The sequence below is a fragment of the Schistocerca nitens genome, chromosome 5 (assembly GCF_023898315.1).
Source record: "Schistocerca nitens isolate TAMUIC-IGC-003100 chromosome 5, iqSchNite1.1, whole genome shotgun sequence".
Taxonomy (NCBI): Eukaryota; Metazoa; Arthropoda; class Insecta; order Orthoptera; family Acrididae; genus Schistocerca; species Schistocerca nitens.
In genome coordinates this window covers 751,367,958-751,440,046 of record NC_064618.1, presented here as the reverse complement: position 1 = coordinate 751,440,046, position 72,089 = coordinate 751,367,958, and the positions used below count along the sequence as shown (strand labels likewise).

The following is a 72,089-nucleotide window of genomic DNA, read 5'->3' as shown; positions in this document are numbered from 1 at the left end:
GCTGGATTCCGCCAAGCTTAGTGGAGTACGTAGTGTCGCAGTGCTAGCTTGGCTCAGTTCCACGAGTGGATTGCACGTTCAGCAAATCAGTTGCCGTTTACTTGCCACTGAAGGGGCCGTTCCGGAGATAACTTGTGGAACTAGTTAATGGTCCTAGTGTCTGCAATGTGCTCAGCTTTATTTGGTTCTTGTAGTGTGGCAGATGTATATGAGATTGGTGTTCTAGCACTAGCGACGAACGACGCAGTGAAAGTTTTACATCTGGTAAGCACTTATGCTGCTCGAAAAAGTTGTACTAGAGCAAACTTATATGAAGTTCCCTATACTGGTCGCTTAACACAAAGAAAAGTATTGTCACTAGGAGGAAGTAAAGAAATAAAAGTTATGCTGTTTGGAGAAATATCAGAACAGGTGCAAAATTTTAAGTATCTTGGAAGCAGGATAGACGCCTACTGGAAGTGCACCACAAAAATTAAAACAAGGATAGCAATGGCAAAAGAGGCATTTTAAAAAGGAGAATTTTCTGAAGCGGTCTGGACAGAGAACTCAGGAAGAGACTCATAAAATGTCTTGTATGGAGTGTTCTTCTGTGTGGTACTGACACATAGACTGAGGAAGAAAGACAGAGGAAGGCTGGAGGCTTTTCAGATGTGGACATGGCGGAAGATGGAAAGAATAAGTTGGATGGACAGGGTAAAGAATGAAGAGGTACTGAGAAGAGTGGGAGAGAAAAGACAGTTACTAGATGTAATAAAAAGAAGAAAAAGAAATTGGATTGGGCATATATTAAGAAAGAATGACGGACTGATAAAAACAGTTTTAAAAGGTTATGTAGAAGGGAAAAGGAAGCGAGGAACGAAGAGATTTCAGATACTGTATGACGTGATGGGCGGTACGACCTACAGTAACCTTAAGAAGGAAGCAATGGATCGCAGAAAATGGAGAGGAAAATGACCCGCTAATACAGCAGAGCCGGCCGGTGTGGCGAGCGGTTCTAGGCGCTACCGTCTGGAACCGCGAGTCCGCTACGGTCGTAGGTTCGAATCCTGCCTCGGGCATGGATGTGTGTGATGTCCTTAGGTTAGTTAGGTTTAAGTAGTTCTAAGTTCTAGGGAACTGATGACCTCAGAAGTTAAGTCCCATAGTGCTCAGAGCCATTTTGAATACAGCAGAAAACTGATGATGATGATGATGATGATGATGATGATGATGATACTGGTTACCAGAAGTAGATTTAATTCAAGTGCCTGCGTAACAAGGTGAAAAGGTCTCCTTAAATTTACGGAGTGTACTGCTTACTTAACTTCCTTTCTTGTTAAGTAATTTTTTTGGTAATTTAAATTTCTTGCTTTAAATTGCACCAAGTAATTGAGGTCCTGTGTTTGTTTTCATATTTAAATTTCTCGGTTTGTTTGACAATTAACTTGTTATCTTCTGCTCTAGTTAAGTAATATCTTTGGGTAAATTAAAGCCTTGTCTTTAAATCAGCTAACTACGCCGATCTCTGATGTTATTAAGTGCAAAGGTATTTTATTCACTTTTCTTGGTTATTATAAGTGCTGAACAGTTGTTGTTTTACAGGAGCTGTTCTTATTGTGAGTTGAAAAAGTGTTGAGGTAAGGCCAAACTAATGACACGTCAAGTGAAACCAGCCGACCACCCAATCTTAAGTCAAGCCACCATGTAAACCAAGTTCTGCCAGTTCATATATTGTAAAAGGGATTTGCCTGCCTGCCATTGCACTGCTTACCTTTAAAGCGATTTCATTTATTGATAATTTTAAATATTTATTTCCTTAAAATTTATTGGGGAGTTTACCTAAAGAAATTTCTAAATGAGTGAAAACTGAAAGTTTTGAAGTCGATATTTTAATTTACTGTAAAGTTATTGAAATTTTTTCGGGTTTGGTTTTATTGCAAGGTCTTGTGTAAATGTAAATTTAAACTGTCATGGCTTTGCAAGCAAATGAAAGTTTTGCCTAGAATCCAACAGATGTTAGTAATTGTGATTTGAAATTACTAGCCTTTAGTGTTTTGTAAAATAAATAAGGGGTTTTTAATAGTGCTTAACATTTCTTGTCTCAGCACGTCTCCTATTCTACAAGCTTGGAAAGGCCCGTCTGGTCCAGAATTAGTTACTACTTGCTTGTTTAAAACTGCATGGAATAGTTTAATTTATAATATTTTTCTAAAGTACGGGACCAGTGCTGTGTCTGTTCTTGAAGATTGCTGGTGGGAAGCTCTTATGAGAGTATACGTCTCCTCATTGGATGCTTAAACGTATTCTATGGGTGATACATCAGGGGACCGGGCATTCCAGCCAAGGATCCGTATTTGCCTCAAGGTTTCTGTGGCGTGACCGGCTTTATCCTGCTGGAATATGTCATTTAGTACCCCCATCATGGAAGAGATAACAATGTAATTTACCGTTATTGCCACTTACTGGTAAGCATCCAGCGTTCCTTCGACAGTTACTGAATTAGTCCTGTTGTAATATCCAATAGCACATCACGATTCCAGGAGTTGGAATTATGGATTTCAAGTAACTCTGCTTTCCGTTATCTTTTACCATGTGGCTATGGACACGCTGGAGTCAATCTGACGGCCACAAACGTAAGCGAGAATCATCGCTGAACATCTCAGACTGCTAACGTCCCACTTGATTCTGGCTCTACACCGTGCGTGACTGTGGTCTGTGTTATAACGCCAGCAGTAAACGACATGTCGCAATTCGTGGCCTGAACTCAGCTTCCAGTCATCTGTTTCCTGCCGTTATGTAGACAGGAGTGACACCACCAGCAGTCGACCAATGGTGTAAACGCCCAGAAGATGACCCCTACGTCGGGTTGAAACCGGTTGGCGGTATTATAACAATAATAAGTGCGATGAAGACTGTTCTTGAATTATTGATTAATCATACTAATCGCTGCTTCTCTCCACAACCATGTTGTCCAAAAATTCCTGGCGACTGCCTACAAACTCTGCCCAGATTCCAGTTATTGTCATGCGTCTGATTGTCAAAGGCAGTCGGATAATCCTGCAATGGTCTCATGGTTTAGTTATTACGGAAGGATCCATGTCCACTCTTCTTCCCACTCCATTGTCCTGACTCCATCCCACCATTCGTTCTGCAGACCACTAGCCCTCCGTGTGATTTGTTGGTATGATGCTCCTGTGTCTCCCGTACCAAAGTTTCTACCTTTCTCAAAATCTGAAACGTGGCGATAAGCTGGAAACGCTTGTACTCTGTGCTTGCTGTTTTGCCATCTCCACTTCGTAAGTTCCAGCATCGATAAACTCACTCAACTCCTGTCAAGTAACACACTTTTATTTACCTGTAGGAACGGTTTCTCTACAGAAACCACAGAGCAATCTCGCACAAGAATGAAATTCTTACCTACACATCCCACAGGCATGAAATACTGTGGCATGTTTGTTAGCGTTCGGTTAAGCTGTTCAAAAAAATGGTTCAAATGACTCTGAGCAGTATGGGACTTAACATCTGAGGTCATCAGTCCCCTAGAACTTAGAACTATTTAAACCTAACTAACCTAAGGACATAACACACAGGAGGCAGGATTCGAACCTGCGACCGCAGCAGTCGCGCGGTTCCGGACTGAAGCGCCTAGAACCGCTCGGCCACCGCGGCCGGTGGTTAAGCTGTTCATGGTGCAACACTTTCCATTTCCGGTAGTCTATGCGATAATTGAACGTATTCTTAATACCATATTGTAGCAAGTAATTACGGTGCAGTAGCCCGCGCGCGTCCCCTACACAGCACTTTGTAATGTTATCACATTTCTAAACTACGGTGGTGCTTTGAGAGAATAAGAATGGAGTTGATGATTTTTATACTCACACGGTAACAATGTAGTTCAAGAAAACAACAGTGACACTGCCCTAATTTGTCAACAGAACTATAGCGTGAAAGCAATTAAAGATACTACGTAAAATGCGATTGCCATTATATCTGGTAGTAGCAGACACAAAACAACCAAATGGATCCTTTACAATTGCGTCAATTTATGGCCCACCGAGATTAGTGATAACAAACTATTCATCACAGGAGGCCGCACTTATGTAATTCTCAGTGAGATTGATACTCTCGCTACAACATGGGGCTGTTACCAGCGACAGCGGAGTTACTAAACACGGTTCCCGAAATTCATTCACCAAAGAAGACGCAGTAAATATGCCAGAATTCGAATGAAGAACAGGAGTCAACGTGAGTAATTTGGAAGTGGATATTTTGGACTTCACTTCATTAAGTCTCGTCTTCCGGTCCAGACAATATACCAACTATTTCGTTCCAGAATGTGCTGATGAAATAGCTCCACTATTTTAGCAATGGACCGCTCACTCGATGAAAGATCCGTACCTGAAAACTGAAAAGTTGGGCATGTTACACCGGTACGCAAGGAAGGAAATGAATGTAATCTGCTTAATTTCGGCGCTTTATCGTTGATATCGATCTGTAATAGGATTTTGGAGCTTATGTTATATTTCGTTATAAAACACGAAGGAAACGACCTAGTGGTTCAAATGGCTCTGAGCACTATGGGACTTAACTGCTGAGGTCATCAGTCCCCTAGAACTTAGAACTACTTAAACCTAACTAACCTAAGGACACCACACACATCCATGCCTGAGGCAGGATTTGAACCTGCGACCGTAGCGGTCGCGCGGTTCCAGACTGAAGCGCCTAGAACCGCTCGGCCACAGCGGCCGGCAAAACGACCTAGTGAGTTACATCCAGAAAGGATTCAGGAAATATCGTTGTCGTGAAAAAAACCTTGCTGTTTATTCACACGACCTAATGAGTGCTAAATTGATTCCATGCTTCTAGACTTCGAAAAGGCTTTTGACACCGTTCCTCATAAGAGGCTTTTAATCAAACTGTGTGCCTATGGAGTATCGTCTCAGCTGTGCGCCTGGATTCGTGATATCCTGTCTGACAGGTCACAGTTCGTAGTAACTGACGATGAGTCATCTAGTAGAAACGAAGTTGTATCCGGAATTCCAAGTGTTATCGGACATCTGCTGGTGTGCTGTAAAACAATATATCTCCTAGAAACTTCTTGTAGGCAACGCCCTCGTTAGATTCCTCATCCAAGAACATTTTGAGACACTCTGGTGTGGAATGGTGCAATCGCAAGCGCCGTGTAGTATGTGGCTACTATCGCGACGCGAGACAAGGGCGAATACCTGTTGCACTTGGAGAAAGTCCTCTGTGTGTGATATGCGGCCGACCTTGAGACCACTACATGCGGCACCCAGTTTGGGGAGAGCAAGTTGTACAGTCGCGACGCGGCGTTAGTTTCAGTCACCTAGTTAACAACTCTAACAGGGCACACTGGCCGCGTGACGGCAGCGCCTTCCATCATGGTCCGCGCAGCGTCCGTTGGTAGTTACGTGTGGCCATCCGAAACAACACGTGGCGTAGGGCTCAAGTAACGCGCAGCTGTTTTCGTCAGTCTGAGCTATGGAGATGAGAGAGGATTTAGACTTCATCGTAGATATTAACTAATGTCTGCCATTAATTTTAGAAAGGGTTGGTTTTGTTATGATGTTCGGTCCAAAGACTGGATTCCTGCAGCTCTCCCCACTAGTCTATACGGTTCATTCATGTTAACTTGAGCATAGCTTTTGCAACCTACAGTCATCCACTTTTCCTGAAATGGTAATCATTTGTACTTTTAAATCACTTCTACCGGTTTCCGTCCCATTCGGATTATTGCATCTCGGTTCGTCGTTTTATTTTTTTTTTATTTTATTTATTTATTTTTTGTTTTACAGTGTATATACAATATTAATTTACATATTACTAACTGGAATACATAGTATTAATGTTCCTTAATTATTTCTTTAATTTTTCGTTATGAATCGGCTTTCAGCAACTTAGGCCATCGATAGATAATACTAAACAGACAGTCAACACAATTTCAGTGCAAATTCATAGCTGTACAAAGATTGTTGTACAAAGATATTAGACTTTTTACCACTATTAGGACTCAAAACACAAGCATATCCACGGGTGCCCGTTGGACACTGTAGACCGGCAGTACACCCGTGGATATTTTGATTACCTAAACAGTTGTTGTTGTGGTGGTCTTCAGTCCTGAGACTGGTTTGATGCAGCTCTCCATGCTACTCTATCCTGTGCAAGCTCCTTCGTCTTCCTGTACTTACTGCAACCTACATCCTTCTGAATCTGCTTAGTGTATTCATCTCTTGGTCTCCCTCAGAACATGTCGTACCAACCGGTCCCTTCTTCTTGTCAAGTTGTGCCACAAACTCCTCTTCTCCTCAATTCTGTTCAATACCTCCTCATTAGTTATGTGATCTACCCATCTAATCTTCAGCATTCTTCTGTAGCACCACATTTCGAAACCTTCTATTCTTTTCTTGTCCAATCTATTTATCATCCACGTTTCACTTCACACTCCATACAATTACTTTTAGAAACGACTTCCTGACACTTAAATCCATACTCGATGTTAACAAATTTCTCTTCAGACACGCTTTCCTTCCCATTGCCAGTCTACATTTTATATCCTCTCTACTTCACCATCATCAGTTATTTTGCTCCCCAAATAGCAAAACTCCATTACTACTTTAAGCGTCTCTTTTCCTAATCTAATTCCCTCAGCATCACCCGATTTAATTCGACTACATTCCATTATCCTCGTTTTGCTTTTGTTGATGTTCATCTTATATCCTCATTTCAAGACACTGACCATTCCGTTCACCTGCTCTTCCTAGTCCTATGCTGTCTCCAGCAGAATTACAATGCCATCGGCGAACCTCAAAGTTTTTATTTCTTCTCCATGGATTTGAATACCTACTCCAAATTTTTCTTTTGTTTCCTTTACTGCTTGCTCAATATACAGATTGAATAACATCGGGGAGAGGCTACAACCCTGTCTCACTCCCTTCCCAACCACTGCTTCCCTTTCGTACCCCTCGCTTCTTATAACTGCCATCTGGTTTCTGTACAAATTGTAAATAGCCTTTCGTTCCCTGTATTTTACCCCTGCCACCTTTAGAATTTGAAAGAGAGTATTCCAGTCAACATTGTCAAAAGCTTTCTCTAAGTCTACAAATGCTAGAAACGTAGGTTTGCCTTTTCTTAATCTTTCTTCTAAGATAAGTTCAAATGGCTCTGAGCACTATGGGACTCAACTGCTGAGGTCATTAGTCCCCTAGAACTTAGAACTAGTTAAACCTAACTAACCTAAGGACATCACAAACATCCATGCCCGAGGCAGGATTCGAACCTGCGACCGTAGCGGTCTCGCGGTTCCAGACTGCAGCGCCTTTAACCGCACGGCCACTTCGGCCGGCTAAGATAATTCGTAAGGTCAGTATTGCGTCACGTGTTCCAAAATTTCTGCGGAATCCAAACTGATCATCCCAGAGGTCGGCTTCTACCAGTATTTCCATTCGTCTGTAAAGAATTTGTGTTAGTGTTTTGCAGCTGTGACTTATTGAACGGATAGTTCGGTAATTTTCACATCTGTCAACAACTGCTTTCTTTGTGATTGGAATTATTATATTCTTCTTGAAGTCTGTGGGTATTTCGCCTGTTTCATACATCTTGCTCACCAGATGGTAGAGTTTTGTCAGAACTGGCTCTCCCAAGGCCGTCAGTAGTTCTAATGGAATGTTGTCTACTCCCGGGGCCTTGTTTCGACTCAGGTCTTTCAGTGCTCTGTCAAACTCTTCACGCAGGATTGTATCTCCCATTCCATCTTCATCTACATTCTCTTCCATTTCCATATTATTGTCCTCAAGTACATCGTCCCTGTATATACCCTCTATATACTCCTTCCACCTTTCTGCTTTCCCTTCTTTGCTTGGAACTGGGTTTCCATCCGAGCTCTTGATATTCATACAAGTGGTTTTCTTTTCTTCAAAGGTCTCTTTAATTTTCCTGTAGGCAGTATCTACAGGGTGTTTCAAAAATGACCGGTATATTTGAAACGGCAATACAAACTAAACGAGAAGCGATAGAAATACACCGTTTTTTGCAATATGCTTGGGACAACACTACATTTTCAGGCAGACAAACTTTCGAAATTACAGTAGTTACAATTGTCAACAACAGATGGCGCTGCGGTCTGGGAAACTCTATAGTACGATATTTTCCACATATCCACCATGCGTAGCAATAATATGGCGTAGTCTCTGAATGAAATTACCCGAAACCTTTGACAACGTGTCTGGCGGAATGGCTTCACATGCAGATGAGATGTACTGCTTCAGCTGTTCAATTGTTTCTGGATTCTGGCGGTACACCTGGTCTTTCAAGTGTCCCCGCAGAAAGAAGTCACAGGGGTTCATGTCTGGCGAATAGGGAGGCCAATCCACGCCGCCTCCTGTATGTTTCGGATAGCCCAAAGCAATCACACGATCATCGAAATATTCATTCAGGAAATTAAAGACGTCGGCCGTGCGATGTGGCCGGGCACCATCTTGCATAAACCACGAAGTGTTCGCAGTGTCGTCTAAGGCAGTTTGTACCGCCACAAATTCACGAAGAATGTCCAGATAGCGTGATGCAGTAATCGTTTCGGATCTGAAAAATGGGCCAATGATTCCTTTGGAAGACATGGAGCCCAGACCAGTACTTTTTGAGGATGCAGGGACGATGGGACTGCAACATGGGGCTTTTCGGTTCCCCATATGCGCCAGTTCTGTTTATTGACGAAGCCGTCCAGGTAAAAATGAGCTTCGTCAGTAAACCAAATGCTGCCCACATGCATATCGCCGTCATCAATCCTGTGCACTATATCGTTAGCGAATGTCTCTCGTGCAGCAATGGTAGCGGCGCTGAGGGGTTGCCGCGTTTGAATTTTGTATGGATAGAGGTGTAAACTCTGGCGCATGAGACGATACGTGGACGTTGGCGTCATTTGGACCGCAGCTGCAACACGGCGAACGGAAACCCGAGGCCGCTGTTGGATCACCTGCTGCACTAGCTGCGCGTTGCCCTCTGTGGTTGCCGTACGCGGTCGCCCTACCTTTCCAGCACGTTCATCCGTCACGTTCCCAGTCCGTTGAAATTTTTCAAACAGATCCTGTATTGTATCGCTTTTCGGTCCTTTGGTTACATTAAACCTCCGTTGAAAACTTCGTCTTGTTGCAACAACACTGTGTTCTAGGCGGTGGAATTCCAACACCAGAAAAATCCTCTGTTCTAAGGAATAAACCATGTTGTCCACAGCACACTTAACGTTGTGAACAGCACACGCTTTCAGCAGAAAGACGACGTACAGAATGGCGCACCCACAGACTGCGTTGTCTTCTATATCTTTCACATCACTTGCAGCGCCATCTGTTGTTGAAAATTGTAACTACTGTAATTTCGAAAGTTTGTCCGCCTGAAAATGTACTGTTGTCCCAAGCATATTGCAACAAACGGTGTATTTCTATCGCTGCTCGTTTAGTTTTTATTGCCGTTCCAAATATACCGGTCATTTTTGAAACACCCTGTATCTTACCCCTAGTGAAGTAAGACTCTACATCCTTACATTTGTCCTCTAGCCATCCCTGCTTAGCCATTTTGCACTTCCTGTCGATCTCATTCTTGAGACGTTTGTTTTCCTTTTTACCTGCTTCATTTACTGTATTTTTATATTTTCTCCTTTCATCAATTATATTCAATGTTTCTTCTGTTACCCAAGGATTTCTACTAGCCCTCGTCTTTTTACCTACTTGATCCTCTGTTGCCTTCTCTACTTCATCCCTCAGAGCTACCCATTCTTCTTCTACTGTATTTCTTTCCCCCGTTCCTGTCAATTGTACCCATATCCTCTCCCTGAAACTCTGTATAACCTCTGTTTCTTTCAGTTTATCCAGGTCCCATCTCCTTAAATTCCCACCTTTTTGCAGTTTCTTCAGTTTCAATCTGCAGTTCATAACCAATAGATTGTGGTCAGAATCCACATCTGCCCCTGGAAATGTCTTACAATTTAAAACCTGGTTCCTAAATCTCTGTCTTACCATTATATAATCTATCTGAAACCTGTCAGTATCTCCAGGCTTCTTCCATGTATACAGCCTCCTTTCATGATTCTTGAACCAAGTGTTAGCTACGATTAAGTTATGCTCTGTGCAAAATTATACCAGACGGCTTCCTCTTTCATTTCTCTCCCCCAATCCATATTCACCCACTATGCTTCCCTCCTCCCTTTTCCTACTCTCGAATTCCAGTCACCCATGACTATTATATTTTCTTCTCCCTTCACTATCTGAATAATTTCTTTTATCTCATCATACATTTCATTAATTTCTTCGTCATCTGCAGAGCTAGTTGGCATATAAACTTTTACTACTGTAGTAGGCATGGGCTTCGTGTCTATCTTGGCCACAATAATGCGTTCACTATGCTGTTTGTAGTAGCTTACCCGCACTCCTATTTTTGTGTTCATTATTAAACCTTCTCCTGCATTACCCCTATTTGATTTTGTATTTATAACCCTGAATTCACCTTACAAAAAGTCTTGTTCGTCCTGCTACCGAACTTCACTAATTCCCACTATATCTAATTTCAACCTATCCATTTCCCTTTTTAAATTTTCTAACCTACCTGCTCGATTAAGGGATCTGACATTCCACGCTCCGATCCGTAGAACGCCAGTTTTCTTTGTCCTGATAATGACTTCCTCTTGAGTAGTCCCCGCCCGGATATCCGAATGGGGGACCATTTTACCTCTGGAATATTTTACCCAAGAGGACGCCATCATCATTTAACCATACAGTAAAGCTGCATGCCCTCGGGAAAAATTACGGCTGTAGTTTCCCCTTGCTTTCAGCCGTTCGCAGTACCAGCACAGCGAGGCCGTTTTGGTTAGTGTTACAAGGCCAGATCAGTCAGTCATCTAGACTGTTGCCCCTGCAACTACTGAAAAGGCTGCTGCCCCTCTTCAGGAACCACACGTTTGTCTGGCCTCTCAACAGATACCCCTCCGTTGTGGTTGCACCTACGGTACAGCCATCTGTAAAGCTGAGGCACGCAAGCCTCACCACCAACGACAAGGTCCATGGTTCATGGGGGAAGACCTAAAGAGACTCTCAACAAATAAATCTTGTATTGCAGTATATTCAAATATTAGAACTATCTGAACCTACAAGCCAAGAACGTCGTACAAGTGGGTAATGGCACGGATACTACGTCATATGAAGAAACTTGTAAATGTCATGAGCACACCGAAGAAGTGGGGGAGGGGAGAGAAAGACGTCCGCGCTGATTAGCCGAGCGGTCTAAGGCGCAGCAGTCATAGACTGTGCGGCTGATCCCGGCGGAGGTTCGAGTCGTCCCTCGGGCATGGGTGTGTGTGTTTGTCCTTAGGATAATTTAGGTTAAGTAGTGTGTAAGCTTAGGGACTGATGACCTTAGCAGTTAAGTCCCATAAGATCTCATGCACATTTGAACAGAGAAAGAAGTCTGTGGAATTTGAGTGTGGAACAGATACAACAAGCTCATTACCTAACGCTGAGAGAAATAATAACTGGCTGCTGCTACTTTAATAAGGATGAGTAATGGAACTGTGCTTGGTCGTTAAGGATCAGGACAGGGTTCTTTGACTAACGTTTACCAATGGCGGGAATTTCAACATAGCTTCAGTGAAAATTCCTATCTGTACAAGGATTTTTGATAAAGATATGTGATATTTTGTGACTATGTCGATACAGAACACAAACATATTGTGTTAATCTTCTGAATTTAGTTCTCTATAGGAACCTCACATTTCACAAGATGTGAATTACATTCATTTCTAGCATCTTCAGCAAAGGTGGAATCTTTTTTTTTCAGTCTCCAATTTCTTTCATGCTCCGTCAGTCTAGTAGTTATAGCCCTACCTGATTGGCCTACATGCAATTTGCCACGCAGATTGTAGGGAATTCTGTAAATTCCACTCATTATTTTTCGACTACAAATTAACAATATTCTTATGCAAATAGGATACCCGAAACAATATAAATATCAACGTACCTGCTTTCAGCATAACACAGAGTATAGTAGAGCACACGAAGTCCGTCCGTTGTCTTCCGTCATTATCACCTCATCTGTTTCGTCATCGCGTCCTGTTATGACATTCCAATTAATCGGAAGGAGCGCAATGGCCGGAAGCTCCGATTTACTCACCAGTTAGCTGGATCAGCTGGCTATCTACAAGGGTCACTCCAAAAGAAATGCACACAATTTTTTTTAAATCCATCTTTTATTCTACATGTTTGAAAGTTTTAAGTGTGTAGATACATAACGTTAGTAACAATATTTTCATTTCTCCACATAATTTGTATCCCTCTCTACTGCCTTACGCCATCTTGGAACCAGCGCCTGTATACCTGCATGGTAAAATTTTGGACCAACCTGTTGGAGCCACTGATTGTCAGCGTGCACAAGGGAGTCATCATCTTCAAACTTTGTTCCACGAAGAGAGTCTTTCAGTTTCCCAAAGAGATGATAGTCACATGGAGCCAGGTCAGGACTGTAAGGCGGGTGTTTCAGTGTTGTCCACCCGAGTTTTGTGATCCCTTCCATGGTTTTTTGACTGGCATGTGGCCGTTTATTGTCGTGCAACAGCTAAACATCCTGCTTTTGCCGATGTGGTCGAACAAGACTCAGTCGAGCTTGAAGTTTCTTCAGTGTCATATGCATCAGAATTTATGGTGGTTCCACTTGGCATGATGTCCACAAGCAAGAGTCCTTCGGAATCGAAAAATACCGTAGCCATAACTTTTCCAGCAGAAGATGTGGTTTTGAATTTTTTTTTCTTGGGTGAATTTGCATGATGCCACTCCATTGATTGCCTCTTCGTCTCTGGTGAAAAATGATGGAGCTATGTTTCATCACTTGTCACAATTCTTCCAAGAAATTCGTCCCCACCATTCCCGTAATGTTCCAAAAGTTCGCTGCATACCGTTTTTCTTGTTTGTTTGTGAGCCACTGTCAACATCCTGGGAACCCAACTGGCTCAAACCTTTTTTAACGCCAACACTTTCAGTATTCTGCAAACACTTCCTTCTCCTATCCCAACGTGGCGTGACAATTCGTTCACTGTCATGCGTCTGTCAGCAGTCACCAATTCGTGAACTCTCTGCACATTGTCTGGAGTGTATGCAGTACGAGGCCTGCCACTGTGAGGACAATCCTCAATATTGCCGTGCCCGCTTTCATCACGTAACCTGCTTGCCCACCGACTAACTGTACTGCGATCGACAGCAGCATCTCCTTTTTCAACCTCTTGTAGATGTTTCCCACTGTCTCATTTTCACAGCACAGGAATTCTATGACAGCACGTTGCTTCTGACGAACGTCAAGTGTAGCAGTCATCTTGAAGACATGCTGTGACGGCGCCACTCACGGGAACAGGTTGAACTAAGTTTGAAAACAAGCGGAAAGGATGTATCTATACACTGTAATACTTTCACACATGCAGAATGAAAACTGTATTTTTACAAAAATAGTGTGCATTTCTTTTGGAGTGACTCTCGTATAACCTTATCTGTACACCTACCATATGACTGCTCCTTCTGTTTCCTCCGACCGGGCTTCGAATGCACGTCGTCTCTTAGTGTACAGTATTACTGGATAAAACTGGAGGCAGCGCGCTCCTCGGAGCTCAGAGGTACTCGCCGGTTATTCGCATCCGATAGCCAGCTCTAATTCCCACATTATGATCCACTCGAGGTCCTGTGTACAGAGCAGAGATTTCGAGGCTTACCCCGTTAGGCCACTCGAACCGGTGCTAAACGTTGAACATTACCCCACCCGTCTTTCGTCGCATACGCGAACTGCTTCACTGGACAGCGGGCTCTGATTTGAACTCTCTGGTAAATAAACATTTCACCGAAGAAAGAAAACCAGCGAAACATAGGGAGTATTGAGTCAGTCTCACAAAACAGACGAAGTAGATTAGGAAAAGTGCATCACCTGCAAGGAAGACTGATGGGACAAGAAAGGAAATTTTTCGTCTTGTAAAGGATTGTGATGGATATACTCCGGTATATCTTGATAACTATTTCACATGCAGTTACGTTAAGACAGGACATCATAGAACTGGTACAACATGAAGGACGACCGGCATTCGCAATGAGATAAGTTGCACACACAGTTTACTACAAAACATTTTTGACAAAAATGGAAAAAGGGTATGCAGTGCAGAAGCAAAATAGCATTACGAAATAGATTGTAAAGGAGGTTCCGGAAAATATGGAACAACATAGAGCCAAAACCTCTCAGACAAACAGAAGCTAAACGATGTCAACGTTGGCGTAAGGAGGGCTATGCGTTAAGCGTTCACTGAATTCGAAAGTAAAATTCTATGTACCGGCTTGACAGAAAATCGTGGGAAGTTCTGGTCTTACGTTAAATCAGTAAGTGGCTCGAAACAGCATATCCAGAAACTCTGGGATGATGGCATTGAAACAGAAGATGACACGCGTAAAGCTCAAATACTAAACACCTTTTTCCAAAGCTGTTTCACAGTAGAAGACCGCACTGCAGTTCCTTCTCTAAATCCTCGCACAAACGAAAAAATGGCTGACATCGAAATAAGTGTCCAAGGAACAGAAAAGCAACTGGAATCACTCAACAGAGGAAAGTCCACTGGACCTGACGGGATACCGATTCGATTCTACACAAAGTACGCGAAAGAAGTTGCCCCCCTTCTAACAGCCGTGTACCGCAAGTCTCTAGAGGAACGGAAGGTTCCAAATGATTGGAAAAGAGCACAGGTAGTCCCAGTCTTCAAGAAGGGTCGTCGAGCAGATGCGCAAAACTATAGACCTATATCTCTGACGTCGATCTGTTGTAGAATTTTAGAACATGTTTTTTGCTCGAGTATCATGTCGTTTTTGGAAACCCAGAATCTACTATGTAAGAATCAACATGGATTCCGGAAACAGCGATCGTGTGAGACCCAACACGCGTTATTTGTTCATGAGACCCAGAAAATATTAGATACAGGCTCCCAGGTAGATGCTATTTTTCTTGACTTCCGGAAGGCGTCAGTTCCGCACTGTCGCCTGATAAACAAAGTAAGAGCCTACGGAATATCAGACCAGCTGTGTGGCTGGATTGAAGAGTTTTTAGCAAACAGAACACAGCATGTTGTTCTCAATGGAGAGACGTCTACAGACGTTAAAGTAACCTCTGGCGTGCCACAGGGGAGTGTTATGGGACCATTGCTTTTCACAATATATATAAATGACCTAGTAGATGGTGTCGGAATTTCCATGCGGCTTTTCGCGGATGATGCTGTAGTATACAGAGAAGTTGCAGCATTAGAAAATTGCAGCGAAATGCAGGAAGATCTGCAGCGGATAGGCACTTGGTGTAGGGAGTGGCAACTGACACTTAACATAGACAAATGTAATGTATTGCGAATACATAGAAAGAAGGATCCTTTCTTGTATGATTATATGATAGCGGAACAAACACTGGTAGCAGTTACTTCTGTAAAATATCTGGGAGTATGTGTGCGGAACGATTTGAAGTGGAATGATCATATAAAATTAATTGTTGGTAAGGCGGGTGCCAGGTTGAGATTCATTGGGAGAGTCCTTAGAAAATGTAGTCTATCAACAAAGGAGGTGGCTTACAGAACACTCGTTCGTCCTATACTTGAGTATTGCTCATCAGTGTGGGATCCGTACCAGATCGGGTTGATAGAGGAGATAGAAAAGATACAAAGAAGAGCGGCGCGTTTCGTCACAGGGTTATTTGGTAAACGTGATAGCGTTACGGAGATGTTTAGCAAACTCAAGTGGCAGACTCTGCAAGAGAGGTACTCTGCAATGCGGTGTAGCTTGCTGTCCAGGTTCCGAGAGGGTGCGTTTCTGGACGAGGTGTCTAATATATTGCTTCCCCCTGCTTATACCTCCCGAGGAGATCACGAATGTAAAATTAGAGAGAATCGAGCGCGCACGGAGGCTTTCCGGCAGTCGTTCTTCCCGCGAACCATACGCGACTGGAACAGGAGAGGGAGGTGATGACAGTGGCACGTAAAGTGCCCTCCGCCACACACCGTTGGGTGGCTTGCGGAGTATGGATGTAGATGTAGAGCTTATTATGAGCGTGCGCACACTTCACACAGAATGCAGGCTTTTAAAAAAATCAAAATAAAAAATACAATGTCAGATATTCCTACTGGAGGTAGCACTCAAAGCCGGAAGAAAAATTCCTATAATGATATGTCCGGAAACCAATATCTAGTGGGGTACGACCTTATCTGTGATTCCCGTCTCTCTGTTATATGTAGGCACAGGGTGGCGCAGATGAAATTAGGCTGTGTAAGTATAAAGTAAATGCAATGAAATTACGGAAACAAATAGCTGAAATAGACTTAGCATTTATTTACAATGAAAATATAGTGAAAAATACATTTATAGAAGATGCTGAATTGACCTCCCGCGACCTCAGTAGAGAATTGTTCACGTCTAACCACATTCAGATACACCCGGCGTGAAGTTCGGATACCTATGTCGGCAACCTCACGGCCGATGTCTTTCAGTTCCTGTGTTATGTGTGGATTTGTTTCTCATAGACCTTGCTCTTCAAGTATCCCTACAGAAAAAAATCACATGTTGTTGGATCCGGCGAAAGTGGTGGCCATAAATGTTTGCGCCGGCCGAAGTGGCCGTGCGGTTAGAGGCGCTGCAGTCTGGAACCGCAAGACCGCTACGGTCGCAGGTTCGAATCCTGCCTCGCGCATGGATGTTTGTGATGTCCTTAGGTTAGTTAGGTTTAACTAGTTCTAAGTTCTAGGGGACTAATGACCTCAGCAGTTGAGTCCCATAGTGCTCAGAGCCATTTTTGAACCATAAATGTTTGCTGACAGTTCGTTCCTCAGTGAAGACATCATTCACTCGTTCCAGGGATACCCCAGACGTATGGCACGTTGCCTACCTTGCTGGAAGAAGCAGTATAGGCTTTCATATTCAATGACTTGAGCACAATATATGTAAAAAATTCCATATGTGCAGCCGAGTTCAGGGTATCAAGAAATATCGGTAGAATGATGCGCGTTCCTGTTAACCACACCAAACGCCAATTTTTTCAGCATGGAGTCGTTGCTGACACATAATGTTACGATTCTCCGTTGCCCAGTACCTTGTGTTCTCTGAATTCACATGACCGGAAAGATGAAACCATGCTTCATCACTCATGATGTAATGCAAAACGTCTAACTAACCATCGGTGATATTATTCAAAAACCACGTGCAGTAATCTATACTTTTCTGACAGTCATTCTCTCATAACTGCACTACCGTCACACGATATGGCCTAAAATTAAAGCTTTTCAATGTCTGCTGGCAGCTCCTTCTACTTCTGTGAATGTCTCCAATAACTTCTGGTGTGCGAACTGAAGGAATTATTTGTGTGTTACATTTTGCACAGATCCGTAAGTGCCCCAAATTTTGTATAGACGCTGTATTCCTCTCTTTGCTGGTAGTCTATCCGGATATTTAACCCTGAAAATTTCCTTAATCGATTCTGTTTTCACATATTCTTCCACAATTTCAATTATTTCTTCCACCGAGAAAGTCATTTTGCTAACCACAAAAAGAAACGTTTGACTTCACTGGTGAAATGAACTGAAATACTGACAGAAAAAGGTTAACAATCGATTACTGCAAAAGACTGTCCATTTTTGTGGCTGTAAACTCTATCTCAGAGGCCGATATACAGCATTTGCTTCAAAGTGGAGGTGAGCTACTTTTAATTGTGCCACTTTGTAGAAACTATAGGCAGTGATTCGTGCGGTTACCACACATTCTTCAGACCCTCTTCGCAGTGAATCACGCATTCTTCCAGATACACATGGAACCGTCCGAATTGCATCACATGTATCGGTCACACGTTCCTGTAACATCCGCGTACTCGATGGGCTGGGCGTACACAAATGCCTTTAAATGTACTCACAGCCAGAAACGTTTTGGTGATGTACTGTCCCACGATGAGAAGAAAATAAATTGGTGCCCCGTCATACATAAACTACAGTCATCTTTCTACAACAGCTCTGCAGAAATCGGTGTTACACAACACCCGTCAATCCGTTTGTTAAAGCGTATGGCCTAACTAGTATGTCAGCGACATTTCCTGCACATTTGTTGACTGAAGGGATGCGGTTGCCTCACCTCCATGACTGCTCGACGATCTCCATCTACCAAAACATGTGTAATGTGGTAATTTACTGGGTCACGTTGTGTGAACTCGGTGTCATATGTAAAGAAAACGCAGGTGTGAACCGAAAATCTTAAGCGGCCCGTATTTCAACAGGTATTGGTTTCAGTAACATCATCACAGGAACTTTTCTTCTACTGTGTCTCTAGCACGCAGAGCTTGAAATGGATCAACAACTTTTCTTGTGATTACAATATCTTTACGAAAACTGTCTTAAGTTGTACAAGAAGAAAATTTATTTATTGATGACCAGTTTCTGACTGCCCATTATCAAATTAGCCATCCAATTGTCCACTTGTATGACTGATACAACGCAAGACTTACATTTATGGCTGATTTTATATTGGACAGACAATTCAGTAAATAAATGCTATTCATGTGCAATGTAATATGGTTTTAATAATCATTATTGTAATTACTTTTCTTTTTGATTTGACTAATGGTTGGTTAGTTGATTCGGGGGAGGAGGCCAAACGGCGAGGTCATCGGAGTCATCGGCTTAGGGAAAGATGAGGAAGGAAGTTGCTCGTGCCCTTTCAAAGGAACCATCCTGGCATTTGCCTGAAGCGATTTAGGGAAATGACGGGAAACCTAAATCAGGATGGCCGCGCGCTGGTTTGAACCGTCGTCCTCCAGAATGCGAGTCTAGTGTGCTAACAACAGCGCCACTTCGCTCGGTGTTTTGGCTAATGCTACCTCCTGTACAAATACGTGACGTTGTTTTTATACGCCCTACAGGAATAGATCATACATATTAAGATGTTGAACAGCTTCTGTCTGTGAAATACGTCACGGCAGTGAACAACAAAGAAGAAGTTTATAACAGTCACATTTTTTTTTACATCCCGTGTTCACATATTCTCGTTCACAAGACTTCTAAGCAATTCAACTTCCAATACGAATAAGTAAATGTGAAACTGAGACAAAGGCGGCAAGAAGTCCTGTGAGAGCTATTAAGCCCGACCAAGCCCTTTCGATCGAGGTCCGTCCGCCAGTTATTCGGTAGCAGTAGGAGATCAGGCATCTACGAATGCTTTTACCTACCTAATCAGTTGGTCCGTCAGATTCGGCACCTTGCGTTTGAATCCCTTCTGAGAGACCCATGTTAGGACAGTAGGAAACAGAACACAACACACCATTCTAGTATATAAATTACGCGGCAAGGACGGGCAAAATAAAACAGCGTGCTGTAATCGAGTTTCAAATACTAATATTTAACGACACTTCCACACCACAAACGAGCGCTGTAATATCTGAAACAATCATCGATCATTTTCGATACAGTTACGACTTGGCCCCATCCGATTTTCATTTGTTCCCAAAACCGAAAGAGCACCTTTGACGACGTCACTCTGACGATGATGAAGCGTTGCAAGCAGTGGTGAGGTTCTACGGAGACGGTGTCAACAAACTGGTCTCTCGTTGTGAGATATATGTTCGTCGCCAGGGTGAGATGTTGTGAAATAAACATGTAGACATTAAGAGTGAAGGTGTAGGATGTTAATAACTGTCGTTTTACTTAAAAAACTTAGAGTTTTCACACTAAAAAAATTAGAAACATTACTTTTCACAACACCTTTTTTTTGTACTTCAAACAGAAAACTAATCATTCGAAAAGTGAACCAATCATCAGGAATCGTTCAGTGCAGCCAGGTTTGACAAAACAACAACGCCGGTGAGTTGTGCTACAGGAAATTAAAAGACCATCGCATTACAGTATTATCAAAAAAGATTTGCATCTTTATCCTCTCAAACTTTCTATTGAGCATAGCTAAAAGCGGCAATCAGTTCTTTACTTGTTGGTTTCTGCATTAAGTGGCAATAGAACAATTGTACCCCCGTTGTTTTTCCATTTCTTCTGATGAGTCCCAGTACATGTAATGTGAACTCACAGAACACACGACATCATGCATTAGGAGTCTGAACATCGGTTACGTACTTTTTTACATTCTTGCAAGGATTCCTGCAAAGAGTCGTCTCTGAGTTATAGAAACAAGTCAGTGATATACTTATTACTTAATGCAACACAATTTTGAAATATTGTTATATTACAGAGCTAATATTAACTGTAAAACGACCTTATCATTGTATCAAAGGTTTCTCTGAAGGTTTATTAGCACTAGCACATAATTTAATTTCATTTATCATAATCGATGTTTTTGGAAAGGCCGTAACTGTGTTCCTCATGATTTAAATAATGAACTACTAACCAGTTATGTATTCTCTCATGCTCAGCAGGGCGCGCTTTGAGAATTTATTCTCATTGTCAAGTGCATTTGTTTACTTAAGTATTTTATGTGATGTTTGCATGCGTGTTTTCCTTCTTGCAATGCAGTCCTCTTTTTGATGGTATACTGCAATCGGAAAATCGGACAAAATAAATTTTGGGATTTTTTATACACCAATGTTTGAAGTTTTTTTTTTCTTTCTATCTACTTATAGGTACTGTGTCTCCTCCATTACAGAGAATACCAGACACATGCAATTCACTCACGCTGTTTGTTTTTTAAATCTAAATGTGTTATAGATATATTATGTCTATATAGATTTGCAGAGAATTTGGAGACAATCACAGGTGTTACATTTTCTGAAGATTACATTATTTACATAAAATCGTCCATTAAAAATTTGCTTTACCATTGCTGACTTTTAAATTACTGGTTAGGCTTTATAGTCCGTTTTGTTGCAAATGTTGAGTAGAGTCTACGAAAACATGAACACTTGTGAAGTTTAGTACAGTTATTACACAAAGGATAAACATTCGAAAAAATTTAAACGAGTTTCTTTCTAGACAATGAGAATATTACCCCTTACTTTTGCTGTGTACAAAAATTTCCAGCTTCATCCTTGCATGCAATTTCTAGAAGTCTGTATTTCGGAATAGATCACCAGTTTTTTTCCATGTACCGGTATGTTGCTATTGTCTATTTTGTGAGTTGGTCGTGTGTATAACAGCAAAGGTGTTCAGTGCATCTAGTATCGAAGATCCTGTCAATGTGTCCTACGTAGTCGCCTAAGTTTTACGTGTGTTTTTTTATATTATTGAGTATGAAAATTTATCCTTTTCATTATTTAAGGTGTGTACTAATTTGTTGTTTTTTGTTTCGTGGAAAAGCAACTGTTACCCTATGTGACCTAAGTATATTTGCTATTTTTTGAGAAATGTTACCAACATAACTCTGTGCTCGACAGTATGCCCACAGCTTTCATTTTATTATTGATTACTTCAGTAAAGTCAGGAGTTACTTCCTTTTTTGCTGTCTGTTTTTGCACTTTGTCCATCAATGAGCTGGGGAAAATTTATGATGTTACTAGTCTCTTTGGTGTCACCCCTTATTAAAACTAACGAAGGCAAAGGTGCAACCAGTGACACCCATAACATCATAGGTTTGTTTAATAAAGTACATTCGAAAATAAGTTTCGCAGCTGAATACCAAAAGAGTAACAACATTACTTTTGCAGATTTGTGCATAGAATATCATAACAGGCACAAGTTATACAGAAGGAAGACAACTTCTAGCAACACGATTCTTTCCACATCATCTCATCCAAATATACACAGGAAGGCTGTATACAGAACGACTGTAATAGATCAGACATAGTTAAACTGAATAAAAAGGACAAGGAATTAGATATCATTAAGCAAACTGCAACGGCTACTGGCTTACCTAGCTCAGTGATAGACAAAATACAGAGATAAACAGCAGAAAAGAAAGAAATTCCTGGCTTTTTAAAGGAACCAATAACAAAAGAGTTGTGTGCCCAGCACCCAAATGTAGGCAAAATTTGTCAAGAAATAGCAAATCTACATAGGTCACATAAAGTGAAAGTAGCCATCTGCACAAACAAAAAACTAAAATAGAAATTAGTGTACAGCTTAAATAATATAGCAGAAATTCTCGGTCTCAGGACTATACAAAATTACATGTAAAACTTGCTCAGGCGACTACATAGGATAAATTGGCAGCAACTTTGATACTGGATAGGCTGAACACATCAGCTGTTACACACAGAACCAACTCACAAAATCAACAATAGCAACACACTTAAAAACACTGGCCAACCATTCAAGAAACAGAAGAATAACTGAAGGTACACTACCATATCAAGAAATGTCGTATGATGGATTTAATGGAGATGCTAGATTTCATTGTACACCACAAAAAGCAAGGGGGGAAAATCTCAGAAACAAACTAGGATGTGAATCAATTTTTTTCAAATGTTTCTCGTTTATACTGCAAGTTAAGTAAATTCTATATATCTGTTCACTTTTGTCTTAGACGCTACTCAATATTTGCAAACAAACTAGCTTTTAAATCATAATCAGGAATTTAAAAGTCAGTTATAGTCAGTAACAGTAAAATAAATTTATAAATATAATATAATGTAATCCACAGAAAATGTAACACCTCTGACTGTATCTAAACTCTTTTTTAAACCACTGGGCTACAAATTCTATAACATATTTTGGTTTCAAAAACAAAGAGTGTGGATAATGAATTGCGTCTTTCTGGTATTCTGTGTAATGGAGGAGACATTACCTGAAAGTAAGCAGAAGAGGAAACTAGTTCCAACATTAGCATGAAAAAAACATCCCAAGTAATCTCAAAAAGACGACTATAGGCCCTAATGCAAGAGAGGTAGAAAAACACACATGCGAACATAACGAAATATACAAATAAATGCACTTATAATGAGAAATTACAGAAAGACGTCGTGCTATGCGTGAAAAAATACGCAACTGATGCACTAATTCATTATTTAAATCATGAAGTAGAATATGCCTAACAGAAAATTATTACTGGTAAGATGTTTAATATTAAATGGGAAGTTGCTAAATGTATAGGTGTCAGTGTGTCTGATCGGTTCTATACAAATGTTAAGGCATGAGATTTTTATAGAAATTGCTTTCGGTCCGAGTGTTATATTCGTGTATTACATTCTATCTAGAGAAAAAATATAGTGGTAACATCAAAGATGTTCTGTGAGAGAGAAACAGTTGCCAAAATACTCAATTTTTGTAGAGATCTCCAACATCAGACGTAAGTCTCATAGCATGGTAATATATTTTGCACAGTAGCTTACTTCTAAACCGGTTCCATAACTCGTTAGGGAGACGTGCAGAATAAACTAGTTTCTTGATGTTTACATCACTTATAGCGGAAATAGTGCGAACTGCAAACATAGCTGAAATAAGGTGCTTCATTAGTTCTGCCGTGTGATGTTTCGAAATAAGATTGTGGTCTGTCTGTATTCCCTAAATCATAACATTACCTACTCCTCGCATTTCAGTTCTGTGAGGAGCACTGAATAGTATGACTACTTCACGTCAAAATTTCATAATAATCCACTTGCGTTGCTCTATACTGTCCAGTTTGGGTTCCATGTCTATTCCGGCCACCCTGTAAACACGTCACTGTTCTTCATGCAAAAACTCCGCTGTGTTCCATGACTTTCGACCCCGTAATTATCAACTTCATACGTAAAAAATTATTCCACTTTCCTGAACCGACTCACGTTCGCGTGATTAGCGTACTATCGGAGAGAAGTGACTGTTGTTGGCTAATGAGTAACCTTCGGAATAACCTTCGCCGCTCATTAATGTCGAGCAAGTTCCCCTTATGCCTGCCTGCCTGCAGTGTTATCAGTGAGGAGCATGCTGGGGGTTCGCCTTGGCCGATAAGCTGGTGGTACTTAAAAGTGCGCATGTCTGTCGGGGAAGGATATTTGCTCAACACCGCCGTGAAAGCTGCGAGTGCGAAGCACTCAGTATGCAGGTGAGGAAGACTTTTCCCTTTTTTGTCTTTTTTTCCATTGCAGTTCAACTGTTCTTCTTCTCTTCGCTTTTCTGACAGGAAGGAATAAAAGTGTAACTACTTCTAATAGGAATGTACGAAGTTTATCTCTGTCAGTAACAGCTCTAGTCAGAATTGTAGGGCACATGCCCTCTTGTTGTGTGACGCGGATTGTACATGCTCTTGTTCCCTTATTGTCGTCCCCCCCCCCCAGTTTCATTTTACTGCCAGTGTGTTAAATACAGCGTAATAATGGAGAAAGTAGAATGGATTGAGGGAAGAAGATGACAACACCATGCAACAAAATATAAACATAGCACATGGCCAAGGAGGGAGCTACTACAACTAGAAAGGAGAAAGATCAAACAGTTTTGAGTGCAATGGTAACAGAGGTGTGTAGTGAGTTAAATCTCTTCAATTATTGCTTTAAATCTGTTGCTACTGATATGCGGATGTCAGGTTTAACTAATGCTGCACTCTAATAACGCAGCCAGCCTTCACACGTCAGAAACGTTGATATGAAACACTCTTCACCAGAAAACGTAACATCAAGACTAAAATCCTGTGAAACGGCAATTAAGGAATTGATTTGTGTGGTTGGTAACATCATAGGTTATTTGCGAAGCTAATCATTTATGACTACAACGTTTCCCCATTGACTGAAACACGCTAAACTTAAGCCTCTTTGCAAGAAAAGGGATAAAAATTTCACTGTTGCCAACACTTTTAAAACTGTTCATAGAAAATATGTTTAAGCAGCTTTTCAATTCTATGTGCATAAAAATATCCTCCATTTCAAATTTTTGATTTCTAGAACGCTACTTACACGAACAGCTATAATGTATTCAATTCACTAAATAATTAACCACAGACTGTCGACATTTTCTGTCTCTTCTCAGAAGTATTTGACTGCGTAAACCGTAATATACTTACTGTAAATTATAATATTATAGTGCCACAGAACTGCTGCAAAATGGTTCACGTCGTACCTCCTCAACAGGTATGACGTAAATGCGAAAATCGCACGAAAGAGATTTTCACTCGTCTTCCGATTGGGAAGTAATTACGCGTCATACCTCTTCAACGGGAAACAAATCACGTAAATACGAAAACCCCACGAATGAAATTTTCCATCGTCATTCGAATGGGAACTAATTAGCTGTATTTAAAGCCTCACTTTATCTCTTTTCTTGTGTGTCAATTTTCCATTTACCAGAGATTTATTCCGATAACATTTACCCTCTTTAATTTTCTAATCAGATTATCTCTGGAATAACAGAGATACAACTATATCGTGTCACCGTTCAATGATCTAAGAAACTTGATGGGATATTATTACAGTGATTCAACATTTCGTGACTCAAATCAGTGAAAGGGTTTTATGTGATCCGTAAGACTGCGTGAAATCCTATACAAGGTAAACATTTGAAACTTAGACAAAACATCATACGTTAATTCTAAAGTGAGATACGTCCCAGTTTCGGGTCAAGGTATTCGTAAATCTACACTCTACAGAAGAAATGTTAGCTTTTGCGCAGCGCTGGTATTATCCTCAAACTTCTTTCCTTTCAAAGTTACTTTGCCACGCTTAAACCCAGAAAATCTACTGCAAATTCCTTAGCAAAATTTGTACAAGCGGCTAAGGAATTAGAAAGTAACTGAATTCTCTCGCTCGTGAAGGATCCAAAGGAGCTGAAATATCAAGCTCCTCTGCTAGAAACATTTCACTGTATAGTGGTGCTACAATGCAGCATACCATGTTTCAAGAAAAGTTTCAGTTATTTAGGGAAGGTAGCATGGAACTTTCGCGGAGCCACAAGCGTAGGGGATATCAGGGCATGATGATAGCCAAAATTTGTAATCACCAAAGGATGCAAAAAACGAAACGTATTTATTTTCTTAAGTATCGTGTGGTTATAATTAAAGTGCAGCTACTCACATACGTCCATTATTGGCTGTAATTATTGAATGAAAGCGAAACTTCGTTAATGCGGAACCGATTTAGGATGAAAAAAAAAAAAATTGATCGACGAGATGCTGTATGGCACCAGATTTTCACCTGCCGACCAAAATTGGAACTAATTTTTTTCCAGTGTACATCGGCTCCTCATTAACGCGTTAGTATGCCTAACAAATTTCGACACTTCACGATAGTAAAAAATGGTTCAAATGGCTCTGAGCACTATGCGACTAACTTCTGAGGTCATCAGTCGCCTAGAACTTAGAACTAATTAAACCTAACTAACCTAAGGACATCACACACATCCATGCCCGAGGCAGGATTCGAACCTGCGACCGTAGCGGTCGCTCGACTCCAGACTGTAGCGCCTAGAACCGCACGGCCACTCCGGCCGGCTTCACGATAATAATGTCCCACACTGGGACTCTGGCGGGTAGCTGCACTTTAATTATAACCACACGCTGTCTTAGCAACCAATGAGAATTTTTTCAATTTTTCAGTTAAAATTAAAATACAAAGAAAAAGTATGGTTAAATATATTACTAAGGATAGTTTTTCCCCTGGTTTATTATTAGAAAATGAAGGTAATTAATTTTGCATTTTATTTTTCTGAGAACAATATATGCTTTATACAAGTAATTGACATCTTTATGCATCACAAAACTGTGAAGATAAATATAAAAGAAACAACGCAGTAATCTTGACCAGAGTTCACAAGTGAAATAATCAAATATTAACATATCTAGATTAGCTTTAACGAGTGACTATCACTTTGCACTTAAGACATCCCTCACTGAGCTTCCTCCGACAAGTTGGATATTCGTTTTCACAAAACTCACAGCTGAACGTACTGTCATCTTCATCGAGCACCGAAGTGTGTTCACCAAACCACCCGCTACGCATCTGACATTTCAACCACTAGCAGCTACGGTGCGCGAATTGTCTCCAGTGTGGTAATATCCAAATTAGGCTAATGATCGCGGAGAACTGAATAAACAGGAGTAATAAAATGTATCGCTGGCTCGTGAAGTATAGATTAGCCGCTCTCGGAGAGGAAAAAGGTAACGAAGAACGAATAAAACAAACATCTAAAATGAATTACTGAATCAATAAAAATAAAGATTTTTTTTAGGATCACTATCGAGTACAACGATGCTTTTGATGGATAGTTATACTCCACGTAACTGCACCAAAAGAGGTGCACACTTTTGGCACACAAATGTTCGCTATTAATTTCAGAGGTACTCAGAGTAGAACAAAAATTTTAATGCACACCTACTTTACATCAACACTCCCTGAAACAACGTTTTTCTTTGGTGAAATATCGAGAAAAGGAACCGAGTGAAACTATTTACCGCACATGTTCTCAGACTCAAGCGGACAGGTTTCACTGGATGATGCTAGAACTATGGGGCACAAGAGATTTCGCGAACCAACAATGTGAAGCTCGGCTCTTTGGCAATGTAGAAAACGATGCATGCTTGATGTCTTCGATTCGGGCCTGCTCTGCCACCTATTATACAGGGTGTTCATAAACAGTATGAAAAGCTTGTAAAGGTGTTGCAAAGCAGGTTGTGCAGTGAAGTAATTGCTAACAATCTGTAAGAAAAAAATACGATACGTATTGTGACGAGCCAGTTGCTCCGCCACCATTGACCAGACGTGTTCAATTGGTGAGAGATCTGGAGAATGTGCTGGGCAGGGCAGCAGTCAACGTTTTCAGTATCCAGAAATGCCCGTACAGGACCTGCAACATGCGGTCGTGCATTATCCTGCTGAAATGTAGGGTTTCGCAGGGATCGAATGAAGGGTAGAGCCACGGGTCGTAACACATCTAAAATGTGACGTCCACTGTTCAAAGTGCCGCCAATGCGAACAAGAGGTGACCGAGACGTGTAACCAATGGCACCGCATACCATCACGCCAGGTGATACGCTAGTATGGCGATGACATATATACGCTTCCAATATGCGTTCACCGCAATGTCACCAAACACGGATGCGACTATCATGATGCTGTAAACAGAACCTGGATTCATCCGAAAAAATGACGTTTTGCCATTCTTGCACCCAGGTTCGTCGTTGAGTACACCATCGCAGGCGCTCCTGCCTGTGATTCAGCTTCAAGGGTAACCGCAGCCATGGTCTCCGAGCGGATAGACCATGCTGCTGCAAACATCGTCGAACTGTTCATGCACATGGTTGTTGCCTTGCAAACGTCCCCATCTGTTGACTCAGGAATCGAGACGGTGGCTGCACGATCCGTTACAGCCATGCGGATAAGATGCCTGTCATCTCGACTGGTAGTGGTACGAGGCCGTTGGGATCCACCACGGCGTTCCGTATGACCCTCCTGAACCCACCGATTCCATATTCTTCTAACAGTCATTGGATCTCTACCAACGCGAGCAGCAGTGCCGCAATACGATAAACCGCAATCGCTACAGGCTATAATCCGACCTTTATCAAAGTCGGTAACGTGATGGTACGCATTTCTCCTCCTTACACGAGGCATCACAACAACGTTCACGGGGTAACGCCGGTCAACTGCTGTTTGTTTATGAGAAATCGGTTGGAAACTTTCCTCATGTCAGCACGTTGTAGGTGTCGCCACCGGCGTCAACCTTGTGTGAATGCTCTGAAAAGCTAATCATTTGCATATCACAGCATCTTCTTCCTGTCGGTTAAATTTCGTGTCTGTAGCACGTCATCTTCGTGGTGCAGCAATTTTAATGGCCAGTAGTGCAATACGTTGTGGTACTTCATCTTTCTCGACCTTAAGTTTTGCAGAGCAGTCTATTTTTGCCTAGCTTTCGCCCACAGACAATGGTATCCACCTGGAACAGCTTAATGACAAAATATTAAATAATTCTAACTGTGCCTAACGTAGATGTAAGACCGTAATTCTGTCTCTTGACGTGACTTTGTGTTGTATTTGGTGACATCTCTCAGGTTTTCTCATAGTGACTGATTAATAGTGTGCACCCGAGAGTTACGTCAAGTTGTTGCTTCTATTTCATGTGTAATATGTCAGCAAACGACCCTGCGTCTTCACATGCTGCGCGTACACATAATAGCATACCTCGCAATAGGGTAGTTGCAATGGTGCTCTTTTGGAGTTACACTCTTGGATGTCTTTGCTGCAATCAATTACGAAAATATGTTAGATCTTTGGCGGCCAAGTCTTTACACATTTGTCGTTGTCCACTCAGACACTGGAATGAGTGATAATGGTTGCTTTAAAGTAACAATGATCAACGGTCTACAAACCACTGAAAGCTAAAGAGACTAAATGTCCAGCAACTTTGTACGTGGGACCTATCTCTCACTAAAGCTAAAATTTATTGATTTGGGAGAGGAAAAGCTATTTTGGCACAAGGGAAAGCGAATAGCTGATCAAGGTGTTCAGAAATGTATTCTTAGCAGGAAAAATAGCAGAGTCCCCGATTGGCATACAAACAGTATCGGACAGCGTCTTCAGAAAAGGCGCTTGTTACAATATAGGCATAAAGTGAACCGAATAGGCAGGCTTGAAAAAAAAAGGTCTTTGCTACCTGACCGGCAATCCACGTAGCCTCCAGTAATAGCCGTAGAAAGAAAAATTGTTGCGAAATCTTCCGCAGAACCTTAAGAAGTTTACGTCATATCTTAAAACAGCCCAAATTAGTGCCACTTACTACAGACAATGAGATCAAAATAAATAACAAAACTAAAGTTAAATTGATCAATGTTTTCTTAGGCTGTTTGTTCACAAAGGAGAATAAGAAATGTCGCCGTGATGACATACTGCTGCAAACATGAGATACGTAGTAAGCCAACGTGTTGGAAAAAAAAAAGAAAAAAAACCTCTGAAGTCACGTCCAGACGACAGCACGATGCCGACCCGCTATTTCCTCTACTATATGGTGCCATTAGGGTGCGCTTTGGAGGGGCTTGGGATCGGTACAATGCTCTGCCAATCGTTATCGGCTTTCCAGACGTTGGAGTCGCTAATTCTCATTCAAGTAGCTCCGCAGGAAGCATCAAGGGCCTTAGTGGATCCCATTTCTGTCCTCCCACCAAGGAGAATCACGATCTGTATCGGGAATCGAAGCCCGGTCCTCATGTCAGTTAGACGCGCAGCAAAACTTACACCCAGAATCACCACTCTACTTGCCACACTTCTGACAGCCTCAGGTTTATAGAATAAAGTCAGAGTGATTGACATGCCTCTTCTCTCCGCGGGAAGAGCCATGGATTCGGAAAATAATGACCACATTGAACCCAACTTGCAATATTCACGCATAATACCGGAAGAACCTTGGGTATTGGTAACCAGGACGATTCACTGTTTGTACTATCGGAAAACTTCCGAGCCTGTGTCACATTGGTTCATGTTAACATATTCGGATTGGATATACAACTAGGTTTTGCAACCGACTGAGATCGTCATGTTGGAAGAGATTACCCAATTATTTTGAATGGAGAGTCTTCTGCACAGACGTAATATTGTGTGTACTCCAGCGAAGTATGAAAGGGTTGTTCACTGGGTACAGTGACGAATTTGTCGGTAGCACCAGTCTCTGCAAAAGTTTTATGCTATGAAAATTACATTTCTTTTAGTAAAATATTGAGTCTGGCAATTGGCTTATAACGCAGAGAAACGTCAGTGTTTACGGAACATTCGAGTAAGCTGACCTTAGTGCGTAGCGAGGATTTAGGTTGAGTAGTAAGCTTGTAGACCACGAAAATATTTAACAACACTAAACAATCACTTTATTGATCCATGAAAATATTTAACAGACCCAGCATGAGTGGATCGATGAACAAAGAGGGTAACATCTCATTTCCAAATTTAGCATTTCATAACAGGAAGAACACTTCAAATTTCACAAATATGCAGTTCCGACCCACTGGGATTGGCCTCTTGGACAAAGAAGCCACAACTGAAACAGATAAAAGGTACACTAAAATACGTAAAACACAAAATCTTAGGGCCATGCAGAATCGGCCACAGATAACCTACATAGCGAAATTCTAAGGGTCCATTTTAACAACTGAGCAACAAGATCTTAAATAAAGAAATCTAGATAATAAAAAAGGAACCTTAAAAAAACTAAGCAACAAGTAAAATTTAAGACTTATGATCTTGGCTGTAGGTAATGAACTCTTTAAGAACGTTTATATAAAACTGACCTACTGCAAAACTTCATGAATTTAACTAAGCTAAACTTTACAGCAAACTCAATGACTCTGTTGCTGCTCCACAGCAGACAAATGATTTATAGCAAACAGTTTGCGTACTTAGTGCACAAGAGGTCTCAATGAGGTGAACAAGATATTCGAGTTCATCAGCTTACAGTTCGTGCTAAGATTAGTTTTCAACAACCTTTTGCAAACAGCACCCTGCCAAACTACCCTTCCAGCGGTTTGGGTCAACCGTTTCCTCAAATGACCCCCTCACCTGCGGCCACTACTCTGCAGAGTTCACCGTGTCATACCTCGTCCCAAAATAACCAAGTGCGTTCGACTTCCAACTAATGACTCAGCTCTACGAAGACCCCAGCGCGTAACATAAGTCACAACTGATGCCGGGCATGAGGAGACACAGGCTGCCCATAGACGAGTGAGAATGAGGTTTGCCCCGTGCACTTACCAGACTCGGGCATCTACGAGGGCAGTTCAATAAGTAATGCAACACATTTTTTTTCTGAAACGGGGGTTGTTTTATTCAGCATTGAAATACACCAGGTTATTCCCCAATCTTTTAGCTACACAACACTATTTTTCAACGTAATCTCCATTCAATACTACGCCACCTTGAAATGAGGGCCTGTATGCCTGCACGGTACCATTCCACTGGTCGATGTCTGAGCCAACGTCGTACTGCATCAATAACTACTTCATCATCCGCGTAGTGCGTCCCACGGATTGCGTCCTTCATTGGGCCAAACATATGGAAATCCGACGGTGCGAGATCGGGGCTGTAGGGTGCATGAGGAAGAACAGTCCACTGAAGTTTTGTGAGCTCCTCTCGGGTGCGAAGACTTGTGTGAGGTCTTGCGTTGTCATGAAGAAGGAGAAGTTCGTTCAGATTTTTGTGCCTACGAACACGCTGAAGTCGTTTCTTCAATTTCTGAAGAGTAGCACAATACACTTCAGAGTTGATCGTTTGACCATGGGGAACGACATCGAACAGAATAACCCCTTCAGCGTCCCAGAAGACTGTAACCGTGACTTTACCGGCTGAGGGTATGGCTTTAAACTTTTTCTTGGTAGGGGAGTGGGTGTCGCGCCATTCCATTGATTGCCGTTTGTTTCAGGTTCGAAGTGATGAACCCATGTTTCATCGCCTGTAACAATCTTTGACAAGAAATTGTCACCCTCAGCCACATGACGAGCAAGCAATTCCGCACAGATGGTTCTCCTTTGCTTTTTATGGTGTTCGGTTAGACAACAAGGGACCCAGCGGGAACAAACCTTTGAATATTCCAACTGGTGAACAATTGTGACAGCACTACCAACAGAGATGTCAAGTTGAGCACTGAATTGTTTGATGGTGATCCGTCGACCATCTCGAACGAGTGTGTTCGCACGCTCCGCCATTGCAGGAGTCACAGCTGTGCACGGCCGGCCCGCACGCGGGAGATCAGACAGTCTTGCTTGACCTTGCGGCGATGATGACACACGCTTTGCCCAACGACTCACCGTGCTTTTGTCCACTGCCAGATCACCGTAGACATTCTGCAAGCGCCTATGAATATCTGAGATGCCCTGGTTTTCCGCCAAAAGAAACTCGATCACTGCCCGTTATTTGCAACGCACATCCGTTACAGACGCCATTTTAACAGCTCCGTACAGCGCTGCCACCTGTCGGAAGTCAATGAAACTATACGAGACGAAGCGGGAATGTTTGAAAATATTCCACAAGAAATTTCCGGTTTTTTCAACCAAAATTGGCCGAGAAAAAAACTGTGTTGCATTACTTATTGAACTGCCCTCGTACGTTACCACGGTTGCACCTGCACTGTTTACGGACGATACATGCAGGTCCACAGATAAACATTGACTGGTGCCGACAACGAGCCACAGTCGTGGGGCAGAACTTCACTGTTTCGCTTGCCGGGCCGGCTAGGTGCGAGCGCCTCACCTCACCGTTAAAAGAAGCCTCGCCAAAATCCACGGCGGTGCTAAAGAGCGGCCGCTGCCAACTTAGGAGAATGAGAGTACACGTAAAATCGACTCTAGCTATCTCATTCGAGATCGAGCCAGCACCAAAATGGCTCAGACCTGTCTTTTCTTTGGAATCGAACTTTTACTTTTTTCATATTTGGTCTAATGGTTAATCAATAGCTATGATATTCAATGAACACGTTGATACAGAGATCACAGCATAAGAGGTGGAATCTGAACTAAATTCCCGTCTGGAAGGCTCTCCGAAGAAACAACAACTGGCCAAGCTTTTTTTCGTGAGCACATTCACAGAATTTGGCTCTACAGTTGATCACAGAACGAGTTCTGAACCACCACCTCCGGCACTTAAGTCGTTCTTTCAATCAATCCTACTTCTTGCAGAAGAGCCTAGTATACAAGAAGAATTTCATTGGCAGTTGTAGAAACCCTATGCTCTTTCCCCACTGCGATGGCCGTCACTTCCTGGACCAACCTCGCTACCCCTCCCACTCGTAAGTACTCGGAAGATCATCCTACCTAATTTATTAAATGTAAAGCGACACCCTCACCTACCAAATCAGAACTGTGCCCGTTCGACCCAGTGGCAACCACCACTTAGTTGAAGAATCCCCTCAGCCGAAGATATCACCACGAAAAACAAAATTATGTATGCTGATTCCGACTTTCTCCGTCCTAATAGGCCTTGAAAGGCCCATCAGTACTGACCGACCATCGTGTCATCCTAAACCGATAGGCGTACTCGATACAGACATGGAGGGCATGACGTCAGCACACCACTCTCCCGGCGTTGTCAGTTTACGTGACTGGAATCGCTATTTCTAGTCAAATAGCTGCTCAACTGGACTCACAAGAGCTGAGTGCACCCTGCTTGCCGACAGTGCTCGGCAGACCCTAATGGTCACCCGCCCAAGTGCTAGACAGGCCCGATAGTGATTAACTTCGCTAACGGGAACCGGTGTTACGACTGCGTTAAGACCGTCTCGGTATCCTGAATTACTCTCCAAACATCTTTGCAGTATCCCATGGAGTCAAGGCTAGTGTTGCTTTTGTTGAGAACAATATTATCAGCAATCTCTCGATGATATTTTAAGACAAGTTAGAAGGAGGCCTGCACTAGATTTCACTCCTTACCCTTCTCTCAGGCTCCACACTATACACCCAGCCATAGCAGAGATTTATTTTACGATATTTGACGTCGCTCACACTTTACGAAGGAGAGTCGATAGTAAATATGAAGGAAGATGTAATCTACAGTTAATTGCCTCACTGGCAATCCCAATAAATCCCAACTGAAGTTTGTTCCGAGAAAAAAAAAAGAGTATTAATAAATCTCCGTTTTCTATTGGGACATAAATTTCACATAATTTATTTTTGCCACATCAGTAAAGTAGTCTTTTACCTACAACCGTACAACAGGCTTTATTGTAATTTTTGAAATTTTTCATCTTTTATCGTCACCTTTCAATCGTCTTGCAGAAAGACAGACAAATCTCATGTCGTATTTTTTTTTTTTTTTTTTTTTTAGTGTTACATTCCGTGGAGCCATACAAGCCTAAGTTACTTGGTCATGCAACGAATCGGAACATGTTTTACTCATCAGAATATTTACCACCAAAAGAGTTTAGCAGTTAATAAAACAAGAAAATTGTGAGAGTGTACGAATGAACAAAATATTACAGAGAAAAGTTCTCAACTACTGCGAAGGGTTTCTATGCTGAACAGAAGAAGTGTTCCACAAGGGAATCTTTCAACTTGCATTTGGATACTGGGGGCCCATCCCCCAATTCTTTCAGACCTGCTGGAGTCCTACTGAAAATAAAACCTGAAATTTACACACCTTGGCTTACAACGCTCGATAAAGTGTCATCCACGTGAACCGGTTTACGTTCTAGACTCCACTGAATAAATGTTTTAGTGTATTCTGAATGAGTCAGTACTGTTAGCAACAAATCTCTTGATGTGCACATAGGGATGGCAGATTCAGAATTAGGGACACCTGAACAACGGCCTGTAAGAACTGACACCGTTAATCAGTCTGATAGCCCTTTTCTGGGCTAAGAATATTCTTTGCGATTGCACGGAATTGCCCCAAAATATCAATAGAAAATCTTTTCTCAACACTGCAAGTCTCTCATTTTATTACACAAAATACATATAAAGTATGAAAAACAAAAATCAGAAAAAAACTGCGTTTCTCTGAAACGTATACCTAGGTCCACGACAGTTAATATCCTCAATGTTAAAGTATTTTCAGTATCTTATTCCTACACGATTTCTGGTATAAAGGAGGTTTCTATTTCGTAATGGACAAAATAACAGCAGTTAGAATTTTAACGACTTTATACATCTGAATTCAATCCTCCCGAATATCGTTTCATGAGGGAGGTGAAAAAGGATGACTCCTTTCCCTTCCACGATCTGTTGGTCAGGAGATGGTGGATGTTACGTTGCGACCTGCTATTTGTAGGAAGCCTACTCACACTGACTTGTATCTGCAAGCTGACAGTTGTCACTATCCGACTCAATGTGAAGTCGTACCTCGTACCTTGGTTCAAAGGGCCCTGTCATCTGTGATTGTCAGCGGAGTTAGCCCAGTCAAAGTCATCTTTAGTCAGAAGATTAATAGTGAAAGACAAGTTAGATGCGACTTGTGCTACTGAAGAACTGTGCCCCGGGTGAATGATGATAATACCGAGGTGCCACCACAGTCTACGACCTTTTTTCATTATACAGGGGGCATTTCAAACAGGACTGGGAGTATTTTGAGGAAATATGATGTGAAGTGTGTTTTTCGACCCTCATCTAAGATCGGGATGATCTTGGCTTGCGTTAGGCAGGTGTCTACCGTATTCCTTGCGGTTGTGACATGTCACATATTGATCAGAATGTCAGGACTGCTGTGGAACACCAGTGTACTGAGCATAACCGCCACACACGCTTACAACAGCCGAGCACATCCGCCACTGCAGATCATTGTCTTGACACCGGTCATCCTATGGAATACAACAGCACGAAGATTCTGGCATAAACTTCCAGATATTGGGATAGTAATTTTAAGGAAACTGTTGAATTCAATTAGTAGGTAGTCTTATAAATAGAGATGGTGGTCTTTGTTCAAATTCTGCATGAAATCCTGCTCTCATTTGTGAAAAAACAGAGGGACAGAGTTTATGCTATCTCACCTGTCGATTATGAATTTCACTATCGATAACTTATGACGTCGGTCATCTTTGGTTTGTGACAGCGTTAGTGTTTATAGTGTGTGTTGGTTGGTTGGTTGATTCGGGGGAGGGAACCAAATAACGAGGTCAACGGTCACATCGGATGAGGGAAGTATGGCGAAGGAAATCGACCGTGCCCTTGCAAAAGAACCATCCCGGAATTTAATATTTTGATGAATCAGCCTCAGTTGTGCAAATTTTCTGGTCTTTACCAGATGTCGGTTAAATTAATCTAGCCTTCTTCACGAGCATAAAATTACTATAACACGCCAGAGTAAGGCACAGTCAACATTAAAATTAAAACCTATACTACCGTGGTATCATCTCAAATTAAAACTACTTAACCGAAGTCCAGCCCCGGCATCTCTTCACCATCCGGTCGGTTGGCAGCGGCAACTACGTTGACACTGACCGTTGCACGCGCAATTGCACGTAGACTAGGAGTTGCATTACCACTTGGTAGAGCACTTGCCCGCGAAAGGCAAAGGTCCCGAGTTCGAGTCTCGGTCGGGCACACAGTTTTAATCTGCCAGGAAGTTTCATAACAGCGCACACCGCGCTGCAGAGTGAAAATCTCGTTCTGGAAACATCCCCCAGGCTGTGACTAAGCCATGTCTCCGCAATATCCTTTCTTTCAGGAGTGCTAGTTCTGCATGGTTCGCAGGAGAGCTTCTGTAAAGTTTGGAAGGTAGGAGACGAGGTACTGACAGAAGTAAAGCTGTGGGTACCGGCCGTGAGTCGTGCTTCGGTAGCTCAGTTGGTAGAGCACTTGCCCGCGAAAGGCAAAGGTCCCGAGTTCGAGTCTCGGTCGGGCACACAGTTTTAATCTGCCAGGAAGTTTCATATCAGCGCACACTCCGCTGCAGAGTGAAAATCTCATTCAGGCAAAATTCTGTCTGAATAAGGAAATTGTTTTCTCCTTTGTTACTTTGCTACTGTTATATCACAGTCTGCGACACAGAAGGAATGTGTACTTTGACACGAGTAACGTATGTTCAATTTTCTCTAAGTATTAAATCATTACGCTGCCAAGTGTATTTTCCTTTTTTGTGCTACAAAGCAAATAAATTGAACATCAACAGAAAGCTACTTGTACGAGCTCATCCCCCATATCCATGAAGCTGGTTCCTGTTGCTGCCGAGCTAACAGTGCGTGCGATTTATTTTCTTTAGCTGTGTTACACAGCACGTAGACTAGCGGTTCACAGAGCTTAAAAAATACAGTACGAAAACGAATACACGAATGTCTCGTCACTAATATCAGTCATTTTCCACCGACTGAAAAATTTATTTAAAACCACAGGGATTTACTTCGAAAAATAGGTGATGGCGATGATGTAAGGCCCATTTATTTTTTCTTTTGTAGCAGTAGATTCCTTTTGTCTAGCTGTCTGTTAGTAGTTTTTTATCTGTGAGTAATGGCAGGCGCTAGTGGAACTTCAGGGCATGACTGTCAAGTGGTTCATTATCCAAATGACGCTTTCAGTGCTAAAGTGTCCCAATTATGGCCAACTCGCGTGGAGACCTTGTTCCCTATCTCCGCCGACTGCGACTCGTAACCTGTCCAGGTTGCGTCAGAAGGAAAAGAGGTCTGATTTATCAGCTGTCCTTGAATGTTACACTTGCTGTTCTGTGCACGTGACGCCCGCGGAAAGTCCAAAGGGCGTCATTCTAAGACAGGGAAAAAGTACTTCTAGTCTATTATTGCATTTATTTTTCTGTTGCCCATCTGAACCTGTTCCTCCTCACTGTTTTCTTCGTTGATCTTCCAGAACTATTGCGATGTATATACTAATTATGTTGAATATAGAGCAATCTCGACGCTGTAAAACTGTAACAATCGTAGGAAAGGCAAATGGCAGGTTGAGGTTCTTTGGAAGACGCCTCAGGAAGCGATGTCTACCCATTGAAGTTGTAGCTTACAAAACCCTCGTTCGACCAACATTTGAGAATTTCTCGTCACTATGGGATTCTTATCACTTAGGATTTACAGAGAAAATTCAGAAAATCGAAAGCAGAGTAGTGCGTTTCGTCATAGGTTCGTTTAGCAAGTGTGGAAGCGTCACATTGTGTTTAGCAGCATTGTGTGGTTTACTGCTAAGATTCGGAGAGTTTACACTCCTAAAAGAGTAGAAGAATGTATTGCTTCCCCTTACGAGCACCTCACGAAAAAGCAGGATGACAAAAGTAGGGAGATTGGAGGTTCGAGCTCACACGAAGGCCCGCAAACAATCATTCTTCCCGCTCACAATTCGTAACTGAAACAGGAAATGGGGAATTTGCAGTGGTACAGGCCACCCTCCATATGGTGTGAGACTTGAGTTTCTCCCGGTGTATGCAGTGTTCAAATAGCTTACGGGAATGTAGTCGGGTGACGTCGTCGGAAACCGCCGATATTTCGGCGGGTGCTCAACCCCGTCATTTTCAAAGCAAAACTGCAGCAAGTAAGCTTTTCGCAATGAAATTTAATACCTCGCTTAGCAGAGCAGTTCGGGAGGATGACATAAACACATACACAATGTTAACACTAGCGCCACCAAAAAACTAAAAATGACAAACGTCAGAAGTTATCGATAGTGAAAATTAATAACGAACGTGTGAAGTAGCTTCATCGCTGTCGCTCTATTTCTTTTTTTTTTCTTTTTTTTCTTTTTACGAGGGAGAGATGACTATCCCTCGCAGAATTTAAGCAAAAACCTGCATTTCTATATACAAGTTGACATACTAATTTAATTTCAACTCCTTCCTTAGTAACACTATCTCAATAGATGGAAGAGCAGGCCAGAATCTGCGAGTTGTTATATTCAACAGGATGACCGGTCCCCAGGCAACGTACTGCAATAGCAGCGTTGCTCTGTTGTTGTAAGTGTGTATAACGCTTATATTCAGTACACCGGTCCTTCACAGTTCTGATAGTCAGACCAACAGGCTGTATGACATGCCACAACTGTAAGGAATACGATAGCCGCTAACCTTACGAAAACCAGTGTCATGTTTTACGGAACCTAAAAGGACCCTAATCTTAAATGGAGGTCGGAAATCACGTTTCGTATCTTATTTTCGAAAAAACTACCAAATGTGTTGGAAATGCTTCCTGAGTAAGGCAAAAGGGTCGTAGACTTTGGTGACAACTCCGTATTATCATCTCTCACCCAGATCACGGTTAATCTTCGTTTTGATCCATTATGGTTCGTGGGACGACGGCTGACATGAACTTCTTGATGCAATAATTTACCAACAGCCGTACGATTTGTAGAAGTTTATTTTATTTCATGAACTTCTATGTCCTACCAGTTTCGGCATTACATTGATGCCATCTTCAGGCCTCACTCGTCATAGTCGTAAAATCGCTATACACGGAGGGTGTCACCTGGCCACCAAGAGCTGTTGCAGGACGATTGATTCACGAATCCAGTTATAGGGCTCCTTCAGTGTATAGCGATTTTACGACTATGACGACTGAGCCCTGAAGATGGCATCAATGTAATGCCGAAACTGGTAGCACATAGAATTTCATGAAATAAAATTAACTTCTACAAATCATACGGCTGTGGGTAAATTATTGCATCAAGAAACTGATCACGGTTGGTCGACAGCGAAACGCACGTGTGGTCTGTCTTTCGCTTTAACCATTCTGACGAATGGTGACCTCAAGAAGGGCTAACTCAATGCGGTTTTGCCTTGAAAATGACAGGGTGTGCACCAGTCGAAATATCGCGGTTGTTGACGGTGCCACCCGGCTGCATTAATTGTACACCAAAAGGTGGCTTGCTGACTGTCGGTGTACATGTATAGGTTCATTCAAATGAAACCTGGCCAGTGCGTCTACCTTTGCCTTACGCGTAAGTTGGCATCACGTAACGGCGGGTATGGTGGCGCCGTCTATTGGTAGAGAAATCGGCGTGTGGGGCGGCGGTTGGAAAAATTACTGTTGTATATATCTTTTGTTTGAATGTAGAAACACTTCATTTCCCGGCCGATGCACCATATGTGGGGCGGCGGGCGGAGGAAATTGTTATATAAGTGTTTGTAGAATGTAGAATTTGTTTGAATGGAGAAACACTGCATTTCCCGGCCGATGCACCATATGTGGGGCGGCTGATAGAATTAATTGTTTAAATGTTGAAACACTGCATTTCCCGGCCAATTAACCATATGTGCGGCGGTGGGTGGAATTATTGTTGTTAATGTTCCTATTATTTAGAATGTTATTTATGCTGTCTTTCGCCGTTCTCAACACTGGCTCTCTAACTACAATATTGGCAACCAGAAAGTGATTAGCAAAACGTGAAGCCTGTAATTAGAATTCCTAGTGCCCACTTCATCTGAGGATACACTTATAGTTACAGCTTATAGCTCTGAGGAATTAGGAGATTGTCCGGGATTTATAATCAAAAACGGTCTTGAAAAAACGTTCTGTATTCTGAAAGTCACAGATGAAAACAAAAGAATCCACACCATCTAACTAACAGATCAGTTCAGAGTCTAATGCGCTGATGCAACTATAAATGTCCAAATTAAATGTTTAAATGAATGCTCGCCATAATTTGATGATTAGGTTCATCAAACGCCACGCTAAATAATTGGTAGAATGTCTGTCCCACGGCGGCACGTGAAAATACGACATACGCAAACTGAAGATCGAAAATTAAAGTCAACCCAGAATTAACACTGCACTCGGAAATGATTTCATGGTTACGCGTACCTCGAGTAACTTAATACGGCATCCGAGGCTGTTTGTAGCAATGATACCGACGTGACGCGACTCTCGACACAGATGACGTGCTATTCAGCGTCTGGAGAGAACTGGGGCCTTGCTTCCTCGCGCAGCGTTCTTATATATAAAGCCGCGGTGCGCACGGCTAAGGGAACGCCTGATCAAATCGGCTCTCCCGACTAGCCGCTGGGCTAGTAATGCACCACTTTAAGTTACCTAATAAATCATAGCTTCTCGTGCTGATGGCCGATGAAGCTCTTAATTTAAATGTGCATTCAGCACGCAGGTAAGTATTGATAATAAAATTTTGACGTGGGTAAGTTAAATATTTTGGGCGAGAGAATTAATTTAATTACACTGCACGCAGTAGACGAGCTCTGAACTGGCCCTTTGGAGATACGCTATCGCTATAGTTTTATAGGTATTCAAATGAAACTTCTCACATCTTCATAGTTATAGCGGATCTCCAACCTACTTAAATATAAACATCCTAGCCTTATTTATTAGCCTACTTAATCTATCTTGCTTCCTTAAGTTTTAAGACGAAAACCAGAAAATCATGAATTTCCACTAAAATCTTAATTTGTGAGATCCAGAAGACTGTTTCTATTAAATATTTATGAAAAAGGAATCTAATTATAAATTTTGATGTCTCTAGCTCTTTTCTGTTGCGCCAATGATTTTTACAGAAAAACGTCCATATTTCGAAAATGGTTAAAGTTATCGAACTGATATTCAACACATATTAATTTAGTATTCCTCCTGACATGCTAGAAACATTTTAGGTTATTTATTTCATTTTTAAAGTATTGCACAACATTTATGACGTCAGAGCTAGTTACAGCGGACTGGCTGGCACACAATGGAAAGACTGATGTGAATTTACTACGGCGTGAGTAGGCTGCTTCCCTACAGACGGGTGCACACCGTTTTATGTTGCATAGCGCCAGTGTGCTTTCACGCCGAAGAGAAGGTGGTCACACAAGTTGTCGTCCACTACCGAACATGCAGGTGAGTAAGCACGAACAACGAGGAGTGATTCGATTTTTGACGGCGGAGGAAGTTGGAGGCCGTTAAATGTATCGACGGATGAAGACTGTGTACGGTGAGTACAGTCTGAGTCGTTAGAGTGTTGTGGATTGGCGCAAACGATTCCTTCAGGAGCGCGAGTCACTGGAACACGATGTTCGTCCTGGACAGGCTCATCGTGTCATCACACCGGAAATGAATGCGAAAGTGAATGCTTTAGTCTTGGACAACCGCAGAATCAAAAATGGCTCTGAGCACTATGGGACTTAACATCTGAGGTCATCAGTCCCCTAGACTTAGAACTACTTAAACCTAACTAACCTAAAGACAGCACCCACATCCATGCCCCAGCCAGGATTCGAACCTGCGACAGTAGCAGCAGCGCGTTTCCGGACTGAAGCGCCTAGAGCAGCTCGGCCACAGCGGCCGACCCGCAGAATCACCGTGGAGGAGATCCATCAGTGTTTGGACCTCTAAAAGAAGCTATTCGCGGATATCGATTAGCAACGGACGACGAAGTGTGTGACTGGGTCCAGACCTGGATCCGACAGCAGCCTACTAGTTTCTTCAAGGATGGAATCGACCGGCTAGTGCCGCAATGGGATAAATGTGCCAACAGTTTTGGCGACTATATTAGAGAGTGTGTACTGTGTATAAATCCATTTTTGAGTTAATAAAATCTTTACCGTTACTTTGCACTATTGACTGGGTTTCATTTGAATGCCCCTTTATATACAGATAGACCCTACTAAAATAAAAGGACCCAGACATTTTCCCTCGAGTTAAGATCGGGTCATTTAAAGGCATGGTGTCCTGTGAACATGGCATTTATCATTTTGGGAGGCGGGAGTGTCCGTAGCACATTCCTAGAGATTTTGAATGAAATTCAACACTTACTCAACAGTAATATTATAAATAAAATTCTTTTGAGTGTCGCACCGCGTTACTGTATAAAACATAAAATATTTTAAAACGTATAATCTATAAAACCGACTAAAACTAAACTCCGCCCGAACAGGCCATGAAGACCCAACGGTACTGACCGGTCGCCGTGTCGGCCTCAGTCCACAGGCGTCACTGGATGCAGTTATGGAGGGCATGTGGTCAGCACACCACTATCCCGACGCTATGTCAGTTTACCAGACCGCTGTATAGCCGAAGTTTCAGCCGTATTACAGTGGCCTTCGTGAGGCCTTTCCCTGAGGAAGCCCGAAACTGTGGTTTCATAGTTTATATGTTTTAAAGTATTTTGTATTTTACTAGCTGACAAACCCGGCATTGCCTGGCTATTCATTCTGCCAATTTTCTATCAGACAAGAAAACAAAAAAGTGAACTGTGTTTGCAGTGAAGCATAGAAAAAGTTTCATTTTCATGTATTCATATATTGAAATTATGAAACAATCGTACAAAAAAAAGTGCGTAATGTATTAATATACACCGTAAGTACAGTATCCAAATTAAGGAACCTGATCCAGGACAGTTTCTGTTAGCTGGACGCAGCAGCTTCGTTTGTCTACAACGCAGTCTCTACGGGAAAGCCTCTTCATTGCTCTAAAGACGGATGTTATTATCGCCTACAGCCGTTTGCACTTCGCAGTTGAAAGCTGTCAAAAGCGCTACCAATTGTCAGGGATTTGATTCGAATGTATCTCTGTCTTAGTAGTAAAGAATAAATATATTAAAATTTCATGCTAAGAACATTCAAAAGCCAAGATCGCATAAATATTTTTTCTGTTTAAGACAGCCGGTTTCGACAGACTTTGCTGTCACCCCCATGTCTTAAAGAATCTTTTTATTATGAAACGTGTCCATTAGTTGGAGCTCACTCCAAGTTGTCACGTAGATAAAAATACAGTCCATTACAAAAGGTTTGTCATAACTAAAATATTTAAAAATGTAAAACACCTTGTGGAAACGAACATATCCATATAAACTTTGCTGAAAGGTGACTTATGTCACAAAACTATAGTACACAGTTGCACATCTATATCTTACACGCGTTTAAGATGGATTTTCAATGTTTAGAATACACGTATGTCCAGGTTATGTCAACAGAGATGTGATACTGCGTAACGTGTTTATGCGACGTAACATTCATCTGTGAATAGTAGCCGGCCGTGGTGGTCTAGCGGTTCTAGGCGCGCAGTCCGGAACTGCGCGACTGCTACGGTCGCAGGTTCGAATCCTGCCTCGGGCATGGATGTGTGTGATGTCCTTAGGTTAGTTAGGTTTAAGTAGTTCTAAGTTCTAGAGGACTGATGACCACTGTGAGTAGTACATAAAGGGCTGACCATTTGCACAAGGTGTCTTACATTTTTAAATATCTTAGTTATGAAGAACCTTGTATAATGCACTACATTTCATCTACATGAGAACTTGGCTTGAAGTCCAACTTAAAATGCTTAAAATGAACACTTTTCATAACAAAAATATTCTTTAAGGCCTGAAGGTGAGAGCAAAGTTTGTCGAAACCGGTTGTTTTAAAACAGAAGAATTTGTACGATCGCTCCTTCTGTCTTCTCGAAATGAGAAAATTCCATAAAACTTCATGCTTCTTGCGGAATATTTTCACGTGTCTCAGTGTTTATGGCATCATATCTCCTAAACTGCCTGTTGTACGGTGATATACACTACTGGCCATTAAAATAGCTACACCGCGAAGATGACGTGCTACAGACGCGAAATTTAACTGACAGGAAGAAGATGCTGTGATATGCAAATGATTAGCTTTTCAGAGCATTCACACAAGGTTGGCGCCGGTGGCGACACCTACAACGTGCTGACATGAGGAAAGTTTCCAACCGATTTCTCATACACAAACAGCAGTTGACCGGCGTTGCCTGGTGAAATGTTGTTGTGATGCCTCGTGTAAGGAGAAATGCGTACCATCACGTTTCCGAGTTTGATGAGGGTCGGACTGTAGCCTATCGCGATTGCGGTCTATCGTATCACGACATTGCTGGTCGCGTTGGTCGAGATCCAATGACTGTTAGCAAAATATGGAATTGGTGGGTTCAGGAGGGTAATACAGAAGGCCGTGCTGGATCCCAAAGGTCTCGTATCACTAGCAGTCGAGATGACAGGCATCTTATCCGCATGGCTGTAACGGATCGTGCAGCCACGTCTCGATCCCTGAGTCAACAGTTGGGGACGTTTGCAAGACAACAACCATCTGCACGACGTTTGCAGCAGCATGGACTATCAGCTCGGAGACCATGTCAGCGGTAACCCTTGACGCTGCATCGCAGGCAGGAGCGCCTGCGACGGTGTACTCAACGATGCACCTGGGTGCACAATGGCAAAACGTCATTTTTTCGGATGAATCCAGGTTCTGTTTACAGCATCATGATCGCCGCATCCGTGTTTGGCAACATCGCGGTGAACGCACATTGGAAGCGTGTATTCGTCATCGCCATACAGGCGAGTCACCTGGCGTGATGGTATGGGGTGCCATTGGTTACACGTCTCGGTCACCTCTTGTTCGCATTGACGACACTTTGAACAGAGGACGTTACATTTCAGATGTGTTACGACCCGTGGCTCTACCCTTCATTCGATCCCTGCTAAACCCGACATTTCAGGAGGATAATGCACAATCGCATGTTGCAGGTCCTATACCGGCCTTTCTGGATACAGAAAACGTTCGGCCGCTGCCCTGGCCAGCACATTCTCTAGATCTCTCACCAATTGGAAACGTCTGGTCAATGGTGGCCGAGCAACTGGCTCGTCACAAAACGCCAGTCACTACTCTTGATGAACTGTGGTATCGTGTTTAAGCTGCATTGGCAGCTGTACCTGTACACACCATCCAAGCTGTGTTTGACTCAATGCCCAGGCGTACCAAGGCCGTTATTACGGCCAGAGGTGGTTGGTCTGGGTACTGATTTCACAGGATCTATGCACCCAAATTACGTGAAAATGTAATATGTCAGTTCTAGTATAATATATTTGTCCAATGAATACCCGTGTATCACTTACATTTCTTCTTGGTGTAGCAATTTTAATGGCCAGTAGTGTATTTGAGTAGGTACTTTCAGCAGCATATTGTATACCGTCAGCGAATAAAGTTAGAACAAATTAATTTAAATTGTCAATGTCAATAAAATTCACCAACAGCCGTATACTTTAAGATATTATTTTATTCTGAAAGCAACGAGTTTCGGCCTTCCATAATGCCATCTTCAGGCCCCATACGCTTCTATCCAAATAAACGAGCATGCCGCATAGCGTCGTAAATCACTGGATATCGCGCATTCCAGTGATTTATGGTGTTATATGACAAATTCGTTTCTTTGGATAGGAGCGTATGGGGCCTGAAGATGGCATAATGAAAGGCCGAAACTGGTTGCTTTCAGAATGAAATACTCCAAGCAGGCAAAGGAAAGCATATGAATTTACAGTAGAAAATGTAAAAAAATTTCATGTGTATTGTATGTTTAAAAGTTTTATCTTTTATCTTATTTAGATATTTATTTTTAGAAACTGAAATCATTTATAGCCTTGATTTCTTCATAATTAATTCATTAAAATAGCAAATCATGATTTCGCATCACATATTCTATCTCAGTGTTCATTTTTATGAATTATGGTTACATTTCCAGCAAATGTATACATACAACAAATTGATAAGTGGCTGATGTCTGAATATAGGAGATGGTTAAGAAAACTCAATATGAATGGTCTATAGAAGTGCAATAGACGGCAAAAAATATTTTTATAATTTCTTCTGCGTGCTTGTTTGTAGTAGCATTATGCATAAAGTAATGCACGAAGTTGGATGCTGTTTTGACACTTATATTGTTGTGGGTCTAATGTAAAATCTATTCTTTATGAGTAGCCTAGAAGCAGAGTTATAACAGTTTTACCATAAAGACCATGCGCGGATGCCAGTGTCGTAGCTGCGAAGTGGCCGCAGGCAGCTGTGGTCATTAGCGCACACAATTCTCTGTCGCATCGTGTCAGTTTGGGAGGATGCGGTCCTATTACCTGCTTACCTACCTAGTTTCGGGAGGACTCGGGGCTGCGCCCACTGCTTCACTGACACCGATTATCCAGCTCTGTTTGAACCGTCGCATCTGCTGATATTGTACCCTTTGCATTCAGAAATATGTTTGTTTTCTGGCATTTAATCGAGCTCCAGTTAGTAGATACCCCAATCAACAACTCTTATGAATATACGAGGGCTTCTTGGAATGTAAGTTCCGATCCATCGTAAAATGGAAACCACTGTGAAAATCTGATGAAGCTTTGCAGTGCCTCTAGTATGCCCGTCGATCACGTCACGTCGCTCTTTTCAGCTCTGAGTGCACAAAAATGAGCACTTAAGGATGCCTAGGGAATAGCGTCTCCCACCAGGTATGAGGGCCTGGTCAGAGATTTCGCCTGATCTCATGCAACCCACAAAACACAACTGTCATGCGGTTCCTTCTTCGTGACAACTTTCGGCCACACTCTGCAGCGGCAGTGAAGTTGCTCTTGCGGCGTTTTCGGTAGGAAGAGTCTGATCACTCACAAACAGCCAGTAATTGGGTGTCCCCTAGTTTCATCTCTGCTCACATGAACCGCTGACTTTGAAGACAACATTTTGGTATAGTCAACGAGCTGTAGACCAACGTAGAGTATTGGCGGAAAGCTTTCTATGACGAGGGGATTGGAAATCTGGCACAACGGTACTACGGGTGTCTAAGTTGGAGCGGCGTCTATGAAGAGAAGTAGCTGGAAGGTGTAGCTAATTGTTGTTAATAATACATTTTTTTTATTTTCACAGTGGCTTCCATTTGGCGACCGATCGGAACTTACTTTCCGAATAGCCTTCTTAATACCGTTATTGATGTCGATTTATCAACGTCGTTTTATCAGGACCAGAGATTTGTTTGATTTCTAGGTGATATTGTTGGGAAATGTGACAGCACCAGAGAAGCAGTTCTGACTTTTCAAGTACTAAAGGAAGTAAGACTTAAGAGAAGATCAAGATTCGTTCGTAGGGTTTGTCGACCTGGAAATAAGCATTCGACAATATCAAATGGTACAAGATATTCGTAATTTGAGAGAATGGAAGTAAACTATATTATGCAATATACAGTATACACAAGAACCAAGATCGAAGAGCTTCGATTATAAAGAATGTAAGACAAGGATGCAGTCTTTCGCCCCCATTCTTCAAACTGTACATCGACGTAGCAATGACGGAAAAAATTTGAGTGCATTTAAAATTCAGGGTGAGAGAATAATAATGATAAGATTCGCTGATGACATTGCTGTACTCTATGAAACTAAGGAAGAATTGCAAGATGTGTTGAATGGAATGAATAGTTTAATGAGTACAGAATGTAGACTGAGAGTAAACCGAAGATAGACGAATGTAATGAGGAGTAAAGATATGCGATTAGCGACAGCTTTAACTTCAAATCTGCGGACCATTTCTGGTAGACGAAGTTAATATGTTCTGCTGGCTTGGAAGCAGAACAAAACACATAGGACATAAAAAGCAAACTAGACCTGGCAAAAGGGACATTCCTGAGGAAAATAAGTCAACTAGCATCAGACATAGGCCTAAATTTGACGAAGAAATTTCTGAGAATGTATATTTGGAGAACAGCATTGTACGGTAGTAAATGATGGACTGTGACAACAGTGGAACAGAAGAAAATCGAAGCGTTTGAGATGTGATAGTATAGAAGGATGTTGAAAAATTTGATGAACAGATAAGTTAAGGAATGAGGAGGTTATCCCAGAATCGGCGAAAAGAGAAACACATGGTAAACACTGACAAGAAGAAGGCACAGGAAGGTAGGGCATTTCTTAAGACATTAGCTGCTACAGGAAGCTGTAGATGGTAAAGGAAGACAAAGACTGGAATACTTCCAACAAATAATTGAGGACGTAGGCTACAAGTACTGGAAAGGAATTCGTGGGGACTGCATCAAACCAGTCACAATGTTGAGGACTCAAAATATAAATAAATAAACTACGCTAAAGGCCAATTTTATGAACGATTCTGGGCAGCACAATAAAAATCTGAATCCCTCACAAATTCACAATGCTATTTGTATGCGGATCATTATTTATAATATGTGAAATGCACCTGGTCAGAAGTGCTAAGACGTATGTAACATAAATCATTACAAAAATGAAAAATAAAAGTTAAACAAAATAATGTTATTATGTACATCAAATGATTGTGTTTGGTTATGGGAGTACAAAACTGAAATCGAATTTTGTCAAGGCAATGTATTTTAAAGCTGTTGATGGATTTTTATAAATGTGTAAGTAGGCTGTTTAGGTTTTTTTATTGGTAACGCCACCTCTGTATAAAAAATCACTGGCTGTGCTGTGTGCAGTCTGTGGTTGCTTTGCATTGTTGTAATACTCAACCATTGTAGTGTTAGGCAGCTGGCTGTGAACAGCGCGTAGCGTTGAACAGTTGGAGGTGAGCCGCCAGCAGTGGTGGATGTGGGGAGAGAGATGGCGGAGTTTTGTAATTTGTCATGAACTGCTATATATACACTCCTGGAAATTGAAATAAGAACACCGTGAATTCATTGTCCCAGGAAGGGGAAACTTTATTGACACATTCCTGGTGTCAGATACATCACATGATCACACTGACAGAACCACAGGCACATAGACACAGGCAACAGAGCATGCACAATGTCGGCACTAGTACAGTGTATATCCACCTTTCGCAGCAATGCAGGCTGCTATTCTCCCATGGAGACGATCGTAGAGATGCTGGATGTAGTCCTGTGGAACGGCTTGCCATGCCATTTCCACCTGGCGCCTCAGTTGGACCAGCGTTCGTGCTGGACGTGCAGACCGCGTGAGACGACGCTTCATCCAGTCCCAAACATGCTCAATGGGGGACAGATCCGGAGATCTTGCTGGCCAGGGTAGTTGACTTACACCTTCTAGAGCACGTTGGGTGGCACGGGATACATGCGGACGTGCATTGTCCTGTTGGAACAGCAAGTTCCCTTGCCGGTCTAGGAATGGTAGAACGATGGGTTCGATGACGGTTTGGATGTACCGTGCACTATTCAGTGTCCCCTCGACGATCACCAGTGGTGTACGGCCAGTGTAGGAGATCGCTCCCCACACCATGATGCCGGGTGTTGGCCCTGTGTGCCTCGGTCGTATGCAATCCTGATTGTGGCGCTCACCTGGACGGCGCCAAACACGCATACGACCATCATTGGCACCAAGGCAGAAGCGACTCTCATCGCTGAAGACGACACGTCTCCATTCGTCCCTCCATTCACGCCTGTCGCGGCACCACTGGAGGCGGGCTGCACGGTGTTAGGGCGTGAGCGGAAGACGGCCTAACGGTGTGCGGGACCGTAGCCCAGCTTCATGGAGACGGTTGCGAATGGTCCTCGCCGATACCCCAGGAGCAACAGTGTCCCTAATTTGCTGGGAAGTGGCGGTGCGGTCCCCTACGGCACTGCGTAGGATCCTACGGTCTTGGCGTGCATCCGTGCGTCGCTGCGGTCCGGTCCCAGGTCGACGGGCACGTGCACCTTCCGCCGACCACTGGCGACAACATCGATGTACTGTGGAGACCTCACGCCCCACGTGTTGAGCAATTCGGCGGTACGTCCACCCGGCCTCCCGCATGCCCACTATATGCCCTCGCTCAAAGTCCGTCAACTGCACATAAGGTTCACGTCCACGCTTTCGCGGCATGCTACCAGTGTTAAAGACTGCGATGGAGCTCCGTATGCCACGGCAAACTGGCTGACACTGACGGCGGCGGTGCACAAATGCTGCGCAGCTAGCGCCATTCGATGGCCAACACCGCGGTTCCTGGTGTGTCCGCTGTGCCGTGCGTGTGATCATTGCTTGTACAGCCCTCTCGCAGTGTCCGGAGCAAGTATGGTGGGTCTGACACACCGGTGTCAATGTGTTCTTTTTTCCATTTCCAGGAGTGTATTATGACTATTAAGGTTTGTTCTCTATCAAAATCTTTCATTTGCTAACTATGCCTATCAGTAGTTAGTGCCTTCAGTACTTTGAATCTTTTATTTAGCTGGCAGTAGTGGCGCTCGCTGTATTGCAGTAGCTTGAGTAGCGAAGATTTTTGTGAGGTAAGTGATTTGTGAAAGGTATAGTTTAATGTTAGTCAGGGCCATTCTTTTGTAGGGATTTTTTTTGAAAGTCAGATTGCGTTGCGCAAAAAAATATTGTGTGTCAGTTTAAGCACAGTCCTGTATAATTGTTCAAAAAGGGGACGTTTCATATGGCGACCCTGCCAGGATACCTCACTGGAATCAATCTTCTGATTTTTTCTTGTAGTTTGTGTAATTAGTGTAGATTTTGTTTATTGCTAGCGCGTAATTGTAGAGAGAATCTCCTTTGTAGTTGCAGTCTTTCATTGTTGTACAGTAAAACAGGTGTGGCACGCATGTAGATTTGCACCAAGTATTTCGCAGCTGTAATTAACTAGATATTATTTTCAGTGCTATGTTAATGTGTTTTCTTATTTTTGCTCTTCAAATTGTGTTTTTCTGTGTTGTCGTGTGAAATACTATGACAATAATGGCGTGTGAAAAACGTAATACTAGGCTCCAAAGTAAACTGAGAAATGACAGTGAAAACGAAAGCAGTGTGTTAGCCGCACCGAGTAATGAATTAACTGATGTTCAAACTAATAATTTGGTAATTGTGCATAGGGAAATGGAGCGGGCGGCAAACAATGGCGTAGACAGTGAAACAATTAGTGAGCAGGGAAGCATTATCGATCGGTCGGTCGGCAACAGCTCGCCTCAGGAATCCGAAATGACAGGACACAATTTCGCAAATACTATAGATTCAGGTTCTGGGTCATCACCGTTTTCTCAAATGAGTCAAGACACATTTTCTGCTTGTCAAAATGTGAATGTTGCCGGTGAAAATGCACTGCCAAAAAGCATAGAGAAACAGATTCCAGACACTAATACATTATTATTGCAATTAATGCAACAAATGGAACAAAATCAGAGACAAACACAGCAACAGTTAGACACAATGGAACAAAATCAGAGACAAACACAGCAAAAGCTTCAAAAGTTAGACACAATGGAACTAAATCAGAGAGAAACACAACAACAGCTTCAAAAGTTAGACTCATTGGAGCAAACTCTTGAACAAAAATGTGAGGATTTAACTACTGAATTACATCACATTGGATCGAAATGTCAAAAAGTCTGTAATGACGTAAAAACACAAATTTGTGAGCATTTCCAACCTATTTTTTCGCGGCATGAAAATGCACTACAGAATCACGAAGCAGCCATAAAAGAACTGCAAACTACTGTTCACGAAAATCATGAGACCTTGCAAGCTAAATTTGACTCAGTTGCATCTACCGATTCGGTTACGCAACTTGCAAAAACTCAGGAAAACTTGAAGGACACAGTAGATACTCTGAAACTTGGTTCAGAAAAACACAGTGAGGAAATGTGTTCACTATCGGAGAAAGTAGCCGAACTTTCGGATCAGTTCACTAACTTATCTACGAAGGTAGATGATAATCTGAATGACACAAAACCGGTAGTCTTTAATGACACGGAAGAGAGCGAACAAATTAGGAAACTGAAACAAAATCTGAATCAAATTAATACGCAACACCAAAGAGAAATCCGCGAAGTACAAGATCAGCTGACACAGGTAATACAAGAATTACGTATTTCAGAGGACACTCGCGCCCCAACACGGAAAAGACGCAAAATAATAACACAGGGCATTTCGGAAGTTATGAAAGAAACTGGCAATGTGCACCGAATTTTGAGATGGAACGGCCGACACGACCTAACAATGACCGATATGCGACTCGCCGACATGATGATTTTGACTATAAGCTGTTCATTACTACACGTAAATTCAAAACGTTTAAGAATTCTGCCAACGACATTCATCCACAAGCGTGGCTCCATCAATTCTCTCATTGTTTTCCTCCCAACTGGTCATTAGAACACAGATTAGAATTTATGTGTGGCTACTTAGAGAATGAACCAGCTGTAAGAATGCGATCGGTCATTCACGATTGCCACAGTGAAGGAGAATTTTACCATGCCTTCCTCTCAGCATATTGGTCTCAAGCCACACAAGACCGAGTAAAACATAGCATCATAATGATGAAACGTTTCGAACAATCTGAAGTTCCAGTATTATGAAATATTTTGAAGACATGTTGCATAAGAATCAGCATCTTTCAAACCCATACAGCCCCTCAGAACTCATCCGAATTTGCTTAATCAAACTGCCTGAACATTTACGACATATTATTTTGGCAGGACGTTGCAAAGACGACATTGAAGCTTTTCAGGGACTGTTACAAGAACTGGAAATTGACACTGACAATCGCGGAACGCGAGAACAGGAACACAACAATTACAGGTCACATCTGTCACAATTCCGCGATGACAGAAATAATACACGACAAGGCTATTCTTATATCGTAAATCGTGACCAAAACAGACACCACCTGTATGACAACCGTTGGCAGAGTAGTAATAATTACAGGGAAAGATCACCTCTCTGCGGTAATGACTATTACAGAGACAATCAGAGAAACAGACAATATGGGAACCAAAATAATTATTATTACGGGAGACAGAATAACTTTAGACGCAACGGTCCAGCGCGCAGTTACGATTCAGGGAGAAATTCTGGCTCTGGCTCTGAGCACTATGGGACTCAACATCTTAGGTCATAAGTCCCCTAGAACTTAGAACTACTTAAACCTAACTAACCTAAGGACATCACACACACCCATGCCCGAGGCGGGATTCGAACCCGCGACCGTAGCAGTCCCGCGGCTCCGGACTGCAGCGCCAGAACCGCTAGACCACCGCGGCCGGCAGGGAGAAATTCTCCACCACTTAACCGACAAGAAAGAAACTACAGGAACTACCAACATGACGACAGACGATGTGATCGTAACGACAGACCTGAATTGCATCAGAACTGGCGGGATTTAAACAGGGCAGGGCCCTCTAGTCACGGTGAATTTGTAGAAGTTAGGTCTCCAAATCCCAATAACGACGCGCGCCAACAAAGAGACAATAGGCAATGACTCATACCGCAGGCAGCCACAAAACGTTCGTATGAGACTAACGACGCAGCTGCCGTAGCTAGTAATTACGTAAAAATGGAAGACATTAGGGACATCTTACTCTAAGAACACGACGTAAAACATAACAACATTGCATATCCTGTGATTCACATTACAGTAAATGACGTAAAATTTACGGCAGTACTTGACTCTGGCAGTCCCATTTCAGTAATTAGTGAAACAGCCTTTAGCAAATGCAACAAATCGAACGATTGCCCCACACTTCCGTTACGTAAGATTAAATTACAAGGTGCAATCTTTGGAAAAAGTGTAGATGTACGCCAACAAACCAACTTAGAATTCTTTTGTCAAAGCCACAGTTTCTCCATGAACTTTCTTATTGTTCCATTATTGTCGACGGAAATTATACTGGGAGTAGACTTTTTGAATGAATACAAAGCAATCTTAAGCTTTCACGATGCTGAAATAAGTTTAGAAAAAGAAGGTAAGTCTGTAGCTTTGAAATTTGAGATTGGCTCTCAAACCATGACGAAGAAATTAATCGGCTTTACCTCCTGTTAGACAACAGTTCGGAATTTTCGACGGAACTTGACACTAACAATTACAGTGATCATCGTGCATTACAATTTCTTATGTCTTCAAAATTAAATCATGACAGGTTAAAACGTTGGGCATTGTTTCTGCAAGAATTCCGCTTCACAATAGTCTACATTCCCGGCAAGGAGAACATTGTTGCGGACGCGCTGTCACGCGCACCGGCTGGGCTTGAGAAAAGTACACAGAAGGCAACATTGAGAAAAATTTATGTATTCTTTACATTCAGAAAGTCGCCTTTGAAAACTTCATCACCACATCTTTAAAGGACATTGCTCATGAACAAGATAAGGATCCGATTTGGAAAGACATCAAAAGCAAATGGCATGAAAAGACACACACACAGATTCGGCATTATTATCTGGTTAGAAACAACATACTGTTCAAACGCTGCACTGTTGATGACAAGCTATGGGTACTTTGCATTCCTGACGATTTTGTTAATAAGCTCATTTGGTACATTCATTTCAGCTACGCACATTTTGGCCCACGAAAATGTTATCATATTCTTCGAACGACTTGTTATTTTAACAATATGGAAAAGAGAATTCGAAGAGTCTTGTCTATTTGTAAACTCTGTCAAAAGGCGAAACCACAGCAGTGGTGGATGTGGGGAGAGAGATGGCGGAGTTTTGTAATTTGTCATGAACTGCTATATATATTATGACTATTAAGGTTTGTTCTCTATCAAAATCTTTCATTTGCTAACTATGCCTATCAGTAGTTAGTGCCTTCAGTACTTTGAATCTTTTATTTAGCTGGCAGTAGTGGCGCTCGCTGTATTGCAGTAGCTTGAGTAGCGAAGATTTTTGTGAGGTAAGTGATTTGTGAAAGGTATAGTTTAATGTTAGTCAGGGCCATTCTTTTGTAGGGATTTTTTTTTGAAAGTCAGATTGCGTTGCGCAAAAAAATATTGTGTCAGTTTAAGCACAGTCGTGTATAATTGTTCAAAAAGGGGACGTTTCAAATGTTTCAGTTAGTTGACATTATTCGAAACACCCTCTTCTAGGTGAAACTATTTAATTGAATCTATCAGTTTCGACGTCCAGCTCTGGATAATTCAGTTGCTTCTAAGTGATTTTTCAGAAGGCGTCGAAAAAAAAAAAGTTCAGCAGTGGTCTCATGTCAGGGTTCATGGAATAAGCTCATGAAAGGTAGACCCCACAATACCAATTATGTCACAGGTAATGGCAAGTGGTTCTGACTTTCAGTACAATGATAATGTTAGGCATAAATTCTAAAAACGAAACCAAAACCAGAAACTTGAATCACGCAATGAGAGCTGATAGTAAATGTAAGTACAATGATTTATATGAAAAAAAGACGGATAGTTTCGAGCAATTTCTTGTTGTACACGAGAATGGGGTAAAAGTTTTTGATTTTACTATTTTTTTTAATTTATGACATTATATCAGTTAAGCGTGCAACACCTAGTTTGACAACGTAATAACATTGTGTAAAAACATCATTGTCGTTCAGTTATTATTAGTGAAGAAATAAACATTTTCCTGAAAAATAATTTCGCGTGCTCTTACTTCATGCTGCAGGGTAAGAGTATGTAGGCCTGGGGCAAGAGTACGCAGTGCATATTGAAGAAAATAAAAAGGAAATACATGGAAAAAAGAAATTAGGGATTCTTTATTTTACAACGAATTCAAAAAGTAAATAACGTACGATCTGAGAGTATACCGAAAACAGCTTGTTGTGGGAAATTCTGTGCTGCACTATTGCTTATTCTTCCTGTGATAAAAAAGTTTTTGTTAGTCGGCCGAGTTGCTCACGAGCTTTGATGGTTTGAAGACGTTCTCTTAAGGCAGCCTCTGAAAACCTGATAGCTTTGAATGTTTGCCACGTTGAGATCCCATTTTCGATAAACACAAGATCTTGATAGTAGAGCGGCTATTTTAGGCTGTCGAGTTGATGTTCTTCATCGCTTTCTGAGGAAAAATGGCACTACGTGAGACGTGACTATATTTGAAGTGTGTTTGACAGGTAGATATGTTTGAAAACACCACTAACCAACTAAAAAAAAGCTACAGGAAATAAAAATTAGTTCGTGTTCTCTAAGGTGAGTAAAGAGCCATCTATTGCAAATAAACACCAATAAAACTGCTTCAGTACGCTGGAAAGGACTATACAAGTCAAAGTACAGGTTATGGGGTAAAGTTCGCAAATAGTGTCTTGATGGAGTAAAAGCATGCAATGCGAACTTCTACCTCTCAGAGCTGCGTATTTTAGCCCATTCCACTGTTCCCTTTTTCAGCAATCTACAGATAACACACTGAACTGAAGACATCGTGATAGAAGATATTCTAAACTTTTAGCCGCCAGCTCTTGTATGGAATTTATCTAATTTTTAAACAGATTTACGGTCCCCCCACACTCAGTCTAAACTATACAGATTTTACATCGATAATGTACCAAAGTGATTTACCACATTTTCTCCAGCTGTAAGCGCCCTACTGCCGTGAGGTTCCAGTACACAACTGAGAAGACGACGACGTATGCGCTGCCTGGTGAGGGCGTGGCGAAATCCTGCTTCAAGGACCAGAAAGCGTGTGTGTACTTTGCCCTACACATACTTTTACGCCACCCCTTCCCCTGTCCCCCAAGCTGGAATCACATTTTATTACGAGAAAGATTACGATTCGATTTGAAGCAATCGAATTCATGTAGATCGAATGCTTGAAGTCGACCGTCGAGGTGGTACATTGATTCTTGGTTTCGCATTTGTGTTTCCTTTGACAGCATTTCATCGGATGAACTTAACACCAAGTCCAGGTAACGCCCAGGCGACGTAAAAGACCTCTTGGCTCGTCGTAGTTCGAACCGTTTATCCCGTTTCATATTTTTTGCCCATTTCTGTATTAGCTCCTGTCACGTCGTTTCGTGCAACTGAACACTAAACACACTTTAGGCATATTTAATATACATTTCGCTCGTGAAATTGCAAAGAAAAATTAATCACCAAATAAAGCTGTTGACTTTCCACACAGATAAACAACATACTGGCTGCTCTCAATGTTCTGACCACCGTCAATATGGCGGCTAAGTTGACGCTGGAGCGCTGTAACACGTCTGTTAGCCACACTACGAAATTTAAACTTGTTGATTCGAGTTACCCAGCGCATTGTGTGGTCGTGGACTAAATTTGACGGATCGGTGCTGCCACCTGTTGCAGGCGATGGCAGTTGTGTTCGTGGCGCTGCTGTTGATGGTGGGACGCTGCTCAGCTGTCGACCCTGAGGCGGCGGATGACGCCGTGGAGGACCCTGGGACTGCGGTGAGGGCGGGGGAGGCGGTTGGGGAGGAGCTGGTCAAGGAGAGTCGACTGGGGGCCAAGGCCTCCCCGCGCAGCCGCTTCCCCGCCACCATGATGGGCTACAACCGCTACTACCCGGAGTACAGCCCCGATTTCTACTACCCTCCGGGCTACCCGAGATATTACCCTTCATATCCCAACAATTACTATCCCACTTACCCCACAGCTAACTACCCTCCTGTGAACTATCCCTCAAATAACTATTACCCGACGGGCTACCCTCCCTACTATCCGTACGACTATGTCCCCTACGGTGCAGGTGTCAACGAATATTCTGCTAGACACGAAAGGGCCTGAGTTACACTTGAACGCGAACCTGGCAATAAAATTTTATCCACCATAGTTTCGCTAATTAGGTCCACTTCCAAAGTATTTCCACCAACTAAAATAATATTATTTTCTTATTATCTCCTTTGTTTATTATTGACTTATATCTTTCCAAAGCTCTATCGTCACATCTTAGTGACCACTTGTAGCACATACTGATAAGCCTAACTTATTGTTTACTACTTTTTACTGCAATTATACAAAGATTATTCTCCCTACCACGGTGACTGCATCCCGATCCTCTGGTGACTGGTTATTACCCGTCTTTTGAAATTCAAACGTGACATTCTGTAATACATCAGTGTTGTGCACCAGATTCCCTAATCATCCCCCTGATGTTATCGGGTAATCATCTTGTGGCACTTATTTTTCAATTTGTCCCTAAATTTCTTCTACTCTGATCAGATGCTCAACACCCATATGAATAGGTGACCAGCTCAGTAACTCTGGCTCATCAGTGAATCTGTTTCGAGATACATGCATGTTCCGATAGTATTCACATAGGACATTTCACATTCTTTCATAATCTTTCGTGATGGGATTATGTTTTGTAAATACTTTCTCCTTAATTAAAAAGCCCCTTAAATCGAATAGTAGTTCGTAATATAAGGATGCAAGTTGAAAATACCTTACCAGAACGCATATTTAACATAAACAATCAAGCAGAGGAGAGAAATATTCTTCGGAATGTGGAAATATTGTTTTCCACTTGATAAAAAGAGCTTATTGATGAGTTTGAGAACTCAATCGTAGCTCATATCTGTGGCTGTGCAACAAAAAATATAACGAACAGTTTGCTTAAATCAAGTCGTTTTGTACAATGAAGACTAATTACATTCCTTGTTACGTTTTGATTGCTACCAGAATGTCAAAATGAAACTGTCTAATTTGCTGTTGAGCTGACTTTTTAAAGACAGTGTAATTTTTCCACATATCACCGGAAACTGTATCTGTAAGTCGTCAAGTGGCAACAATAGACAGCTACTTCCTCTAGAAGAATTTTACAACCTGGATAATACATGACGTTTTCTGGAATAGCTTATTTCTTTGTGCTGATGTATCACACCAAGCTAAAATACTTTTACCGCTTTGTAGATATAAATTCTGCACAAACTATGTGAACCTTTTTTGTATTTTAAAAAATAAAGAGTAATTTTTAAATAGTCGCTGAAAGGATGTGGTTAATTTTCCAGTGTCTAGAAGCTATAGTCTTAGCAATGCATTTCTCATCGGTAACTCTTGTTTTGCCACAAGAATTACCTGACAGTCATGATATCACCTCGTTATACACCTTGGCAGCGGTGTTTAAGGGGTTTAAAGTCTTCTTTTTTTACTTTTTATATCTCTTCACCATTGACGGATTATTCGTGAAAGACTTCTGTGTCAAGCAGCATAGATAAACCGAGGAAAACACACACACACACACACACACACACACACACACATACACACTCACACACACACACACACACACACACAAACACATACACACACACGCACCCATACACTCACAACGCACGCACCCATACACTCACAACGCACGCACACATACACACACACGCATGCACACACACACACACACACACACACACACACACACACACACGCGCGCGCGCGCGCGCGCGCGCGCGCGCACACACGCACGCACGCACACATACGCACACGCACGCACGCACACATACACACGTGCGCACGCACACATACACACGTGCGTACGCACACATACACACGCACGCACGCACATATACACACACATATATACATACAGGATGAGCGTTAATAAAACCGACAAACTGCAGCGACGGATTCCTGACTGGAAATGGAGGCACAAAGGTCCTATAAACATGTGTCCAGAAGTGCATCGTTGCCACGGCAGACGGCGCTGACGAACGACAGCTCCTCTGGCCGCGCGCCATGTGTTCCTTGTGTGTTGCAGGCTGTGTGTCTGACACAGCATACAGCGAGCAGCAGGATGGTTCGATATTCATGTCTGGGACGAGCAAAGATAGCGTTTGTGTACGGGCAAACAGATGGAAACGGTCGACAGGCAGCAATGCAATACCAAAACAAGTACCCTCACTGACACCAACCACATCACACAACATTTCAATCCTTTCTGGGCGTTTGTGTGATCAGTGGTCCTTTCAGACAGACGAACTTACAGGTAGGTGGCGGACTGTGCTTACCTCAGATTTGGAGGACTGGTTTCTACAGGATATTGAGACAAACTATAGTACAAGCTCCAGGCAAGTGGCCCACCAACATGGGGTGAACGAAAGTACGATTATGTGTATCCGGCATGACAGCCATTTGAAACTTCCCCTTTGAATGTAAAGAAAGACTGTGCTCGTATACTTCTACGTTATTTGATACAGAAACAGCTGAGCAAAACTGAACGTACTCAGACAGTTTTCTCTTTACTTATTCTGATCATTTCTAAACTGACACATAATATTTTAGCGCAACGCAATCTGACTTTTAATAATCCCTACAAAAGAATAGCCCTGACTAACAATAACCAATACCCTTCATGAATCACTTAAGTCACAAAAATCTTCGTTACTCGAACTACTGGAATACAGCGAGCACCAGTACTGCCAGCTAAATAAAAGATTCTAACTACTGAAGGCACTAACTACTGATAGGCATATAGTTAGCAAATGAAAATAGAGAACAAACAATGTATTTACCTTAATAGTGTCCAAAAGTCATAATATATATATTCTTGACATCTATTTTGACAAATTTCCTTTTTCTGACGGACACACGTCCAGGTCGTCCGCTCATATTAACATCTCAAAACTCTGGCATCTCTCTCCCCACATCCACCACTGCTGGCGGCTCACCTCCAACTGTCCAACGCTACAGGTTGTTCGCATGCAACTGCTCAACACTACACAAGCGAATAATCCAACAATGAGTCCAATCAGTCACAGACTGCACACAGCGCAGTCAGCGATTTTAACCCTAGGACGCCTAGGGGGGGGGGGGGGGGGTTCGTTGAACCCACAGTTTTTTTATGTCCCCTGCTGTTGCCCAAGCAACTTTCATACTACATATTCCCTTTGAGTTATTGTTTGTTGGCTATTTTATGAAACGTTAGTGTCAATGTGTCAATGTATTTTATAGAAAATTCCTGCTTTGAAAGAAAAAAATAAATAAACTTATTATGGGTCCAACAACCCCCTCCCCCCCCCCCCCCCCCCCGCCGCCCACCTTAGGCTTCCATGCAATAGAAGATTTCCCTTAGTAGGATTTCGTATTTCTCATCTCTACAACAATACAAGTTAGTTTCTTGTTGATTGGTATTCTTGATATTCACAACAATCGGTTTACTTTCAGAGGAAGTGATTGTTGATGTCAGTCAGCTGTTATTTATCTTGTAAACTTGCAGTGAGTTAGTGCAGTTCCCTACTGTTCATATCCAGACTTAGAAATGACTAAAAGAATACGTGACTCGTCTTTAGAAAGAGTTCTGAATGAAATTTTAGATGAAGATTCTGACTCGGGGAATGAAAGTGAATATGAGCATGGTGTTATGGAGTATGATTCAAATCGGGAAAGTGATGTTGATGTTAGAGAAGATGAAGATAGCGCAGCTTCAGGCAGTGACCATCAGGATGTTATTGTGGCCAAGTCTGGAAGAAGGTACATAACCACACAGCCTAGAATTCCTCGGGGGTCTGTTGCTAATATAGCAAGAGAGCAGGCAGGAGCAACTCCAGCTGGTGTTTTCCATTCACCTGGAGAAGCCTTGAAGTTACTTCTTACGCCTGACATCGTGGATGTTATAGTAAAACATTCAAATGAAGAGTCAGTTAGGCGAAATGTTACTTTGACTAATGAGAAAGAATTGTATGCCTTTATAGGAATCCTGATACTTATGGGGGCAAATAAGGACAATTCTGTTAGTGTACACGATCTTTGGTCAGACCTAATGGGTCGGCTAGTTTACAAGGGTATAATGGCAAGAAAACGTTTCAAGGAACTTATTTCAATCATAAGGTTTGATGACAAAAGTACCTGCCAGCTAAGAAGGGAAGCAGACAAGTTCACAGCAATCCGTGATGTTTTCAACAAAGTGAATGATAGGTTTCCACTACTGTGTAAACCAGGGGTCCACCTCACCACTGATGAGATGCTCAGCTTGTTTAGAGGGCGCTGCCCCTTCAGTGTATGTATGAAGGATAAAGCGGGAAAGTAAGGCATCCTTATACTCATGATGTCCGATGCACTTGACAGATACGTCTTGAATATGGAACCCTATGCAGGTAATGTTCAGAATTTGTCGAAAGAAGAACGGGGTTCAGCAGCTGTCGTCAAACGTCTGGTAGCACTTGTGAATAATTCTGGTCGAAATATTACTACAGACCGATACTACACATCGATGGATTTGGCGGGAGAGTTATACGAAGACTACAAAGTTACTACAGTAGGAGCTCTCCAGTCAAACAGGAAGCATATTCCAGGCATAGTGAAGAACACGTCAAATCGAGAGCTATATTCATCAATGTTCTTGTTCACAGACCCATCAACAGGTAGGCCTCCAGTAAATTTGGTGTCCTATATAGCAAAAACGAAACCAAGTAAAAACTTACTGATGTTGTCAACAATGCACCAAGATAAAGGCACTGTTGGAGGAGAGAAGAATAAAACCGAGATAAATGCATATTATAATTCCACTAAAGGTGGAATTGATACCATTGATCAAATGGCGCGTATGTACACCTGCAAGAGGGGAACAAAGAGATGGCCTCATCTGTACTTACTCTCTCATCGAAATTTGTGCTATGAATGCAACCACCATATTCATCCAGCAACATCCAAGATGGAATGAAGAGAAACACAACAATCGGAAACTTTATCTTCTGCAAGCTGGGATGGAACTAGTGAAATTGCAGGTAGAAGAAAGAAGTGCCAATGTAAGAGGGTTAGCTAACCAAATTGTTCAATCAATGGAGACTATTCTACAAAAGAAAATCAAAGAAATGACAACAGGAGCACGTCAGGCTCCTGCAGGGAAAGGTTGGTGCCATATTTGTGTAAGAGAAGCTAAAACAAAGAAGCAGAAGCGCAACAATCTAAGTAAACCAAAACAGTATTGTGGACAGTGTCATACACATGTGTGTAACACACGTTCAGAAAAAATTGTGAAGTGTGTCTCTTGCCTTGAAGTTGAGGACTCAGAGTAGTCTATTGTATATGAACAGATCTGTATTTTGTATTGTAATATGTCAATTTTTTATTCACTCAATCCAATATTTATAACAATTAACAACAGTTATAAATCGATGCCTTAGTTAAAATGCATAAACCATTTTGAAAATTGTAATTTTTCGTCATTAAACTTATTTAATACCTGTGGGCTCGCCAACACCCCCCCCCCCCCACCTTAGGCATCCTAGGGTTAATACAGAGCGCTACGTGGCTTCACCAACATAAAAACCTAAACAGCCTGTTTACACATTACTAGCCCAATCAGCTGCAATGAGTGAAAGGATTATCAGCAGCAGATTTCTCTCTACGAGAAGGATTCTATCGATTGTCCTTACACCAGACCATCACAGTTATAGAATTTATATCGTCAGTTCTCTTTACCGACTTGTGAACACGTGCATTGCGCCCCATGGAGGCCACTTTCAGCATCTGTTGTGGCGCGGATGCTATGCCGTACTGATTTGCGGGGCGATTTGTTGGCGTTGCACGCACACCAACCATTTCCGGACACAGAAAATGCACGGACTATCTCGTCACACCTCTCGGCCGACCCATGTTCCCCGCCGACCTATCCACGGTGCCTGTCCATGTCATCCTTACTTGCTACTTTTAGAGTCTCACAGGAGGTCGAACGTAATTATGCAACCGCACTAAAGACGGTGGATTTATTTCCCATGGAGGCGAGTCAGTTACGTGAGTACATGGTCTCTGTTCTTTGCGACATCTCAAAGAAGCGAGCGTGAAGGACATGGACGGATACTGCAGATAGGTGGCGCTTAGTGGGAAAGTGGGTCGGTCGAGGGGTGTGCCGACCTAGTCCGTGCATTTGTGGTAAACACTGTGTCCGGGTGGTGTAGTGGCTAACGCAACTGCATAGTACGCTAGAGACTCCAGGTTAGAATTCCAGTCCAGCACTCACTTTCGCTCGTTGCGACCGCTTCCAGATAAAGTCCTGATGCAGCTGACCTCGATAGTTCCTTCCCTTCCATTCCTTTGTCCCCCTTCACCTTCAGTTTACGTAATGTGCATCACAAAAAAAAATGGTTCAAATGGCTCTGAGCACTATGGGACTCAACTGCTGTGGTCATAAGTCCCCTAGAACTTACAACTACTTAAACCTAACTAACCAAAGGACAGCACACAACACCCAGCCATCACGAGGCAGAGAAAATCCCTGACCCCGCCGGGAATCGAACCCGGGAACCCGGGCGTGGGAAGCGAGAACGCTACCGCACGACCACGAGATGCGGGCAATGTGCATCACAGCTCCGAATTCCGTGCGGTGTCCTTTCTTTCGTACATGTGCAAAAGAAGAGACACGACGCATTGATATAATATCCTGCTAGTTAAAGTACAAATTAAGGTACTGACAGCCCAAAACTGAAATGATCCCTAAACGCGACAAGCTATTTTCTGCCACGTCGGAGCACGCAAATGCATAGCCAGATATTACCTCATCTATATGATCCAAGCTGCAGCAATAACATTCCGAAGTCAGACCACCACACCAGCACCGCCAAGTCAACACATCCGATTCAACCAACACTTGAAACAGTAGTTCCCACCAGTGCGGACTGACTACTCGACAACAATACGAACTTTGAAATCCGGAGAGTCGCCTTTACACATGTACTCAGAAAATGTGCTTTCTGTGGCAAATATCACAAACAAAACTACCGCTTCTCATAATTTCGAAATCTTACACAACCGCTAGTGAATAGTTCAACAGGCCTAATGGCTGGAAATGGTCGCGTAAAATGGCGTAAATATAGTTAGAATCGAATAAAAAAGTAAGAATTTGTCAAGATATTCAAGTGAAATGTGCTATGTCCATGGAAGCTAGACACTAGTGATGACAGACAGCGGCAAAAAGGGATGGAAATGTGGCACTGGATAAGGCTGAGGACCAGCAGAACAGAAAGATAATCAAATGAAAATGTTTGACAGAGATCAAGGAGCAGAGAAATGCCGAAGCAACTATCAAAGAAAGGCAAATAAAACTATTTGGACATTAACTTCGGCACAGTAATTTTATAGCAGACGTATTCGAAGGAGAAATTTTTGGTAAGAAATGTAAGGGGAGGCCAAGAAAGTAAATAGTTGATCTATTGAAAATAACAAATTGACAAAATTGGTAAGGAATGAAGAGGACAGCACAAAATATGGTTACTTTGTTGTCCATCATATAATATGTGGGAAAATCGCAGATGCCTCCGTAAGTGATGAATTGCAGCGATTACTCCAGGTAACCTAAGACTACCCGATGCAGTTTGGACGCCAACTGAATATCACAGAAACTTAATTGGGACAGTTCCCACAGCTGCAATGCTGCATATCAACAGCCGAAATCTGCAGAAGGTAGAGATATTCTTGTACTTCGGGTTGCAACTACGAAGTGACTACAGCGTCAGTAGTAACGAAAGAACTAGAGTAGTAACAGAATGGTTGCGATGACGCAAACTCAGCTTTGTGTTGTCTGACACACAAATGATATATACGCGATCTTTACATAATACGGCACCCGGCGAACAAAAGTAACCACTCAGCAAAATGTCTTTCTCTGCAAGATCGTATCCTCTCTTCCATAATAAATATCCCTCTGCTTGATCATCTTACCAACTACAGTATTTAACAGTGATTCTGTATACCATCCATTGAACTGACATAAGCCCTGGGTTCTTCTCGTATCTTCGTAATATTTGCCTATTTTCGGCTACATACACTCCTGGAATTTGAAATAAGAACACCGTGAATTCATTGTCCCAGGAAGGGGAAACTTTATTGACACATTCCTGGGGTCAGATACATCACATGATCACACTGACAGAACCACAGGCACATAGACACAGGCAACAGAGCATGCACAATGTCGGCACTAGTACAGTGTACATCCACCTTTCGCAGCAGTGCAGGCTGCTATTCTCCCATGGAGACGATCGTAGAGATGCTGGATGTAGTCCTGTGGAACGGCTTGCCATGCCATTTCCACCTGGCGCCTCAGTTGGACCAGCGTTCGTGCTGGACGTGCAGACCGCGTGAGACGACGCTTCATCCAGGCCCAAACATGCTCAATGGGGGACAGATCTGGAGATCTTGCTGGCCAGGGTAGTTGACTTACACCTTCTAGAGCACGTTGGGTGGCACGGGATACATGCGGACGTGCATTGTCCTGTTGGAACAGCAAGTTCAAATGGTTCAAATGGTTCAAATGGCTCTGAGCACTATGGGACTCAACTTCTGAGGTCATTAGTCCCCTAGAACTCAGAACTACTTAAACCTAACTAACCTAAGGACATCACACACATCCATGCCCGAGGCAGGATTCGAACCTGCGACCGTAGCGGTCTCACGGTTCCAGACTGCAGCGCCTAGTACCGCACGGCCACTTCGGCCGGCGAACAGCAAGTTCCCTTGCCGGTCTAGGAATGGTAGAACGATGGGTTCGATGACGGTTTGGATGTACCGTGCACTATTCAGTGTCCCCTCGACGATCACCAGTGGTGTATGGCCAGTGTAGGAGATCGCTCCCCACACCATGATGCCGGGTGTTGGCCCTGTGTGCCTCGGTCGTATGCAGTCCTGATTGTGGCGCTCACCTGCACGGCGCCAAACACGCATACGACCATCATTGGCACCAAGGCAGAAGCGACTCTCATCGCTGAAGACGACACGTCTCCATTCGTCCCTCCATTCACGCCTGTCGCGACACCACTGGAGGCGGGCTGCACGATGTTGGGGCGTGAGCGGAAGACGGCCTAACGGTGTGCGGGACCGTAGCCCAGCTTCATGGAGACGGTTGCGAATGGTCCTTGCCGATACCCCAGGAGCAACAGTGTCCCTAATTTGCTGGGAAGTGGCGGTGCGGTCCCCTACGGCACTGCGTAGGGTCCTACGGTCTTGGCGTGCATCCGTGCGTCGCTGCGGTCCGGTCCCAGGTCGACGGGCACGTGCACCTTCCGCCGACCACTGGCGACAACATCGATGTACTGTGGAGACCTCACGCCCCACGTGTTGAGCAATTCGGCGGTACGTCCACCCGGCCTCCCGCATGCCCACTATACGCCCTCGCTCAAAGTCCGTCAACTGCACATACGGTTCACGTCCACGCTGTCGCGGCATGCTACCAGTGTTAAAGACTGCGATGGAGCTCCGTATGCCACGGCAAACCGGCTGACACTGACGGCGGCGGTGCACAAATGCTGCGCAGCTAGCGCCATTCGACGGCCAACACCGCGGTTCCTGGTGTGTCCGCTGTGCCGTGCGTGTGATCATTGCTTGTACAGCCCTCTCGCAGTGTCCGGAGCAAGTATGGTGGGTCTGACACACCGGTGTCAATGTGTTCTTTTTTCCATTTCCAACATGTTCCAAACGACAAAAAAGCGTTATCGCGAAACAAATTGTAGACGGGTAGCCCAATCGTGGCATGATCGCTTTTCGGACAGGCTACATAAAAGATCACGTAGTCGTGAGCTTGGAGTGACTATCACTGATGGTCACTCCACAGATGTTCACTACAAGTCAGCAGATGAGACCGACAGAACCCCGCTGTCTTGGTCTTGGTGGACTGTAGGAGGTTAGAACACCATGGAAATCTATTAAGTGTTAATGAGGGGATAAGAATCACAGGACAGTTGTGCCAAGAGTGCAACGGGTGCAGCACATGTGCGAAACGCGACGTACAAGCCGCCATTCGCACCACGGTAAATGATTTACCGGCTACCGTTGTTTTGAATACTTGCGTTCATCTGAGTGCCGTATAGACCCGATTATTTTGTAGGATTAGTGGGCAGGAACAAGTTCCAACGCTTAGAGTAAGTCGACGCAAAATTCTCGGAGCCTTAAGCCCAAGATCTTAGCCCATCAAGCTCGAGGCATTGCTGCAGGTCAAGTTAGGGGAAGTGCAGTCTGCACACTCGTTCCTCGTCGTGGACGGTTTAACTATCGAATGCACAGCAGACACTGATTTTTTGGTCGCTATGGCAATAATAGACTTCTCCGCTGCAATCAGAATGTAAGAATAGTTTGTGATGACGTTACCTTGGACCTGACAAATGCTGCCAAGGAGTACGAATTAGATTTCTTGGGGAGCTCATCGAGCCTGGCCTGCCGTGCAATTACAAAATGACAATCAATGCGCCCTTGCATGAAAACTCATATGCAGAAAAATGTAAGAGTCAGATTATCTTCATGCTTGCGAACAAGCTGACAGAACGAATAATGACTATTAATGTTATAGTCTCTGATGAGACTGAGAATTATCTGAGGCTATGAATACATACTAGATGATCATCCACGTAAAATGTACTGCCACAACTCCACAACTCGAACCGTGTCCCCTGGGCCAAGCGACCGGCAGTCTCTAAAGAAATACGGAAAATGCTTGACTAGAGAATAACTGCATCCTCAAACAGTCCTTACAGCAATACATTAGTAGCTATCATGAAACTAGGAGGAAAATTGCAGATAATATTCTATGACAGGGACATAAATAGAGTACTAGTCCCGGTCAGAACCCTGATAGGGAAACACAGAAGAGAAAATCCAGTGCTTTCATAGGGTCAATCGCGCAAGTATTTCGCATTTATATTTGTGGGTCAGCTATCAGGTCACAGTGTTACCCTTCGGCCTTAACGTGAGCTCTGGAGTGTTCGTTTCTGCCCAGGATGTGGTACTACGACCGGAATTACTACACTGAATGATTCTCTTTGTGTATGGTTTGTTGATCGCCACCTCGTACAGCAAGTGCTGCAGATGTTTAAAGATGCTGGCGTAAATGATAGTCTACAAAAATCCAAGTTTGGATGAAGAAACCTCGAGTTTCTTTGCCATATAATCACACGAGATGGGATCGAACCGGACACATTGAAATTAAGTATACAGGGTGAGTCACCTAACGTTACCGCTGGATATATTTCGTAAACCACATCAAATACTGACGAACCGATTCCACAGAACGAACGTGAGGAGAGGGGCTAGTGTAATTGTTTAATACAAACCATCCAAAAATGCACGGAAGTATGTTTTTTAACACAGACCTCCGTTTTTTTAAATGGAACCCCGTTAGTTTTGTTAGCACATCTGAACATATAAACAAATAAGTAATCAGTGCCGTTAGTTGCATTGTAAAATGTTAATTACATCCGGAAATATTGTAACCTAAAGTTGATGCTTGAGTACCACTCCACCGCTGTTCCATCATGTGTATCGGAGAGCACTGCAACATACATCGCGTTTCTACAGAATGATCTGCCAACGTTGCTCGAAAATGTCCCACTTGAAACGCGTCGACGTCTGTGGTATCACAATGATGGTGCACCTGCACATTCCGCAATTAACACTAGGCTGATCCTTGACAGGATGTTCAAAAAATGGTTCAAATGGCTCTGAGCACTATGGGACTCAACTGCTGTGGTCATCAGTCCCCTAGAACTTAGAACTACTTAAACCTAACTAACCTAAGGACATCACACACATCCATGCCCGAGGCAGGATTCGAACCTGCGACCGTAGCAACAGGATGTTCGACGGGCGTTTCGTAGGACGTGGAGGACGCATAAATTGGCCAGCCCGCTCTCCTGATCTTACACCTCTCGACTTCTTTCTGTGGGGTACGTTAAAGGACATTGTGTACCGTGATGTGCCTACAACCCCAGAGGATATGAGACAACGTATTGTGGCAGCCTGCGGCGACATTACACCAGATGTACTGCGGCGTGTACGACATTCATTACGCCAGAGATTGCAATTGTGTGCAGCAAATGGTGGCCACCACATTGAACATCTATTGGCCTGACATGTCGGGATACACTCTATTCCACTCCGTAATTGAAAACGGAAATCACGTGTGTACGTGTACCTCACCCCTCATGGTAATGTGCGTCAGTGAAAAATACCAATAAAAAGGTGTTAGCATGTGGACGTAATGTGCTGTTCCACTCTCTTCTGTACCTAAGGTCCATCACCGTTCCCTTTGGATCCCTACGTAATTCGGTGCTCTCCGATACACACTATCGAACAGCGGAGGAGCGGTCCTCAAGCGTCAACTTTAGGTTACAATATCTGCGGATGTAATTAACATTTTACAATGCAACAAACGGCACTGATTACGTATTTGTTTATATGTTCAGATGTGCTAACAAAACTAACGGGGTTCCATTTTAAAAAAACGTAGGTCTGTGTTAAAAAACATACTTCTGTGCATTTTTGGATGGTTTGTATTAAACAATTACACTAGCCCCTCTCCTCACGTTCGGTCTGTGGAATCGCTTCGTCAGTATTTGATGTGGTTTACGAAATATATCCAGCGGTAACGTTAGGTGACTCACCCTGTATAAGTTCTGTTTGTTGACAGATGCCTCTATTTTGACATAGGGGTGGTTCTTTTGCAATTGTACAACATAGATAATGAATCATTGCGTTACATCGGGTTTGCAAGTGGCGTTTAAATGTTTCCATTATTATTTGAATGGCTACCACACGAAAGCATATTCTGACCGCCAGGCACTCAGTTTCCTGCAACGTTACAAGCTGTTGAACACAAGACTTGCAAGATGGTCCTTGTCCTTGCAAGAGCACAGTTTTCAGAATAACCATGTCAGGGGTCAGGACAATATTGTGGTTGGCGCCTTGTCTCGGTTACCTGAAGGTTTCGATGATATACCTGGTCAACGATCAGGGATGCGATATTAACATTTCTCTAATTACGTGTGAAGTTAATAGGATACATTCCTTATCCGTGCAGAAAAAATTCAGGATGCAGCGGTAAACTAGTTACAGATTAAGCACCTTTTGCAGGATAACCCACCTGCGGAGCTCTCCAAGCATCAACGATTTCTCAATAGAGTGCTATTTTACCAATGGCATCCTGCCTGAGATGCATGGCTTATGCACATATCTGACGAAACAGCTGAGAAACTCATTTGGTATACTATTGTGCCTGGGGCCACCGTTGCGCAGTAGTGTGCTTGCAAAATCGACAAGTCTTGTTACTTTAATAATGTGAGACAAAGTACAGCAAGTGACACACGCATGTCTGCCTTGTCGGAAAGCAAAACCCTTGAACCCATGTAGGAAAGGAGAACTCTACCTGATCTTAGCTACTAACCTATGGTAAGTCGTTGCAACTGGTGTAGCAGGACGCCTACCAAAGAGAAGAATAGGGGCAAAGTGTGTGATATTATATTATACTTTTTCGAAATATTTGCAGACGTACGCTATGCGAACCACAACTAAGAGAGCTGATTACAAAAGAATCTATTATGATTATATTCTCAGATTCAGCAAGAGAAAGAAATTTTTTGATAGGACAATAAATCAAAGATACGCCTGTCAGATTGGTGACGAAGTTTTAATCCGTTGTCATCACTGTAACGACAAATGGCAGCTGTTATATTCTGGCCTTTATCGCCAGAATACCTTTCCCACGCCGCTGTTTACTAATCTACCTCGATTCGAAAGGGCTAATGGGCTATATTCTTCCAAGATCTGA

At 42.6% G+C, this 72,089-nt stretch overlaps 1 protein-coding gene across 1 annotated transcript; it reads left to right on the top strand.

Moving 5' to 3' along the window:
• The first annotated feature begins 23,835 nt into the window (after nucleotides 1–23,835).
• LOC126259319 (adhesive plaque matrix protein-like) lies at nucleotides 23,836–59,550 on the top strand. The gene is made up of 2 exons (XM_049955998.1): nucleotides 23,836–23,972; nucleotides 57,917–59,550. Exons 1-2 carry the CDS (start codon nucleotides 23,967–23,969, stop codon nucleotides 58,352–58,354), a joined length of 444 nt encoding a protein of 147 aa, XP_049811955.1. The 5' UTR covers nucleotides 23,836–23,966; the 3' UTR covers nucleotides 58,355–59,550.
• Nucleotides 59,551–72,089: the final 12,539 nt, after the last annotated feature.